Below are 72,089 nucleotides of genomic sequence, written 5' to 3' on the forward strand. Positions count from 1 at the left end.
GTAAATACACATTAAAATGCTTCCCAGGGTGGGCCTGCAACAACATATTTGAGAGTAAAACAACAAAGTCATGTAACAGGAAATTCTTTGCATAAAAATAGAGACTCCGAAAGGAAGCCAAAAAAATGAAACATTAGTACCACAAAACATCAAGGTCTGCTATGAGTCATACTATGAGCCACGATGCTGCGACTCATAAAAGGACATGCATAACCTTTAGCTTAGTTTCCTCAGACTACAAATAGTTTTTGTTCTCATGCTTTGGCACAGATTCACAGACGCAAACATGAATTACATGCCGGGCTATATGATTCACAGAAGGCACTGATTGTTCTTTCAAAGTGCCCATTACAGAGGCCTATCATTGCAACATCAAGCCCTCCTTCCCATTGACAGTGCTGACGTTTTCCCACTTGGCCTGAGCCCCCTACTGACAGCAACACCAGTAATGCTCCCTCACTCCCTTTTTTCTCGTTCCCTCTCTCTTTCCCTCTCCCTGCTGCTTCCACATTGTTAGATTTTGCTGAAGAAGTTAGTCATTAGTCGAAACGGCAGAGTGTTGTAATGAAATCTGCCGGCCACATCAATAGTGTTTACTGTTGCCAGTTTGCTTTGCTCCATGCTTTTTTAATTTATTTGTTTGCTGTGCAGCAGTACAGCATCACTGTAATGATGTTTGCCCCCATGGACATGTGGGGCCGAGCGACTCAACACTCCGCAATATCTGGCTGCACGTGGATCACATATCTGTAATATTTAATAAGGCACTTATCATGTACCCTTTAGGTTAATCATTTATCATCGCTTCATCACGTCTCACTGATGGATTGTTTTCAATAAAAGCACCTTTCTGTGGTTGGTTAGCCACATGGCTGACTGACTAGCTGAAGCACTCTTCTCTGACTGGGTACTCTTTTTTTTTTTTTAAAACCCCTCCCCAATCTAAAGCGCTAATTAAGTAGCCAGGGTGCTAAGTTACAGAGAAACAGCCAGCGGGAACCACAGTAGACAGACTGCACTGGTACGGCAGCGGCAGCAGCAGGCCCACTCACTGCAATCGTTTCCTCAGACGGGTGTCAAAACACCCCCAGTCTGCCTCCCGTCAAGTCCCCTGTGCAGAAATAGGAAGTGAGCTTCTGAAAGGAGAGATTAAAGTTTTCTGGAAGCACTGTTGGCAGCTGCACATGCCCTAAAGATAAACTTTATCCGACCGCATGTGCAAAACTTTGCTGGAGCCATTTGTCATCTTCGAAAGTAATACATTTCCAAGTGGCTTGGATTTTAGACAAGAACATGAGACTGGCCACCGCAAAGTGGTCTGCTAGTGGTCCACTGTTTTGATACAGAGGGGAGAAACCTAAATGATACCAAATGTTTGCAAGAAATGAAATTGCCCTTGTGCACCTTGTTATGTGTTTCTGGTTTTTAGGCATTCTATGCCATCATTTCCGCCCAGCTTAAAAACTTTTTTAAAGTCCTAAACATTTCTTCCTTTTTTTTTTTTTTTTTCTTTCCTGTGAGTCCAAGACAATGAGTGGTCCAAGATGGATTCATGAAACACATGCACATGAGTATATGTGTGTTATAGCAAATTAGCTATTTAATTCTGCTCAGATCCACTCATTTATGGACATGTTAAAAAAAAAAAAAGAGTAAAAAGAATTTAACTGCCAGTTCTGTCAGTGTATTCAGTTGTATAAGTACACCTGAAAAAACTACATCAAAAATATTAAAACAATAAAAATAATGATTTGCTACATTGTTGCATTCAGCTTGTTAGTAATACATGTAGTGAAAAAAAAACAATATAGATGAAAATGAGAAAATTAGAGCAAATAAAATGCAAACTTAATAAAGAAGCTGTCTCAAACTGATGACTTGATTTACTGGATGAAGTCAGCCTGTTGTGCCACTGCGGGACAGAGGGGTATGGACACTCTCTATTTCTGTCTAAGTCTTTCCAGTCAACCTTGTAATATTAAATGAGGACCATTAATAGCATATACAAAAGGAAAATGACAGCTACAACCTGACAATGAAATAATGTCACTAATGTAAAGCAAACTGACCTTTTGAAGTTTGCAAAACGTTTTGCCAACATTATAATACTATGTAAAGTTTTTATTTTATAGTCAAGCAGTTTTTTTCCCCTCCTGGAACAAGGAATACAGTAGCTGTACATAGATGACAGATCTGGTCCTAAATGTGCATAGCAGAGATGTAGACTTTGATGCAATTGGTCTTAAAGAATGACAATGCCTGTGTCCCATTTAGAAGCTTTGTGTTTTGCGCCTCCATTGTTATTTTCATTTTTGCTCACTTTTTATTCTTACTCTCACTTGCCAGGTGGGTTTAGACAACAAAGACTGCTTGGTTGGGTTGAACAAAGATTGTGTTTTGAGAAAAAATGAACCATTTTAAAACATCTAACACTCATGTTAAAAAATTTGTGGATGGCTGCCCCTGTGTTTAATTACACACCAAAGGGTCCTTAAAAAGTGCCCGTATGTGTTGAGTTGAAAGTCTCACTAATATCACAAACTGAAGCACATGGCATTAATGCCAAAGGACACCAAGACGGCAGCTTTGACAAGAAAACAAAATTTTAGGTCAGGAACACTGACGGAGGCACCAAAGTATGTTTGTAGGCACCGCTTAAGAAAAAAATATTCTTGATATGACCCATGAGGGGGTTTTGCGCCGGATTTTACATAAGTAAAGTTTCGAGTTATGTATCAAAATGAGCAATCACAATGAATTGATGTTCCCACCCATTAAACCCTCCCCAGCGCGCGCACGCGCGTGCACACACACACATACAAATGAAGACACACAAATGAACATACATATACACATCCTTCCAGTCTAAGCCCTTGTGCCAGCTAGCCATCTGGTCAGAACATGATCATCATATGCAATCTGCCCACCCAGGCTGGCACTGATTCACCAGACCAACACTCCAATTACCCTCATCATGCCAACAATACAGCAGAAAACCAAACAGCACACACATGCCACAATGGGACCCACCTGTGCAGGGGTGGAGCGGTTGCCAGATAGACTTGTAAAGCGAGATCAGCATCAGAGAAAATCGAAAAGCTAAACTCTACAATTGTATAGTATAATATATTATATTGTACATTGCTCAATTAGCATTTGTACTGTGAAACTAAAAACTCACATTATACTGTATGTTGTAAAAATGGATTCATCTCGCTCTAAATCATTTGTCTACATCATCACGATAAATTAGGGCTGTAAGGTCGTGACCTTTGAATGATCAATAGGCCAAACGTAGTCAATGCCCACCCATGATGCATATGTGGTTGCTGATGCAAACATAAATGAAGAGAAAGAGCATTCATGCAACCACGCATAAGTAGCTGAGGAAGCTTTTAGTGTGAAATTGAGAGCAGAAGTTTCTAAATAATGGATTTTGCCTCATCAGTGAAGCCTGACCATTACTTCTGTGGCCCACATCAGCTGATAAGCCCAGTGGCTCAACAGTGATCCATCTCTCAGAGCATCTCCCTTTTCTTAATTTTAATTTTCCCATTTCTAACCAATGCTAATTCACCCCCTCTGCTGTATGATCCATAGACCAGGGGCCTCAGCGGTGCAGAGTGCCAGGAAGGGTCACTGTCAATTATATCCATTTAATACCCACTTATGTCTGCAACGACGTCTTCTTCCTGAGGTCACGCAGACTTCGCCCTGCACTTTATCCAATAATCTCACAGAATATAGGCTTGGATATTCCAAAAGATCAATGTAATTAACAAGGAGCCACAGAACGCATTTGATTATGGATGTAATTAGTACAGGCTTGAGGGGGGCTTGCTCCTATGCACAAAGAGCCAAAATCCATTTAGTATCAAAATTGCCTTAAAAATGGACACCACTCTGAGATCATTTTTGCAACTGATGACCACTATAATGCAGTTAGTATCACTAATGACAGGGAATTAGGGCTCATATACATAATACTGAAATCTAACTTTGACAGATAGAAAAGAGCATTAAGAGTGGCTGATAGTAAGTCGTGTTCCTAGTTGCAGTGAGAGGGTTCAGTTTACCGTCACTAGTCTCTGCCGGTAATGCTGAATCGGGTGCTTGTTTCTTCAGTGCCGTTTTACGTGTTGGAAAAAAAAGGCAGTCCTGTTAAGCAAGTGTCTCCGAGGACCTGTGAAAGGTGACACTGTGGATGCTGCATTAAGAGGATGAGCTTTTAATAATTCTGTCACAGGGCCGGAGAATATCAGACCTGGATCACTTTACAGCCCAGATGAACAGAACATCTAGCCTTTTCTCCACTGAGAGGCAGGCTTCATTAAAACTCTGTCCCCTGCTGACTTTATCTCTGCGCATCAGATCACTCTTCTCCCCTCCTTTTCTTTCTTTCCTTTTTTTTTTTTTTTTTTTTTTTGGCTCCAGCATGATCTCAGTCAGCTTTTTGACATCACAGACACACTTAATGGTGTTGCTGTCCGTCAGCAATGCACTGGTGTCAAGCATCTTGGTCAGCTACACACCAAAGCAACCATAGCTCATTGGTACTGTATGATTTATAAAGATCCTAATTCTGTTTTTGAATGAGCCGGAATGCACAGGTGTCCCTTTAAAATACCAGTTTCACACATCAAGTTTAATATTTGGGTTACTTTCAGTAACAATAATGGCTGCAGTTTCCTGCTAATGTCGGTAAAGCAGCAACACATACCTCTTTACTGAGAGCAATCTTGGCCTTCAGTGGAGACCTGTTGCGAGGGATGTGAAAGGGAACAGAGAAAATGACAGGACTGAGGAGAGTTACTGTGGCATGTATAGGATTGCATTGCCCTGAAACTGAAGCCCGTGCGGTAACAGGGTCAGCCACTTAAGATGGCAAGATAACCACGATGATGGACAGTTTAATTTTTTATATAATATCATCAACGGGTCATACTTCTCAAAGGGAGAGAGAGGAGAGAGAGTTTATGTTCTTATGTGTCAAACACTCCATAAAATGGAAAATAAATATACACTCTAGATGACGTATCTTTTTTTTTTCTAGTTTAATTTAATGTCAGTCGCTAGGTAACTAATAATCTCTCCAGCTTGCAGGGTATAAATGCCCGATGTAGTAACACACTGTAAAATGCTAATTACAGGCATTAACAGCCGATAACATGTGTAAATGTAGGGCACATGTGTGCTTTGTATGTTAACAAAACCTCCCATACTTCATCAAACATTTCATGATGCTCAATTATAGGTCTGTATATTTTTTCTAGATTAGAGGACCCCTTCAAACGATGGCAAAAGGAGGAGGAAGACAGCTGTATAATGTCTAGCTGAACTTTCTTTATACTAGACTACTGAACCACCGTAAATGCACACATGCTAAAACCCTTCTCTGTTTTCCATCAAGCTGCTGTGTAGTGGTTATGTTAAATGTAGGTGGTAAGCTCATATATCTAATTATACAATAGCCAAACATTTTTTGTTAATGAAATGGAAGGAGTGTAATTGAAAACTTCAGCATAATTATTGCTTGGCAAGTGGCTGGCTTTGGAAAATTGCACGTGTAGGAAGAGGTCTCAGCGGGGGTACTTATGAATCAAGCCATTTCAAAAATTCTTACAGAGGGGCACGTGCACGTTCATGTGCACACGCCCTCACACTTTATTATCATTATTATCGCTCTAAAAATTGTGGCCAAAAACAGCAACGTTGCTCTCAGCGTGCAAGAAAAAAAGAGATTGTGCAAACAGTCGTGCTAGTGACACCTTACTTACTTGAAAAGACAAACAAATTCTCACAATTGTATTTAAATTGTCCTTAAAACTGAAACTATTGTGGGTTAAAAAAAAAAAAAAAAAAGATGTAAGGATGTGAGTAACTTGGGACATCACCTCATAGGTCCAGAGGAGCCAAGACATATATAGCCAGGTCTGGATGGCTTGGCAGTCGTGCTAACAATGTTTGTCACAACTGCCCTCTTTCCAACTCAACCTCAAATGAGAGAAGTCAGAGAAATATGGGATTACCATGAGTTATTTATGATGCTGAAACCCAAGAGCCCTCTTTATGAAATCATCTCCGTTGATTGGGGTGCTCTGTCGTAGGGCAGCATCTGATATGATTTCAAATGGTTTAACATCAAAGTCGCTTGTGTAAAGTATGAGTAGTTTTGCACACGTTCAATCAAAATACAGATCTTTATCGGCATCATGCTGATTGACATGAGCGGACTGTTGTGAAACAGATACCGCGGCTGTCATAGTCATTATGGATTTTTCTGTCTAAAGATACAGCTCGTGGGGAAAAAGCATGCGGCCTTCAAACTAAAACGCTCTTTAGCCAGCCAAAGTGCGCTCCATTCAGAAACCTAGCTCAAGCTGACTTGAAGGGAAAAGGATATCCCACTGGATCTGTTACCTTTACTACTTTTGTGAAGTCATATCCTATATTAAGGTCTATCCATCCATCCATCCATCCATCCATCCATCCATCCATCCATCCATCCATCCATCCATCCATCCATCCATCCATCCATCCACCCATATCCTAATTCAGAATGCGACATAAAAAATGTATATTAGGACTCTTGAGCTAAAGCAGAAGAATGGCAGTCTCATTGCTTAAGTTGTACCTACTCAATGAAAAGGACAGAAAACCAAGAAGAGGAACACACAATGATACAATCAATGGCAGTCCATAGTTAATGAACTTTGTGACCTTTAGGAAAATGTACACTGCTCAACCAGATTCTGAGTATTTAATAATTCAGTTAGAGAGTAAGAGAGCTGAATAGAGGAGCATCTCTCACCCCATATAGCCAAGAATATCACTTTGTCCAGAGACAAAGCTCGACATTTTATTGCTCTGACCAAGAGGGAAAAAAAATCATTATGGAGACATTTGTGGTGGTTTTAATAAAAATGCAGAAGTAATGCTGCACACTGGACTAATGGGATAAAATATGCTAAAAAACTGAACCCCCAAATGAGCGTCCATGACATTTGAAGCCATTAGTGTGGAGATTGTGGTCAGTAGTATGAATTTACATATATGGGTATTAAAGAAAGTATCTGCTAAAAGTCAAGGTGGAGAGTGAAGAGAAGATACAAGAGTAGCTTGATCTGCCATTGAGATCTTCTGAATGGGAGATCACAGGTGCATTATTGATGAGTCTCAGTTTGAGTTTCAGCTCCAGAGGAAATGATAAGATGTAATGCAATGGTCTACTGTGATCATGGACGGCTTTGTCCTACAGACTCTATTGCAGGCTGCTAAGTTTTCAACCTGCTGCCACAGCATATCTCATTTTACTCAACTCAGCTTTATTTATATAGCTTCTATCGTGCACACATGCAGCCCAAAGTGCTTCATAGAAAAAAAAAATAGGCATTCGTAAATATAATTTTGCAAAACATGTCTCTTTCTAATTACTTTTAACATAGATGCTTAGGCTATCATATGTTTTACTGCCTCAATCTTTGCTGGGTGGATATTTCACAAAAAAGAAAGTAGGAGGAGAGTTATCTCTTGACTTAATTTGAGATACAGTAAACTAAAATGGAACTTAAAGGACTACATTTGCTATTTAGTCTATTGATCCGCTGGTCCAAGATCTAATAAAAAGTTCCTAAGTATCTCTAGTAACCAATTTGCATTCAATGGACAGGCAAACTTTTGAGAATTGAATTGTCAGAACTACATGCTTTTGGAGGCAATGAATGGCATCATTATCATATTTTTTCACTGCTTTTGACAAGAAATGCATAAGAACATAGAGTTTACTTGATATTAAAATCCTGTTTAGGTTTCATGGAGTATATCTAGGCCAAATTAATCTGTAAACATGACCTGAGTAACACACACAGTAAGTACTATTATTTAGTATTATTTAAAATAATCTTGGATGGAAGCAAGAAAAAGAATTATTATAGCCTGAACCTTTATTCCTAGATTTTATTGAAAATATGAAGTACATCTTTGTGATATATATGGTTACACGTGGTTAGCACTGTCACCTCACAGCAAGCAAGGCTTGAATCCACTGACCAGCTGGGGTCTTTCTGTGGGGAGTTTGCATGTTTTTCCTGTGCCTTCATGGGTTTTCACCTGGTATCCTCCCACAATCCAAAGACATACATGTTATGTTAGTCATATAGGCCTAGAGACCAATCAGCAACCATCTTGCAACCACATATTCCTAGGGAAAAGTGTATATTCCCTGACCAGTTGGTGAATGTTTTCTAGAGGTTGATGGCACTCGTTGTGAAATCGACTGCTAAAGCCCTTAGTCACATAGGCCTAGAAACTGGTCAGTCTATGTGACTAAGGAAAAATATGTATTCCCTGACTTTTTGGCGAGTGGTTGCTGGCAGTTGCGAGGTGAAATTGGTTGCAAAGAGGTATTTGGTGCTGGTCACTAGCAGATTGCTACAGTTTGCATGGAAGACACTGATTTGTCTGCAAACACTCACCAACTATTCTAGTTTCCACTTAGTTTCACTTGGCATCTTCCATGCAAACTAAGCAATCTGCTAACAACCAAAGCAGTTTTTGGTACAGTATCCAATTTCACCTAGCTGCAGTTAGCAGCCTCCAGGAATTACTCACCCACTGGTCGGGGAATACACTTCTTTTTTTCCCTACATGGCCTGTGGTTGCAAGATGGTCGCCAGCTGGTCCCTGTGTGACTGGGGCCTAAAAGAGTGTGAATGTGAGGGTGAATGTTTTTCTATCTCTGTTTTTTAACTCTGTGCTTGATCTGCAACTGTTCCAGCGTTTACTTTGAATTTTCCCCCTGTGAAAGCTGGCGTGGGCCCCAGCCAACTGGTGGGGTTGAATTGTAGAAGTGGAAGGAAATGGATGGATGGATGGATGGATGGATGGATGGATGGATGGATGGTTATAAAATAAAAAGGGAATCATATTTTTGAGCAGTGCTTAGCTTTTTGCTTTTTAGTGCATTATTTATTTCTTTTGCAATTGTCTTCACAGTTACAATATCAAGATTAGAATTTTTTAATCTTTACACCACTGCTTTAGTTTCACAAGGCTGAAGTTTAAAAGCATGCTACATGCTAAAGTCTCATTGCTTACATGTAGACTTTACTAACTAGGTAGCCTGATTGACTATAGATCCTTTATGCAATTAAAATAAAAAAACAATGCCAAAGACAAAAACAAAGGGAAGAAATCTGACCCCTCGACTACTACTGCAGTGCTTACAGTGTTTTTTGGACCTGCGCATAGAATCAATACCACTAGGCAATTTTAAGCGTGATCAGTTTGGATGGATTATTGCTTGGCAGGAAGGTTTTTACATTGATCTTCTCATCATGTCAATCACTGACAGAGACGACTCCGAAATCTTCAAGTTCCATACATCAGCAAGAACTGTTTACAATCAGGGGTGCATCAAAAACACTATGAGTCATGATGGTTTCACAGGATCTGCTGAGGCTGGGATTCTTATAGCCCATATTGTCATGTATCTCAGGCACTCTTGCAATGTCAGTGGTCTGCATCAATTGGTCTTCTCTATACATCCTCTGTCTATGCAGCATTGTACTAGCAAGAGAAGATACAGTTAAATCGGAAATGGTTGAGTGACCTGTAAAGAGAATATTCTGTAATTCTGTGCAGTCAAAATATGTTTATGGGATTTCTAAACTGTTGGATCTTATGATAGCATTGAAATGAGCTGTTAAACTAACAGCTGTATATGTAAACCTTCAGGGCGGAACTTTGGTCTCCCCCTTCTGACAGTGTGAGTAATTACACAAAGGACGTTGACTGGTACTTAGTGTGGGCTTGCAATTAGAAAAGTGGTGTTTCTGATATACCAGTTTTGTAATTCAGTTTCTTTTTATCTTTCCTCTGAAGACAGGGTTTCTTTTGTATCTTGGAAACTTTTCTTGGACACCTCCTAGTTATTATTATTGTTGCCTTAGTCCTAGCTGATGTAGCTTACTCTTTTTCTGTCACTAGGATTGTTGCTGTCTTTAGCTCTAGCAAACCAGTTGTTCCTTGTTGACCTAGAGCACATTACTACAGGTGTGGCAGTCCAGGAATGTTTGTGTAGACGCCAGATTTATAACAGAGATTTACCTGGCACTGATAGCTGTAATCAGCATTGTATAAACCCATTTAGCAAAGGGCTTGAGTGTAACAGACATTTTCTTTATTCTTTTCTTTTCCTTTAAAAAAAAAAAAAGTAAAAGCCCTTGACTTCAGATTTAAGAAAGAAATTTGTATTTGATTCCAGTAGGAACAGAACAAGTGCCCTCCCTGCCATATTTGTCAAGTGCAACTGCTGGAGCTAGTTTTGCAATCCTTGCCTTCATTCATTCCTGCTGCTACAGGGGCTGAAATCCCATCTAATGAACAGCAGATAGCAGAGACTGGCTCAAATCAGTGTTGGGAAACTGGGGCTGGCTGGTGAAACACAGAGTGAGTTGTAATATCCTAATTTTCTCCCAGCTGGAGCAGGCTAGAAGCATGTAACTGATAGTGTCCGCATGCATATTTTACACTACAGCTCAGGTGTAGCGTTTCAGCACTTGCAAAGAACTGAACAGATTTGACAAAGTTAGACTACAAGATGCGTAAGAAAATAAACATGTATGGACTCGGCTTGTTACTATTTCTGCCTCATAATCTTTGGAAATGGTATATTTGCATTATACCATATGCATGTACTGCATAGCTTACAATGTGTGTACCATGTATGCAAACATAAAATGTCTACTCTGTATCAAAATCTTACCCAACATTTTCTGTTTTAAAAAGCAATATTTCATAAGTCAAAGTTGGTGCCTCATTCAGCTTCACAGGAAAAAAAAATAAATAAATTAGAGATGAAGTCAGAGGAGTGGATCATGATGCACATACTAACAACACTACAATTACTGGCAACTCTATAGGCCCCATACACCAATAACACAGTTAAACCAGCCGATTAAAGCTGAAATAAGTCAATATTTATCATTGCATAACTCAATTGCAAAACTCCATTTTCTCATAATGGCCTCTGATAATGAGGAAGCTCTTCTTGGTCATGTGACTGAAGTGGAGCCGAATCATTGGATTGTTACAGTAAGCCATGACAGTTTATTGGCATGGAATTCCATAATGGCACAAATCAATAGAAACCCTGGAGGCTTTCCCCTCAGCCGGATTTGACACATTTGAATAAGTGCCGCTGAGGGGGGAGCAGGCTTGTGTTGAGAGGATTCAATCGCTCAGCAAATGGTGTCATGTTAACCAGAGTGATCTTCATCTTCCAAGGAATAATCCCCAGATGATGCAAACTGCAGCAGCAGCAGGTAGAGAAAAAACAAAAAAAAAACCCAGAAACCATCAAAACTTTCCTGCTCGAGGACAAGGCTGGTCATCAAAAGCCATGAAAACCATTCGAACAAATAACGCCTATACGTTCTGAGAATAAAAGATACAATCAGGCTCGTGCCCTTCTCACCCCTCCTCCTCCTTTGAGATCTCTGTGTTGGGAATAATATAAGGCTTGAGGGAGCGGGTTGTGAGATAAAAGGCCACATCACAATGATGATCTCTATCGATCGGCAACCTTGGGCACACAGAGGAGGTCCGGCATTTGTCACGTCAAAGCTGAACCCAATAGCTGATCCACACTGCACTCTGATGAATTGGCCCTGTTCACCAAGTTTGTTTAATTGATGACGTGTTCTCTTTCAGGTGCACCACCACTATGTTCCACGCACTCATTGATTTTCCAACCCCCCCCCCCCCCCCCCCCCACACACACACACACACACACACACACACACCTTTCCTCGTACCTCTTTTCCTTGTTTTCTGTAAGCACCTTATTGCACACTATAAACGCACTTTGGCCAGCCCTCACCAGCACTGGTGGAGGGATATCCTTTAGCCTGCATTTCACACAGTCACAGTTTTTAAGAGATGGATATGTAAAAGGGAAGGTGGTTTTCTCACCTCTGGAACAGTTAGCTAAAAGTTTTGGAAAAAGTACACACTGTTACATACACAAAACAATTGTATTTTTTTTTCTCACATTTGACCACACATGTCTAACCTATTAGTGCAATAATTCCCATTAGAAGTCCTTTTTTTACACTGAAATTTACTTCATGGTGTTTCTGACTTTTCTAAAACTTTCTGCTGTACTCTGTGGTAGGTGGTGCTAAATGGAGGATATAATAACCACTGACTACAGGCAGTAGAGTGCATTAAAAATAATTCTGATGTTAATTTGGGACCACAAGCATCTATGTTGGTTAAATAGTTGATCCTTCACTGCTGCAAATGCCCACCAGGCTAAAGTGCACCATGCTTCATCAGCTCTTAACAATCCATACAGGAAAGAATTTGAAGTAACCGCACAGTCCTATTCCAAGCGATCTGGGGTGCGTAACTTTGTCATCTTGAGAGCCTGCATGAAAACTAACACTTGCTAGAGCAGCCAAGCAACCAGTCAAGCGCTAGGTAGGCAGCTTTTGGCCATCAAAGGGAAATTCCAGCCTAATGGGGGTTTCTGAGTTTCCAGTGTGTCCCTCTGCCATCCACAGAAAACACTGATTACCTGAGGAGTGCTATCACACACAGGCACAAACACGCACACACAAAGTGTTCACACTCTCTTAACTTTGGAGTTTTTACTTCGGGTGAATGTACATGCTTTAGACAAGCAAAAACAGGAGATGTGTGAATTTGACAGTGAAATGAGCACAAAGCTAAATTTGCAGCATCATTACGGGACTCTGAATTTAAAGAAATATAAAGGAATAGCTCGCGAAGCCACATGGACTGATTTTTGAGCTGAGACATGGAAGTAAAAAACAAGAGACGCAGCATCAACAAAGGCGGAGAAATTGTGCAAAAAGGCACACTTTTGGATTTAAAGCACCTATCTCAGATCCCAGAGCCTTGAGAATGGGATTGGATTACTGTCGGCTAGATTTACTCCCGTGGCTCTTCGCCACTACATCATCGTAGGGCCCCCTGCCTCTGGATCAATGGGGATATTTACTGCGCCTGTTTCAGGGAGACTTTCACAGTAGGCAGGGCATTAAACAAACAGCCGACAGCCCCGTCCCAATGATGGCCTGTCTGTTCACACTGTGCCATGCCCAAATGTCACACATTTTCACTTCAAACAGGTAGCACACAAACACGAGTCAAGTGTAGATGAAACAAAAGAGGCCAAGCAATTTGTTCTGTGTGCGGAACAAAGAGGAAAAGTGCCACATTTCAAGAAAAGGAAACAAACTAAAGAAATAGAACGGCAAGTTATGTTTACTTAGATAATTAGCCTTGTAACCCACTCTAAAATTATACTTGTTAAAAATCTCTTAAATGGACACACCTCAAGTAATGCCTTGTCTGCATTCCCCTGGTTTCTCATAAATGTTCTCTTTTTAACAGTAAAATAAAATTGCACTTCACATGTTGAGCATTCCGTTGCATTGTATTACTTAATGGAAAAAAGGACAGAACTGCAACAAAATATCTTATTGTCGTAAAAAAAATATCCCACAGTGTGGTAATTTATAACCTCATATAACCCTCAAACTGCCCTCCTTCACAGCGCATCACTGTGAGCAGAAGCCTGTTGAGCTATACACTTAGAGGCTGAAACAACAGTCTTTACATGCATATATTCTGGCCCCCTCACAAAATGATTTGCTAAATGCGAGCGCATGATTGGAGGCATGAGTGGAATGTCATTTGTTTCCATTCAAATATGGGCAAAATGAGCACTTTCACAGGGAGAAACAGTCAGTATGAAATTTCTTCACAATTCCACTGACTAAGCCTGTGTGATCAGCTGACAGTGAAATGTCAAAGAATGTGCTTACAAACGGCAGTGCGCATTACCGAATCAGAAGGAAAGAGCCCCCGAGGGCAGACTCAGCTCACGTCCATCAACATGAAAAGTAATATGCGTGTAAAAGTCAAGGAGAAAAATAACAGAAAAATAAACACTCATGGCTCAGCGGTGAAAGCTCACCAGATGAGTCATCACTTGGATCATGTGATGACTCCCCTACTGGTTTTGAAATGGGACTTACAGAGTTAGCATCTCCTAATATGTATTATTGCATATTAACCATGTTGGTTTTCCAGGTATAATTATCATATCATAGTTTTAGTTTAATCTGTCGCTCACTTGGCAGAAACTTTTCATGTGTGCACACAGGAAATTGTGAACTCACATCTTTAGATTGGTTGATTCTGAATGACTTTATTTGTTTTTCCCTTCAAGAATGATTTATTGTCTTGTTCTCCACACTGATATGAGAGTTTCTTTAAAGCTGTGGCTATCTTACTTTATGTAGGGAGGAATTCAAGATCAAGGTTATAGTCACATCTGCCAGCCCAGTTGCCATAGATAAGCATTAAAAAAAGTATTTACTGAGCGATTAAAGTTAGCCTTAACTTTCATCTTGCACCTGATGCGGCTTCATGTTGTTCACAGCAGGAATATTTTTTTTTCTCTTCATCTCTAAGAATATTTGGAGTAATTCAGAAAGTGAGAACATAGGGTTTTTAGATTTTTATATGGGAGTGTGAAGCTCTGTGTGTGTGTGTGTGTGTTTGCACACATGCGGACCATGTGTCAATTGTCCTGCAGCAAGGAGGGCTGAATGCTGCAAGGAGGCTGCCATCCTGTTACCGCTCACACACACAATAAGATCGCTGATTCCCAGCCGGCATATGCCACCAGTCAGCCCCAGCAGTGTCCTCTGCTTTCTGTCTTCTACAAGACTCCAGCAGCAAGAGAAGGGATTTTTAGCTATAAAGTGAAAGCCTCTGGTACGATGCTTGACATTGTTTTCCACATTAACATGTGATTCTTTTATTTATCACTTTATTACACAACAGTTACGGTGCATTTATGGGTATTATGTTCTGGTTCATCATGGTTCTTGCATGTGCTTAGCTGGATTCAAATTCTTGGCATGTAGTCACTAATTATTTGCAGTATTCTGGTATGACAGCACAGACCAAGAAACAAAGCAGGGATCACAGCATTAAGAACCTCTTCTTTGCATTTCAAACTATGCGCATAAGATGATTTTAACATTGTGTGTATTGTTACAAATTGCTATATGTTTTTGTCTGACTGCTGAATATATAATTATCATTGCGTTGTTTTCAACTGCACGTGCAGACTAGTGGACTAGATCTCCATCAGCTGTGTGTGTGTGTGTGTGTGTGTGTATGTGTGTGCATGTGTGTGTGTTTAATTAGACTGGAGAGCACACATATGCACAGACATAAGTAATCTATTTTTCTTTTAAAATTAAAAGCTCGGTGCTAAGTAATAACATAAAAATATTAATGAATGCATAAAATGAAAATTTTTTCTTGAGGAGTGTCTTTGAAGAAAATGCTTCCCAGACCATTATAAAGCATCTGGAAATGATTCCCCCTTTTTTTATGACCCAAAACAGAAAATATTTCTTTTCTGAAAAGTATTCCGGGCTTCATCCTGAAAGCAACAGTTTATTTTGGCAGCTGAGATAATAAGTAATTTCTTACTAATTTATCGATTATATGTATAGTGTAATTTCAAAAGCAGACTTGTTAGTTTTGCAGACCTTTACAAAGGAATGGATCTAAAAGCTGTTTTCAAAAATCATTTTGCTGCACTCCACACTCATGTGGTGGCTCGCACTACAAGAGACCAAATGTCAATGGCAGTAATAAGGATGATTAAAAAAAAAAAGAAGCAGAAAACTGTATTAAAGGTAAGGAGACCATTGAAACACACCTGTTTTCTTTTTATTTTATTTAAGAAGGTTGATTGAGTGATGAGTTTGCACTCTGACGAGTAGCACAGATGCAATAACAGAGAACTGACTCTGCCAATTGTAGGAGTGGTATGCTGGAAACAATGAAAACAGCACGTGATAGATAGCTCAGTCAAAAGGTTAACGGTAACTCACAGACAAAACGTCTTGTTTTTAAAAAGTGCATTCACAAACATGACAAATACTCTCAACTCATGATGTCTATTTTTTTTAAGTGATACAAAATATGCATACCTGTTTTAGATTTGTCTGTATTTCTATACATAGATATTTATTCAAAAGGATCACTTTTTTTTTCTTTTTACAAAGGTTAAAAGCAGGGTTGTGGTCATAGCAGCTTCGGATATCTCTAGCTTCTTCACCGTGTAATGAGATAATCATAGTCTCGACCGATATCCAAATAAAACCTACTGTTTTTCTCTGCTGTTCAACTCAAATGACATATTGTCTTTACTGAAAGAGATTTTCGTCAGTGAAGCCTGCAGTTTAGAAAAGAAGATCAATAAAATGTTTGGGCCATTAAATATATTTTTGTATACCCGCTTTTTTTGTCAATATCATAAATACTAAAGACACACGACAATAATATAAGACAATGCTGGGAGGCTAAATGTAAAGATTAAAATAGTTCAAACATTATTTTTTTCAAGTTTTCTAGATCATGAAAAAAAAAAATCAGGCGAACACAGAAACGCTATGCTTTAATCTTTTCTTCAGTCTATCCATGGCCCTTTATATTTAAAATAGCAACCATAAACAAGGTTCCTAGACAAAGTTCAGACTGTCTTTGAGCAAGACTCTGTCCTTTTGTGTTTTTATTCCTGTCCAGATAAGATGCTTGCCAATCGTAACTGAGGCAGGATCCTGGTTTCCAAAGGAATTCATAAAAGCAGTCAAACATACTGATAAAAACCAATAAGTACCATGCAAATCTTGCAAGACGACATATTCTCAAACAAGAGACAAAGTATTCTTCGTATAGGCGAAATATCAAGTGAGCAGGGAATGGGTGAAAGGCAAAAACCTCTAATCAATACTAAATACTATGTTTCCAAAACCAAAACAAAAAATATTTAATCTGTACATAATATAGTACGCATGAGTTCAGACTGGATCAGCAGTTTCTTTCCTCATAAACAGCCTTGTAGTCTTTGCCTACCTTGGAACTATACAGAAAAGTCTCTTTAATTGATCCCAATTTCTTTGTTCTCCTCCATAAATCTGGAGAAGGGACGGTTGGCTGTGACCTCCAGACCAGTCTTTTCCATACCCGTCATGGGAGGGCTGCTGCCGGTGTGAACACGGTCCATTCCTCCAGGCATGGCTCCCAACGAAGTGATTCCTGAACCACCGAGGCTGACGGGCAGCTGGGTGATGCCTCCATTCTGGATCACAGAGATTTCATTGTTCTTCATGGCCAGGCCATTGGTGATGGCGGCTGCGTACTGGTTCCAAAAGCCCGGGTCAACGTTCATGGCCCGAGCCGCCAGATCTTTCTGAAACATCTCACTGAACTTCATGGCGTCCCCACCCAGCAGGGCCATGGGATTCTCTACAGACAGTCGCCGACCCCTTCTGGCTGGAGCATTGTTCCACATGTGCGTTCCCATGTGAACCTAAAATTTATCAACAAAAGGAAACATAAATTCAAAACATCAGGAGCCTGTAATTGTACGTGGAAAACACTACCAAGCAAAAAATCATATGGGCTGTACTGGCCCACATGTTTTGATTATTTATTTTTTTTGCTACATAATTTTAACTAAGTAAAGTTAATTTATTTGATGCTTTTTGAGAACAAAAACTTTTTATAAAACCGTTGGCAAAATCTGCAGATATTACAGAATTATAAAGATAGCAGCTACTTTATTTTTCTAAAATTCAAACTGATGCAATGTACGTTAAGCTGGGTCATACCTTCAGATTGCCCTTTGTGGTGAAAGCCCTTCCACAAATAGAGCAGGCGAAAGGCTTTTCCCCGGTGTGTGTACGCTCGTGGATTTGCAGAGCGCTGGCTGAGGAAAAATTCTTCCCACACGATTGGCAGTTGTGCTGCTTAGGAGTGCGTCGTGGAGGCGGGGGAGCCAACATGGGGTTGATGCTAGGGCTCATGGTGGTTGGAGGTGCTGCAGCTGGAACCTGAATGCCCACGGGCAGGTGAGGGTTATCACTCAGAGACATTGACTTCCCATGGCCATTCATTTCCATTTTGATCATGTTTGATGCAGTGCTGGCCAAATTAGGAGTGCTCAGCCCTAAAAAAAAAAAAAAAAAAAAAAAGATTATTAATATTATATTACTAAAACTTTAAATCCAGAAACTTGTAGATGCAAGGTAGACAGAATTGGTCCCACTTGAAAATCTACAAATCACTGCTGAAATCCTGTTGTATTAATTTGTTCAAAGTCCCTATTAATCATAAATAACTCATTTCTATTTGTTCCTTCTGTTACTGTCAACAATTGTTCATCTTTAATATATCATTATATTGAGCTGTAGTTATGAATTCATTGTTATGAACTTCGAAAAGAAATCTGTCTAGATAATGAATTCACTTTACATTTTAGTGATTTTGCACATACACACCTCGATCTCTGTTTAGAAACAGCATGTTGAAGTGGCTCTCCTCTTTGATAAAGTGCCTGCCTGGCTGAGTGGCAGTCAGGTCAAGGGCCCCAGTGCCTTCAGTTGCAGGAAGCGGAGATGGCGTCTCGGATTTTTCCGACTTCACTGTTGCCAAGCCAGCTGTATTGTTTTCTTGGAGCTCCTCTGCTGTCATGGCACTGCTGCTATTATTATTGTTGAGTATAGCAGGGGACTTGGATAGCTGGCTCTCAGAATGGCTGTGAGCCGGGGAAAAATGCTGGATAGAGCCAGAGGACTCGGACAAAGCAGGGCTCCCCAAGCTTTGACCCTCAGCATCTCCCACTGCAGACAGAGAATCCATGGTAAAGCAGTCAGTCTCTCCTCCAAAGCCACTGCCATTCTGCGAAGGCTTCAGACCAAATGAACGAGCCATGTTGGCAGTAGAGTCAATCATCTTCATCTGGTTCTCCATTGCAGCAATGCTGGAGATGACAGAAGTTGGTGGGGAGCTCCCAGGTGAAAAAGGTTTGGATGGGTCAATTTCTCCCTCTTTTAAATCAGGTTCATCGTCTATAGCCTGCTCCATTTCATCCAGAAGATCATCATCATAATTACTCATGGCATCTAAGCTCTTTTCATCAAAGGAAGGGTCAGTTTCCATTTCCTGCAGGCTTTCAGGGACAGGGGTGTTGGGGATTTGCCCTCCCATGTGCATACGGATGTGCTGCTGTAGCACAACTGCATTGGTGAACTTTTTCTGACAGATGGGGCAAGAGTGTTGAACCCGAAGTGGGGGTTTGGACCTGTGGACACCAAAGTGTGTTTTCAGGTTTCCCTTGGTGGTGAATGCCCGCCCACATATCTTACATTTGAAAGGCCTCTCACCAGTGTGGATGCGATAGTGCATCTTCAGAGCACTCTGGCAACTCAGAACACGATGACATATAACACACTGGTTGGGGTCGGTCATCTTCTTGTCAATATTCTCGACAAGCTGCTGCAACTTTGATGTCTCTGATGTTTGCATAGAGTCTAAGAGGCCTCCAAAGGGAAACTTGGCCTTAAAATGATCGGAAAGCATGGGAAGGACTGGATGGGAAACAGAATTAGAGGCCGAGTTAGGGCTGCTGATGGGTTCAGAGACCTGGCCACTGCTGGATGATGTGGAGGTGACAGTAGTGGAAAGAAGTACTTGAGTTATGGTCGTTGTGCTGGTCGTGTTCTCTCCTGGTCTAGTAGAGCAGCTCGGGGGCAAAAGAATGCCTTCAGGTTTCAGTAAAGGAGGTGCCTCACACCCTAGGCTTGGTTTTGGCGAGGGTGAAGTAGTGGTCAAACCAGAGTCAGTGATGATATTTGGGGACAAAGATGCACAGTCACTTGAAGGTGGAGATGGCCTCTGAGGGGACCTGTTAAGTGGAGTGAGGCTTGGAGACTCACCAAAACCTCCCATCATACTCGGTAATGTTGGAGGCAGCTGGAGTCCGACAGAGGTGGGAACAGTGGGAAGAACTGGTTTACTGTCTAGCCATGTGGTTACAGGCTTTTCTGGGGGCAATGACATGCCATACGGGATGCCTGAGCTTGTGGGAACATTGTCCAGGTACTCTGGCACAGGATAAGGGTTCATCTGAATATGTGGGTATTTCTCTTTGTGCCTCTGGAAGTGGACTTTCAGATTCCCCTTGGTGGAGAAACGGTTGCCACATATGTTGCATTTGTAGGGCCTCTCTCCAGTGTGGGAACGCAGGTGGATCTGTAGGGCACTGTCACTGCCAAACACCTTGGCACAGAACCGACACTTATGCTTGAAGAAGGGGTCCTCAGAGCTGGGCTTAGTGTCAAATACAGACACATTTGGGGGCTTCCCCTTGCGGTGCTTCATTAGAGCAGAGAGAGGATCGAGTGCATTGGCTGTGGCTGCTATGCTGGCCAGTGGATTAGGGAAGATAACACTGCTCGAAGAGCTGTGAGGTATCAGTGGTAGACTGGAAGCAGAGCTCAGGAGGGTGCTGTGAGTGAGGGAGGGAGGAGTGGTAGAGCTCCTGGAAAGAGTTGAGCTGCTGCTAATGCCACCACCTCCTGTTACACTACTACTAGTGGTAATGCTGTTGTTTGTGACAGAGGATGAGCTGGGGGGGAGTAGAGATGACAATCCAGTACCACTTGGTGGAGGAAAAGCTGAATTATTTGCAGATGTGATTGGAGCTGAAGAGTTAGGCTGCTGACTGCTGCTTTGCGGTGTTTGAGAGAGAGGCCCTTCTATTGCTGAGGTCAGAGGTGAAGGGCCTTGACCGTTGAGAGTGGCTGGCAGCCTAACAGGAAGCTGATGGACTGGGGGAGTGATAAAGTTATGTAGCTGAAGCTGACTCGCAACGGGAGGGACACAGGAGGAGACAGGTCCCTGGTTTCCAGTAGCATTGCTGTGATGGTGGTTAAGAGCAGGCTGTGGGGCAGACTGTCTGTTCATGAGAGCCACTTGACTACGAATTTGTTCTATTAGCTGCAGCTGATGAATCTGCTGCTGCTGGAGGGCCATCAGCTGGTCCAAGATCATGGGAATAGCCATGGTGGAAACCCCGCTGCCCGCTGCTGCTCTTACACTCTGTGAAAACTGGGCGACTGCAACACGGGTGCCATGAAGGGTCTCCAAGGTAACATTGGTGCTTGGCATGGCGTAACTTGTAACAGCAGAGGGAACGACATCATTGAGCTGAGGTAGGGAGCCATCTGGCTCAGGGGATGTCACATCTCTTTCTTCAGGATCCACGTTTTTTTCAGGAGAAAGCTCCAGCTCCATCTGCTCGTCCTCCTTTTCCAGGACACTGACCCCATTTAAGGTTGCTGTCTCTGGGATGTCATCCCCCTCACCAGCAGGACTGTGGTTGCCCTCCCTGGGGTCTTCACTGTCAGCCTGCTCACTAGGGCAGCTGGGTACAGGGGAGGGCTCTGTCGGGTACTCCTGTGAGGGGTTAGGTGTGTCCTCATTGTCATTCACTATGAGCACCAGGGGGTTCTTAGTACAGCTCTGTAAATGTTCACAGAAGTCTGACCATTTGAAGAACTCAGCGCAACACTTCTCACATACATGGGTCTCCTCACTGCCACTGCGGCTTTCGTTCCCGCTGTCGGCATCATCCAGCACATCACCTCGGGCTACAGAGAGGGGAGGGGGGTCAGAGGAGTGAAAAGGGATAGAAAGAAACCAAGGGAGGAGGGAGGGAAGAAAGAAGAATTAATGAATAAATAATCAATAAAGAATCCACACATATTTTGCAGTGCAGTGCTGCAAAGATTTAACCTTTGATTTTTTTTCCTCTCTTTTAACATAACCAAAATCAATATTCTTTTTATTTTTTTATTTTTTTTTTCATGCTGAACAAATTGCCCTAGTTCACCAATTCTCAAGACCCAGATTTGTGCATTCACACCCTCTCCATAGAGCCAGCTAATAATTTTCTTTGTGCAATCCATCAAATTATGAGGGCCTATCAATTGTGGATACTGCCGCTTAATGAAATTCCATAGAACCTATTGATTTCCAATATTTCATACAATTCACAGCTGCCTCATCTGTTGGGTACAAATCAGGACTTTGATGGCCCCATTAGGATTCCCCTCTGCTATCAAGCTCAGTCATTTCCACATGAATTTCAAATGCCCAGCTTTCCATTTAGCATTGCAAAGGTAGTGTTTTAGCCCTGAATCTAAGAAAAGAACTATAGTGAACTTTTTGCAATGATGTCACAAAAATTTATTGTCAAATGTAAGTGAAGAGATCCGTTGACTCTTGTGCCCCTGCACGCTATCCACAAAGAGGGAAAAAAAAAACAAAACAAATAAATTTGGCCTTTTAAAATGTGTGTAGCTAATAACTGCAATTTAAAAGTGTGCAGAATTTGATTTCTTTTCCAAAAGGTTCAAAATAGAAAACATTCCCTGTTAGTTAGGCAACACTCAGTGTGTTATTTCTCTCTTTCTCTCTCTCTTTCCCGGCCATGCTCTCTGACATAAGACTCAACAAATTACATGCTAGTGCCATGGCAGCAAAGTCGCTGATTAGTTACACATGTTTAATCACAGTTGTAGGAAGCCACTTCCTCTTCGACATGCAACCATCAAGAGTCAAACAAACCAGTGCAAGCTCTGAGCATGGACCTAATTCACACCTGATCAAAACTATGCAAAAAATGGCCTCCTCTTATTAACTATCTTTTTCTAAGTATAGTTATAGTGTGCGTGTCTCTGTGCCAGCAATTTCTGTATCAATAAAAACGTCCCTTTTGTCTCGAGCAGGAAGCATACTCAATCACCACAAGACATCTATCACGCACTTTATTTCAGAGTCATCTCCTGTTCAGTTTAAATTCAACAACCGGCGAATATCTGGTAAACTATTTATCCACAATTGAAACCACTTTGTATACACTTTTAAAGTGTTAAGACAATTTCACGGGTGATCGTTGCAAATAAAACTGATTTATTTCATGTAAAGATAGTAAAGGCTGCTATAAAACAAGGTTATGTTCTTCAGTGATCCTATATTGTTTAAAAATAGTTAATAACTAATAAAAAAAGTAAAATTCAGGTTAATTATTACTTGTATATGTATGACTTAAGATCCCAGAGCACAAAAGACACGTCTTAATCTAGCAGCTTTCACTTATGCACGTTTGTTTGCTCTAAGCAACTCTGCACCTCAGCCAGCATGTGTTCTAAATTTTAAAAAGGTTTCAAGAGTGATCAACAAAAACTATTAGAAAATACTTTACATTATCTAGTGCATGTCTCCTGATCATTAAAAGAAATAACCTGTTTTGCTTTGAGCAATAAAGAGATTCATACAGTGCTTTTGCTAATTTCAAAGGTTAAAGTGGAGTGAGCCATGGCAAAGCAGAAATGAAGCATTTTTGCCAATTACAGTGACTCATTAGGAAAGAAATTCATCACTCCTCCTGTAATTTGTGGCCAAAGGGGCCGTACGCCATCATGGTCTGGTGTCTGTGACTTAATTAATTATCAGCAGAACGGTTTTGGACAGACTTTGTGTTCTCATCCTCACTGGGGCTAGAGCTGACAAAGTAAGATATTATTTTACTAAATCATGTGTGGTGCCAGGTTTTTAAAAAAATCAATTAAGGAATTAAAGGAAAAGAGGATGTAAAATCCTGTGTAGTGTATTATATCTGCTTTATATGTTGAGACCTCAGTATAAAAATTACATTGAAAAACAAATTAGTCATTTAAGCTCAAATACAAACCAGAAATTGACAAGTGAAAAGGAAGCAAGTGGCTGGAAACGTCAGCGACACGTGACAGCAGGCTAAAAGGCTGCTTAGCCCAGCAGCGGACAGCAGAACTCATTTCCATAATTGAGGGTTGAAAGCTCAACACAAATGAGTAGGCATTGTGTTGAGCTGATTAGTTATTAGAATGGTATTACTGTCAATCTCTTTTATTCGTTCATACAATTACAAGTGGGGGTCTTTGTACGCCTCTGACCTCTCTCTCTCTCTGTCACACACACACACACACACACACACACACACACACACACACACACACACACACACTCTGACACGTTTCCTAAGACGGCCAAAGAGCATTCACAGATTGTTTGCATACGTACAGTGATACACACCTGAAAAATATACAACTACATATACACACAACACGTGCACACCACGTGCTGTAACTAGAGAATACTAATCACTTCTCCATGGAAGTGCATCCACACAGGCCTCTCTTCTTAAATTTACTAATTAAAAAAATAATGATAATTTAAATTTTTTTCTCCCCTCCTATAAATTATATTTTGTCCAAAAAAAAAAAAATCCTCCTGTCTGATAATTTTAGTTGCTTTAGAGCACCTATTGTTAATATAATCAAAAGAATCTTATGACTTTTGTTTTTTTAATGAGAAATTCAAATCTATATGTGTAGTTGTGAAAATCTGCATGCTGCTGGTTGAAAACATTTAAGAAAAAAAAAGGAAAACACATAAAATTGCCGTTTTCAGGGTTACGGTTAGTTTGACTAATGCTACAGTCAGTCAGTATTAATCATAGTAGCACAAATTACAGCTGCATGCCACCTGATTATTTTCATACTTCCAGTGGAAAAACACAATCAAACAAACACTGTGAAAGCTCATAATCTTAAAACAACTGTCTCGCCTTAACCTGTACAGTACTGTTGTGCTGTGGAGCTGCAAGGCGACATTTTGTTGTTTTTTTTTGTGTGTGTGTGTGTTTGCAATGCAACACAGAGAAAAGAGGTGCATATCTACGTGTGTGTGTTTCTATATGATTGCATGTGTGTTTGTGTTTGTGTTTCTGGTTGGGGGGATATAATATTGATTTTCCTATAGCATGAAAAAGAAGGGGATGGAATTAAAATCCCATCCATTTTTCATTCCTTTAAGAGTCTTCGTTTACTCGGATACAAATATTAAGCTGAAGGTAGTCAATAGAGGGATTGTACACATTGAATCTGTGTGTCCGCTATCTTGCTCAGCAATCTCTGGCATGCCAACTGAAACTGCTAATCTGACATATTATATCAGATGAGGTATTCATGCTTACCACGGATTCTGTGAAAGTCACAGAGCCGGGCATTGAGCGAAGCACCGAAGCCTCGGCCAATTACAAATTTTCCCATTCTTAACAATTTCCAGATTCACATAATGAAAACAAACAGCAATGACAGCGTCAGCATTTAAATCACAATACCCTGCACTTATTGAGGTATTTCTGTCTCAATAGTTGCAGGGTGTTGTAATTTAACTGCCCAATTAAAAAGTCCTCATCATACGCTGAGAGCTTAAATTTCATTTACACCAACACAGGCTGTAAGGACAGTATATCGTGGCGGGCCTCTGTGATTACACTGGTCCGACAACGGCCCCTCCTTCTGCCCCTTTAAAACGCATTCTTCTCAAGAACGTGAGGATGGCTCAGGACCCTTAAAGAGAGATGCATCACTGTAGGTCCTGCTCAAATTGGAAGTTGAGGGGAAAAAAAGGAGGCCTGCTGGATCCAACAATGTTGGAATTTGTGGCCTGATTAAATTTTTCCATTACACTTTTTGAAAATCACACATCCGCAGCTCTAATTTTGAGTCCAAAAAATATTTAAATAATGGCAATTTTAAGTTATTTTAAGTTGCTTGAAGAGGCCTTTTAACTGAGATCCAGTGTGCACTCTGCTTCATTTTAACTGGGACATTACACAGGACACATACAAATCTGACATGACTGAAATTATGAACATTTACTCATTTTCTTTTTTAAAAAGTTTCTTCTTGTCGTGCTGTTGAAGCTTTGTAGCAAAGATAATCATTACTGTTATTGCATGTTTCATGCATGTTTTTAAAACTGAGATTTTAAAAATAATATCTAAATAACTATACTGTGCTTGGACACTTATAGCTGTATCGGTGAAGCGTATCCATTAATGATCCAATGCATCCTTGCATCCTCAGACCTGCAGAGGCTCAGTCGTCCTCAGCACAGCTCTGTGAGTGTGTGTCATCGGCCTGGTCAGCCCTACTGCAGAGTGGTACAGTCATATCTGCCCTAACAGAGAGGCCTTTGTCGTTGCCTGCAGATGTGGAGCAGCCAAAACATTAACGATTTGTTTGTGTAAGCATTTGCAATACAGTATTCAATGACGGCACTCTGTCCAGATGACACTCGCCAAGATGGCTCTCTGTCTCCGGATTTACAAAAGCGCTCAAGCTGAGGCTACAGGATCTGATGGAGTTTTATTCTCTGAAGGCAAAGGAGATATTTAATTCATCTTTGCTTGGGGTTTATTTAATTTAAATTCCACTAAAAAAACAAAAAGAATGTTTCCTGTTTTACACCCGCAAAGCAAAGCACTGAGATTAGCAGACATAGCTCCGCTCACCCTGTGCTCCTACTTTCTGAACAAATTGACATTAAAATCATCTAATAAATGAGAAATTTACCTCTTCATCTGACTACTTGCTAGCTTTTTCCTAAATCCTCCAAATCTGCTGTCTTGTCTAACGTTAAATAGTCCTTCCCTTTCCTGTCTAGTCCTTCCTCTCAATCAGGATCTCACTTGTTCGTGTGCTGAGTGCTGAGTGGTAATTAAGACACAGCCATATTTGAGTGCCTTCTTGAAGACATCTTTGGCACAACTATGTGGGTGGTCCACAGGCCTGCACCCAATGGTGAGAGTGGATTAAAACAAAAGGCAAACAAACCCTCGCTGCAGGGGAAGTGGTAACAACCATGTTGTCACTACCAGCAGGGATTTTCTCACTTTATTACATTTTTTTTGCCCTCATAACTACGCACGTCCCCGCTTCGAACATTATGATGAAAAGAAAGGAGAAGATTCGGCCTAAACATTGTAACTCTGAGAAGATTTTGACTTCAAATTATTATAAATATGAGTAAATGTTGTTACCTGTTCATTTAAAGAAAGCACTGATAAAGTGTCTTTCTGCGAGTGCCTCAAATTTTTAAAGAGTAATAATGTCGTAAAAAGAAATCTGTCTTTCTTGGTTAAATGATAGTATGTGTGTCCACTGACAACTGAGGAAATTTACCTTTGAAAATTTCCTCTAATTCTTAGTGTGACTGCACAGTTTGGCCGCCATCGCCCTCCCCACATTCACACCTTTAAAGACACTGGATGCCGAGGAAGTGGTGGTGTGGTGAAAAGCCCGCTGCTGCTCACTCTTTCTAGGACACGAGAAAGCTGCGCTGCCAAGGTCAACGACACACATGTTCTAATTGTACAAGGAGCTTGACATCTAGTGGCAGGATCTGGCTGCCCGGGGCTACACAAAGGTTAAGTCAGCAAGCTTTATAAAAGCACTCCTAAGCAGACCACCCCCTCCTCTTCCTTTCCTCATCCTAACACAGACATGCACACACACACACACAGAGAGACACACACAACATCCCATGCCCCCAGGGAGAAAGTGTCCGGAAGGCCTGAGGGGGAGAGGATATGCCAGACAAGGGCTTGTTGGCACTTGATTTTAATTTTTCATGTTTTCATGGATGCGGCACATTAAAATTTATTCACTAAGCTGCAGGGGACAGTGGTCAAAAATGTCACATCTAAATAAAAGAAAATAATATTGTATTCTTAGGGAAAATGAAGATGTAAGACGAAGCTTCCCGGGGTTAGGGGTTAGATTTAGTTGATGCTTTCCTTGTTTTCTTATTTACAAGAGTGAAAATCCCTGAGCACAATTTGAACACCACCTTCTTGACGCTCTCTTCACCACCAACTGAACAAAAATGGATTTTAAGTCTCAATCAAGCTGCGGCTGACAACTGGAACCTTTGAATTTCGCCGACATCATATGCGATGACAACAATCGATAGTGTTGGTCGCAAGCTGCACCACAGCAATGGGGAGCGGAGAATCTGATCATGCTGCAATGATACACTGACAGGGCGACATTCATAGCTCACCGTGTAAGGTAGCTTTGGACGAGGCATGGTATTATTGGGTTTATTTAAGTGTGTATGGGCTCACTGTGCTCTGCCAAAAGCTTGAGATTGTTTCACTGCTACGTCTTTCCTGAAAACAAGCAAGTCAGTATAGTGCTCCAGCAAGGGAAGAACATTCCACGGCCACTTCCATTCTTGAGCACAATGGCACTGACAGCATACAGTATCTTACCAATAATCCTGTCTGTGTTTGTGTGTATTTTAATTATAACAGGAGGTGTGTGTTAATCTATGGACTAAAATTCAGAATAAGTGCGTCGAGATTTATTTTGGAAATGCCACTCTTTTCTCCTCTCTTTGTGGATCCGACTTGTTTTCTGTTTTAAAAATTGTAATCGACATTTTTAAGTTCAATTTTACCTGACTCAAAATCATCCAAATGTGAGATTTTATAGCAGCAAAAACCAATTTGCTTTTCATTCCACAATCTTACAGTTGTGCAACCTGATGGATGTTTATCTCTGAACCAAATCTGAGCAGGTTTATCCCAACACCGAAACAGGGACAGTGTCTGTGTTTGTGAATTAGCCATAAACTGCAAAGAAATCCAAAGAGTGAACTGAACAAAAGAGTCAGGAATCATCAGTGCGACCCCCCCCCCCCACTCACACCAGCATTTCCCATGCAAAGAAAGCTGCTCCCCAGAGATTACATCACACATTTCTATTCTAAAGAAGCCCTGGAAAATGTGTTTGTGTGTGTGTGTGTGTGTGTGTGTGTGTGTGTGTGTGTGTGTGTGTGTGTGTGTGTGTGTGTGTGTGCGCGCGCACGTGTGGGTGTTTGCGTCTGGGTGTGAGTGTTGGCCAACATGGGCCAAGATAGAAAGGTAGAAATAATAGCAGTGATTTGTTGAGAGCTCTGTGCTTCGTGTACACACACAGCTTTCTAAGTTTGCCTAAAAAAAATAAATTGACATCAGCTCAAGCAGAGAGACAAATGATCATTTTTCAAAGTAAATTACAGCATTATTAGTAAGATGTGGTACAGTAACGGACAGATCTTATCCTCATAATTCTAATATATATAAAGATTTTTTTTTCATGTTAGATTTGCATCATTTTAAATAATAATCAGTCATAAAGTTGAGGATTTCTGTGCTGTAAAAATAAATAAATTCAGCTGTCATGTTATTCCTGCAGCACTTCATCTTCCTTCGGATCTGACTTTAGTCCAATATTGATAGCGCTGCTGCGCAAAAAGCTGAGTAGAAAGGATAAATAATCCTTTTTTTCCACATGGCGAAGACGAGCTTTGTCAGGCGATCTTGTCGATATTGTGCGCAAAAAAGAACAAATCAAGTGTGCTAAATTTATGTGAGGGGGGGTAAACAAAAAGCATTTCCATAACAAAACAAGGCTTCGACCTGCAACAGATTCCGCAGGCGCTCAGGGACAAGAGACACGAATGCAAAAACAAAAATATATATCTGCCCAATTAAACGTTTGAAAATTTTCCTGTCATAAAAAAAGAAAAAAAAAATTTAAAAAACAGAACGACGCTTTACTTCCATATCTACTGCCAAATATTTTTCCAACTTGTTTTGTGTGTTTGTACAGTTGTGTTTGTTTTTTTTTTGCACATACAAAACCAACCGCAAAAGAGTTGCAAAACAGGAGAAGAACACAGCCCCGATATTATTTTTTCTTTTTCTTTTTTAAAAAATAGGCCTTTAAAAGGGGCCTCCAGCACCTAAGTGTAAACTCTTCACTATTATTAAAATGAACCTGTCTGTCAAAAGACAATCATATGAATCATGTGAAGCTTAACAGATTTGTTTCTATTCATTTATTTATTTGCTTATTTTTTTTTTTTTTTTTTTGGAAGGGAGGTAACACAAAACTTCTTAATCGAGACACTTCCCTTTCGACTAGCGTTAATTCAATATTTGGATCATTTTCGACTTCTTGCAAATTCTTCCACCTATGCTTTTGAACACCCACCACCACCACCACCCCCCAAAAAAGTAATAATTTTAAACCTCTTTTAATTTAAAGGAATGGGTTAAAACGCTTGTTAAACTGAGTAAAGAAACAGCACTACCGTGAAGAATGGAGCTGCGAGGGGGAGGTTTGGAAAAGAGATCAGGAGAAGGGACTTCAGCTGATCAGATCCACTCACCGTGCTCGGAAATCACCCCGGCTAGTGCGGGATCCTCGTCCGACTTGAGGTGCTGCGGTTTGGCTTGCTTGCGTCGGGACATACTGCTGGCTTTAGTGGTGGCGATGCTGCTGCGTTTGCGCTCCGAGATGTGTCTGCGTTTTGCAGATACATCAGCAAAGAGCGAATGAATCAACACACAAAAAGTTCGCAAATAGTCTGGTGGCGGAGAGAGGGGGAGAAAAATCTGAAATTAGCCAGTGTTGCTGCTGCCGCTGCTGTTGCTGTGCGTTGGATTGCGCATGTCGGTATAATAATTATGATAGTGAATAATGCCTCGCGATTAATGGCAGTGTGTGAAGGTGGGGAGGATTGGCTGGAGGCCAATGGACGCGCATTGGATATGGTAATGAGGGACGGACTAAGCAATTAGCCGCTTCACTCTCAGACTTTATCCGTCTCTTTTGTCTTTACTGTCCAACCTCCCCCAACAACACAACACACCAAATCTCGTGTTATACCCAGTTCACATGGGGTCTCCAACAGGGAATGCCGGGCTCCTTTTCCCCCTCCTTTGATTAAGCGCACTGACTCACAATACTAAGGATTCACCGGCGCGTTTTTTCACGAAGTGTCTCTCTCTGGCCTCAATGATCCCTCTTTTACCTCAGAACTTCAGAAAACGTTTTCTCGTAAAGTCTGTCCCGAGATAATGGCTCAGTTCTCCCAGTTTGTCTCTCTCTAACTTCTTTTTTGTGCTTGTGGCGAAGCGAACACGCAACTCCTTGAATTGGACTCAAAGGAAGCGACGTTTAAAGTCGAGATGTGTCAGACTTCTCTTGATGGACATCTTCCCGGTAAATCAGCTGTTGTTTGAGTTGTTACACGGGTGCCGGCGACAAGAAAGTGGACGGGACGAGTTAAGTTATTTACAATAGCAATAAACTGTTACCATCTTTTCTAAAGGCGCAGCTCCGCTCTCCAAACTTTGACGCGCGTCTTCCGAGAGAGCGGCGCCAAGATTAGCAACAGTGCTCCTTTCAGTAACAACAAGAATGTCTGTGATCAAACACTCATTTGTCCGACAAAGAGAAGTCGCTTCAGTGTGTCTGATCACGACGAAGTTCCTCCCGTATACCTCCTCTCGCCGTGTATGCGCTCTCGCCTCGGTGCGCTCTCCAAAAGTGTCTTTTCTGGATATTTGGTGATCAAAACACCCCAGCAACACTTGTTTTCCAACACTAAAGCTTCACTCGGCGTCTTTCCTTCGCTCGGCTCTCGGGCTCATATCGAAACCAACTTTGAAGTTATCTTCTGGCAGCCCTCTAGCAGCGTCGGTCTCTCGCTGTTTGGCATGGCTCTGTGTGTGGGGGACTGCGCTGTGTGTGAGAGTCAACCCCCAAGCAGGGGTTCAGCCCATTGCTTTCAGCCACCACTAGGATGTACCACCACGTTACTGTTCAATGGATCGTCCTCAGACTTCTGTGTGAACACCCAGATTTGACCTCCAATCATATAATATCTCATCCCGTAAAGGATAGGTCGTCATATTAATCCGGTTGGGTAATTTTTTTTTTTTTTTTACGAGATCGGCGATTTTGTGATTACACGGTAGGCTTTCAATCACAACACCCAGTCTTTATTTTAACTTTAATTCTGGTCTGTGAATATTTTACGCAAGACGGCGGTTTTTGAACATGTAGGCTACTTTGTTTTATGTACCGACACGAATATTCGGAAATAATTGTAAAACAACTAAATAAATAAATTAATTAATAAAGTATGTCAGAGCGTACATCACATAGTATATAACTAGAATCCGTTTCCCTCTACACACGGCTGAAATAAATACATAAATCGATAATCACATCAACTCTTTACTTTACAAATAGTGTTTTGCGCTAAAATGTGCGGACGCACGGCAGGAAATGGAATCACGTGAACGAGCGCCGAGTGTCATGTAAATTGTGCTTTTGATTTTCTTACCGAAGTACCCGTTTCATCTTGCAAGCTTATTTATTGTGGTATTTTCGAACTTCATTGTTAAAAGTGGATGTCGAAAATGTATACATCACAATCACGTTTATTTCCGACTCCAAACGCACAAAAGCTGCCGATTCCTGACTAAATTAGAAACCTTTTTACTGTAATGATAGATCTTCAGCTTGTTTTAGTTCAGGGGTGAGCTCAGTGAGAGCTTCCCCTCTCCCTCCCTCCCACTCCCTCTTGTCTGTTTGACTTGTCTATTCCCCTGCGTCCACCTCATATGAGAGACAAATCTGTTGACAACAAGGTCGTCCTGTGAGCAAACTTTCTGTTTTTTTTTTCTTTCTTCCTCTCCATCTCTTTCCATCATCCCCTTTGAAGTTATGTCCAAAAGGCTGTTATTATCTGGTATTAATAGATGCAGCCCCAGGAAGACAAAATCAGCTATTGATAATTGCAAGGAGTATACGGCAGCTACTGTATCGATCGGCGTGTCCTCCACTCCCCTGGTACTGAGAGATAAGGAGACACACTCTTTAGAGCAATATAATTTCTTTTGACCTATCTGCTTGCTACAGACTTATGATGAATAGCCAGAGTGGCTGAAGTCCTTTATCACCAAAGTTACCCCCTTGATATAATATTGATTCTTTATAACTAGCTCGCCACACAAAAATCAAACTGTCCACTTGGCCATCATCATCATCAATATCATCACAAAGGCGGAGGAATGAAGATCCCTGCGCCTCTAAAGGCGAGCCGTTACAATCTCCTCTGTAGGCCTAATCTTTATTTTGCTGATGATGAAAGGAGAGGGGAAACGAGGCAAGGTGCCATTTAAGACGCGGTGCCATTTAATCCGGTATAGACTACACACAAAACACAGACGCGCGCGCGCGCGCGCGCACACACACACACACATACATACACACACAGAGAGAAGGGGGGGAGAAAGGGGGTGTCCAGACAGGGCTGCCAAACAGCTTTGACTTCTGGGAAAGTAATTCATTCCGTGTGAAAAGTTTGATCGACAGAAAGGTTTTCTGTAAGCTTTACACAACCTTAAGGGACCCTGTCATTTCATATAGCCTGATATGATATAATAATTAAAAAGATTAAGCCCCAGTTAATTGTCCATGAATCTAAAAAAGCTAAATGCAACGTCAAATAAAACTATTCTTAACTGACTGCAGTGGACAAGCAAAAATGCCCTTTTTGTTTGGTGATACTGCGGATACCGGATGCGCCACAGAAGTGTCTTTTAACCTTAAAGCATGGGGCTGCTTTGCTGCATAGCTGGTGCCCCACTGATTACAACGGGGCCACTCTCTCTATTCTCCAAGAGAGGAGAGAGTGCTGCTGGTGGAGGAGGCGGAGGGGGGTGGCGGCGGAGGTGCGAGGGAGGGTGGGAGAGGAGGGAGAGTAGAAACGTGTAATCACCCAAACAACCGTTTTTACCCGTTTCACCCCCATCTGGATCTGTGTCGCAAGGTAAGAAAAGGGCTACTTGGCTTCTATGCTGGCCCTCGCTGCATCATAAAGTGCACAGGCAGACTTCGGTAACAACTCCTCTTCTCTATTCTTACACCCTGCAGTCACCGTGAGGCTGTCTGTCTTTCACTGCGGATACCGTGGAGGGAGGCCGGAGCGTGAAGAAGACACCAAAGAGGTAAAAGACTGCCAGAGTTTGAATTTATTGCTTCATTTTGGCCGCTCTGCATCACTGTATAATAATAGCTTTAAAGTAATCCATTACATATCTTTAAATAGGAGGATCTAAGAAATTGAATTTTTATATGTGTGGTTCAGGTTGTAAAGCATGTGATTAGACCGCTGAAGTGGCGCAGTATGAAAAAAAGAAAATGCGTCCCTTGCGTCAGTGTCCAATCAGACGTCTTTGCGCCGCCGCAACTGGTGCCAAGACGCATTTACACACACCGCAGGCTACTGTAGCAGCCTATGGCAGCCTATGGTATAATCCCAGGGCTTCATCTGCACCAATCAGAGATGAGATGGAACTTTTTCTGCCACTGACTGATCTCAATTACAGCGTCTCTGAAGGCAAACCCAAATAATATTTATATTGTTTCATTGTTTGTCTGCGCTTTTGCAACAATCTATACTTACATACCGTCTATTACTAAATTTGGTGTACTTTATGCTTTGTGATTAGACCATAAATAATTTACAACGTTCTAATGATTTTAATCTTAGAACTAAACAATTGTTAAATTTTGGTGAATTTATCATTAATAGTACAATTTTGCATATTTAACATATCATAATACTACCCATATACAGTATCATTAAAATGATTGTAATCATTACAGTAAGGTCACTAGAGAGGATTTAATAAAGTCTGTGATACACAGAGTTGCGTCCTTCAGTAAATATACCTGTAAGTTTATAAAATAACTCACAACTAACCGCATGTATATCCCTCACCACTCTTTATCCTTACATTACTGTGTATTTGTATACTCACTTTGGGATCTGGATTTAAGAATTAATTCTTTTAAATTAGAAAAATGGGCTGAGTTGTGTTATAAAGTTTATTGTGGCATGGAGAACTGTTTATAAGGGTCTCTTTAGTAGACACGGCACAAAACTATTGCAGCTGCCTGCTGGACATGATACGAGTTTTTTTTAAAGACTTTTTTCTAGTTTTTGTTATGCACTACACATTTGTTAGTTGGATATGTAAAACACACACACACACACACACACACACACACACACACACACACACACACACACACACACACACACGCGAACCCAACGACTCATTTCCAGTTAGCATATCAGGACCTGCTCATCTTGCTTCATTTGAGGCAAGCTGAGATAAAATGTGACAGGCAGCTTGTACCTGAGATGAGTAAAATTTGATCTGAGTGGTCCAATCAGGCCTAATTGAAATGAATTGAATCAACCAATTTCTTCTGCTACTGTAATTAAATTAGGAGCTGGGCCACAATTGGACGTTGAGCTGGCACTCGAGAGGAGATGACAAAATGCTCATTGCTGCCACTAAAGGACTATGTGTCAAATTCAGTGTGAAAGGCAGCGCACAAAATGCCGTGTGACATACTGGCAGAAGCTGTCGCTTTTTGGTTGAAGTGTGTACAAACAAACACACTGGGAATGTCTCGCGGACTGAAACACTTCCTTGTGTGAATGAAAAAGTGTGGAGATATGCATACAAGTCATCAAAGCAAATTAAGTGTGAAAGCACATTTACTGCACATAGAGTGCAGCCACATTTAGAATTGTGTTATTGCTTTATGGCCCCAAAACGCCTAAATTAATTCCAAAACGCTGAAGCTGGAACGCCACTGCAGCTCTTAAAAGGTCTGAAGTGCAGGATCAGCCACTGACTCAAAATCTGAAAACTCTGGATCCCATGAAAATTATAAATAAAGAATTAACTGGAGACAAAGTGGAATAAAATTCTGCAGCAGACAGAAGTGAATAATACTATCAATGTGTAATCAAACGGCAGTGCTCACAGACAAGTATTGGTATAAGCCTTCGAGATAAAGATACATGTAAGAACATTATTGCACTTTGATGTTTGAATTGGAGGCCTTGCATCAAATATCTCTCGTATCAGCTTGGCCCACCACTCAGGAAGAGAAGAGGTTTTACTGCTCCAAGGCCTTGGTCATCTGTGGCTCTAATGCCATTTCCAAGAACAATGAGCAGAAAAGGGCTAAAGCCGCACTGATGACACTTAATCTCATTGGAATTCCTTGTCAGGTTTGACCTTGGAAAGATATTAGCCACTCGACAAGTGACTGTGGGCGAGGGGAGGGCTGCGTATGTGTCTCTGTCTGCAGTTGCCGTGCAGTTGTAAGTTTCTATTTAAGTATGCAAATATGCCAACCCGTGTTTTACTATATGTCATGGTGGTAAAAATCATTTCCACTGAACTTAAGAGCAACTTCAGGCTTACACGTGTAAGTGTGATCTATTCTATCAAGTGTGTCTGCATGCTGCTATAGCAGTCATGATGTGATGCTGAGCGGGAGGGCGTCTGGGGTTGTTTAGAAAGAGATTATGCATGTGCATGAGAGCAGCCAGAAGCCAGACCATTGGGCTGCAGGGATCTGTGGTCCAGTGATATGTGTGCCACATTGTCTGTTCAATACAGGCCTCTGAATTTTTAAACAGCATCAGTTACTTCATACTGCCATTGTTTTGGCACCATTTGCCTTGCTTAATCCTCGTGCATATCTGTACTATCTTACAGTGTAGAAGTACGTGTCTGTGAGTGTGTGCGTCAGGCAGGGGAGGCCGAGAGATTGTGTATATTGCGTCATATTTGAAAGCTATTGTAGATTAGCATGCGGTAAATGCAGAATTATAATTTGTCATTATGAGTAGCTTGCAATTAGAAGTGTGGGTGTTTGTGTGTGTGTGTGTAAATACCTGTACAAATATGTGGGTGTGCTTGCTGCTATCTAAAAAAGAGAAAAAACAGACATTAAAACCTAAACGCACTAAATCTTTACACTGTGCCTCTGATGTTTAACATTCTCAGCGGTGTGTGTTTCTGTATTTTACCCCCAAATTGTCCACAGTCCACAGTACTGTCTCTGGCATCAGTTTGTTTTAGCAGTTCCTGCTACAAAGACGTATACAATAAGAACAAGGTGAGGCTGCTTGGATGAGGCCTGCAAGCATTAAAAGCAGCATTTAGAATTAGTGATATTAATCATCAGAAACCATCAGAAAAAAAGGTCCCATGTTCCTAACCCTAACCCTTATTATAATAGAATGACCTTTCCTGACTTTAATTTTTTTTTAAGTACTGGTATCAAAATAGATGACACATTTGTGCATGAGTGTGTTTCCAAGGCCTCCAGTGCTGTTTTCAACTGAAGAAGTAGAATAAATTGGAAGATGTCCCAAAAACATTAATAAAGAAAATACTGTTAGAAAATTATTGCTGTAAAGGCGCAGAAAAACCTTGCTTGCTGTGGACAAGAGTTTTACATTTACCGTGCTGGGTGCACCGCTATGTCAGCAGACCTTCAGCCTTTCTCTTTCTGTCTCCAGGGAGAAATATTTGCACAGGGAACCCTTCTCTGTATAGTTTCTATAGTATTCACCTCTTTGTCCCCCTCACTGACTTATTTATGGCAACCCACTAATGAGCTATACGGTCTTTTGTAGTGAGAGACAGCATGTGTAAACATTTAGATTTTTTTTTTTTTCTCTTCAAGTACAAGGCGAGATTCACCAAATTAAAAGGCACAAAGTGAAATGAAATCACGGAGCAACCTAACACCTGATCAAATACAAGGTTACCCATGCAGTGTTTTGTGTTTTGCCGTGTTAATGCCCTATGTTGCTATCAGTCTGGCGTGTGTTTTGGAGGACTGCCAGCCAGTGGAGGAAGAGCACCTATTTTGTGGAGAGGTAATTGCTACACAGTAGCCTCTGATTGCCAGGAACTTTCACAGGGAACGGCCCCGGCTCCCTTTTCACTCGCACCGACAGCCTGATTACAAATCATCTTATTGATTTGATGAGTGCAAGATGTTTGCTAATAACTGTTCTCATACCATCTGTTAATCTTTGTTGTGATTAAAGAGGTAATCCCAATACCCATTATTCCCAATGACAAGAGCGGGGATCGTTCTCTTACACAAGCTTTAGTCCCTCACAGGCCGGGCTGGGCTGAAAGGGAAGCTCGGGAGGGGAGTGGGGGTGCAGTACCTAGGATATCAGTGATCTCCTAATGCAACCGAGAAACCTGCTCCACCTTCCACATAACAAAAAAGGGGAGAGAATTACACCCTTGCTAAAAATCCATTACCCTGTATAATCACGCAAAATGATTTTTCTTAAATATGATAATAAATCACGGGCCGAATCAATAGCCTGGAGACCAACTGCTATGCCCTGATAACGTATCAATCAATATTTAGTATTTAGATTTTAATTAATACCTTGGCGGGGCTTGGAGCCCGTTAGCACATGGGAGAAATATAATCTGTGATAAAAATAGACCAACATAAATAAACTGATAAAAACAAATGTGGTCCTGTTAGCATTCGCGCAGTTGTTCTTCATATCTGTCATTGATCAGTCAATTTCCTAGTTGTGATTAAGGGCCGTTCAGAATCAAGCTTTGTGTGTGAATGTGTGTGTGTGTGTGTGTGTGTGTGTGTGTGGGTTCACATGGAAATATTTTCATCGATCATTCTTGGCAGGGTTAAGCTTCAGAAGCACCTGCTCCAAACTGTTCATACACAGAGGGTCGCAGATGAATGGCATGTGTTGTATTACAAGTAAAAGCTATTAAAGCAAAGGAAATCTTCATAAGCACATATCCGCATATGAATATGCTACCAGAAGCTTTCTGGTTTATTAGTAGTCTGAATTAGATTGTATATTGACCAATCGTGTTTGAGCCTGCTTTGTTTGCATGGAATTGCATTTGCTAAAATGCACATCTCAAAACCAGCTATTGCTGGATGATCTTTCTTTCTTTCTTTCTTTCTTTCTTTCTTTCTTTCTTTCTTTCTTTCTTTCTTTCTTTCTTTCTTTCTTTCTTTCTTTCTTTCTTTCTTTCTTTCTCAAACAAAGACCTGCAGACAGAGCACAGAGTCTACAGTAAATTGTTTAAAGCCAAATACTGAATTTTATTGGTCAGTATGCATTTCTTATGCAGGCATAATGATCATGTAAAAGTACACCATTCTTAATTTTTAAAAAATTTGGAAGGGCTCATAAAGTTATTCTTTTTCATTGTTGAAAAGGCTCCTAATATAAATGCAATATCAGTGGGTGCCTGAGCTGTTAAAATGTGTCTGTGTGGGAATGATGGCTGCAAGAAAAAGTTCCTTAAAAACTTCTGCTAGGAAAACAGTAGTTACTCTGAGTAAGTCAGGATCTATTTGTATGTGTGACGTTCCTGTCTGGGCTCACGGGTGTTTGTGTGGGGTGCAGGGATGGACAAACTTTAGTTTGTGGTGGCTTTGACCCACCCCTAGCCATACCCTGGCTCTGTCCCTTCTCAAACTGTGATCTTTTATTAATATCTGCAAAGGAATTTAGGTGCATAAATCTAACAAAACAGCCAGTGATTGGGAAAGTGGCTGACAATAAAACAACAGGGATTTAAAAGAGGGAAAAAAAAAGCACATTTCTCACATGAGACACAAACTGTGGTCTCCTGGTTGACAGTTTGATAATTTATTCTACTTCCACTCATCTTGCCTCCTTGTGTGGCCTTTGGCACTCATTCAGGAGATCTTTGTTTCTCTTTTAGGAGAGTTTGCTCTGGATGTTCAGCATTGCCATGGCTTGTGAATCACAGCAAGGACACTTTGGTGTGTATATCACAGAGACACCGGTGGGGTTGACAGAATGGCAGTACGTGAGGTGGAATGAGAACAGGTGGATATATCTCACGCAGACTATTTTTCCCAGCCCTAAATCTAGTAATCCTAATCTTGATACTCCTGCATGGTTGCACATTTTCTACATGCAGTAGCTTTAAACAGTTTAATTGATGCTTCCTTGAATTACTCTGGAGCATACAGTAAAGAAGTGCAGTTAATCAAATGATTTCCACTTCTTACAGAAACACTTAAGCAAATAGTTTGAGAGTGATGCATTTAAGTCATTGCTTCTCGAATGAGCACGCAGCGGCCCTTCTGTAATCTTTTCTTAAGGTTTTAAGTGTTGAACACAGGACTGCCAACTGATTTTCAATTGGATTGACTCTTGTGGCATTTGTAATCGGAATCCTTTTGCTTTATAAAGAGATTAAAATAGTTAAATATAGAAGCAGAAGGGCAGAGTTTGACCATCAGGATGTGCATGGCTAATACAAGATTAATAAGACACATTGATAAATAGGATTCAGTGTTAATCCTCCTTTGAACTAGTGCATTTGACTTGTAATCTGTTGACTTGCGTCTTTCTTTGCTACCTATTTACTTAGTTAAAAATGCATAAATTATAATTAATGTATCAGGTTAATACTTACAGTGTAGCTAACTATATAATGCCAAGTAAAGCTTATCAACATGAACTTTGCAAGCTAAGAAACCTTATCCCATGTTGCCTCATGTTGTTTGAAGTTCAGCATTTTGTTGTAACACACAGACCATTTGAAGAGGAGACTGAAGGGCTCTACAGATTTTTGGCTGGAGGTTACGGTGGTTCCCTGGTCTCTGGAAAGTCAAGCTGGGATGTGAGCTAACAGGACATGTGCGTGTTGCTCTTAGCCACGGCTGGATTTAAGTGTCTCAAGGCTGTCTGCTGTCTAACCCAGGTTAACAGGATATTAGGCCACAGCAAGTGATGGCCCAAGTGCCTTTGTTTTTAAGCTGATCCCTGACACACATCCAGTGTCACTTTAGCACATACAGGAAGACACACACATAAGTCAAGGTCACACCTTTGCTCGAATCTTTTTGATCTATTTAATACCCAATAAATGATCATTTATTATCAAAAATGGTGATCTTCCAGTGACATGATAAGTCAGATGGACTATTTTCCCACACTCTGCAGCCATCAAACTGCAGTTATCACTGTTGAGCTGGAATATCAGATTAGCTCCGTGCTAAAGCTCACACACCATGAGACTGGACTGTATGGGCCAATCCCTATTAATCCCTTCTTACTGTTAGGTGGACAAGGTGCCAAAGAGGCCCTGTGTGGGTTGGCATGGGGTGTATGTTAGCAGAGTGAGTCAGCTGCTGCCGGAATTACTGTAATTGAATTATTGTGTGTGTGTGTGTGTGTGTGTGTGTGTGTGTGTGTGTGTGTGTGTGTGTGTGTGTGTGTGTGTGTGTGTGTGTGTGTGTGTGTGTGTGTGTGTGTGTGTACACACTGCTAACTGGGTAAGTGATGTCATGTGTGCGCTATCAGGATATAAAAATGTAAATATAAAAATGCTTTACAATTTGCAACTTACTCACTGGGTATCATTAAACTATGACCTCTATGTTTGAGATTTGCAACATGCAGATGGGGATTTACATGGACCAAGCATCAGCAATACTTTGGGTGTAGGAGCATGTTAATTCATTATAATGGGTGTAATGTTAAAATCCCCCTCCTTTACTTACAGCCTAATTAAAACAGTGCTTATTAATGTATACTAATATATACATTAATAGGTGTTAATATAAATATGCATACATATTTATACTAATCTTAAGGTTACCCTAAGAGCTGCATTTTAGTATTTATTTATTTGTTGGCATTTTTAAGCTGACCATAACTACAGTTTAACTGAAGCTTCACTGCTGTCATCAGCCCCATTTTCAACCATTTAAACAAACACACACAGTATGCCAAATATATTTTATTAAAAAAGCTCTTATAAGTAAGAGAACAAACAAAGTAAGTTAGATACCAGATTAAAAAGTGGAGGATTTAACTGTTAAAGAGTTTCATATCCTTGTTTGGACTTCCCCACAAAATATGCTGAATTTAGATTAAGTGGAATATAAATTGTGTAGCAACTTTTTGTGAATCTGTTTGGCTCAATAACTTTATATTATTGCAATGTATTTGTGTGATGCTAATATACACAGATTCACAGCTAGGATCTGTCCTGATCAGGAGCCCTTGGCATCACATATGGAGCACTGGGTACGAAAAATATATATTTCAGCCCAAGACTGTGGACACAGCCAAAGCAAATGAAAAGTGACTCCCAGAGTTGCTTTGTGTAAGTGTTGTGTATGCTAATCTTGGCTAACATTAGCGCCTGGTAACGCCTGCATTCAGCTGGTGGGAAAAAACCTGTTTAAGGAGATGTTTGCACACACTGGAGCAGGGACGAGCAATGAGAAATAACAAGCAGCCTTCATGTTTTTGCAAAGATATCACGGTGATATAAAATATTTACGGAAAATTGTGTGGATAATATTTTGCCTCTACACTGAAATGTTTGTTGAGTTGGTGTGTTGTTTGAGAACAGTTCACCAACTTAGGCAGAAAGGTCGTAGGTTATTTCAAACTAATTTCTCCACCCCCCCCCACTTGCTTTAAATGTTTTTGGTAGGAAACAAGACTAAAAAGATTGCATCGTTGCATTAATTTATGTGTTAGATTTTTTTTTTTACATAAAAGTCAATAGCAGAAAAATGATTAAAGAGAAAGGAAAATCGGAGTAAACCGGAGAAATTACAAGACTGAGATAATGCTGAAGCAGAGAATGAAGATGGTGGAGGGGGATGACGGACAGTTGTGGAGACAGGGTTGTTAGTTTATGTAGGCTGCGGGCTGAGTCGACTGGAAAATTTTGATCACTTTAATTTACTATATCCAGGGTTGCCTCTCTCCCTGTCCAGCACTTTTATCAAGCCCTGTGAGCCCGTATTGATTTTTTTATTTTCTGCCCAGGATAAGAAGACAGAGAGTTAGGGAGCTCTGGTGAATGGAGAACTTTCCTCAGATTGCTGCTATTCTCCAGCTTATTGCATCCTGTCGTTTGTAGTTTCAGATGATGTCCAGTACGCCACGGCTGCTCCAGCCAATAAACAAGGTGACTAACAATGGAAGAGGGCCAGGAATGAAGACAGGGAGACAAGCTAACCACCACACCACACACACACAGCTAGAATACAAGGGCGGAAGCGGACATTTTACAGCCAGAGGTTGCCTTTTTATTTTTTACAGCCATGTTGAGAGGCTGTTTTTAAAATGTACCATTATGAATGTACTGCGGCATAGAAAACTCAACATAAACATGAATGAGCAATCATATTGATTTCAAATTTTTTGCAGGGATTTATTATTTTTTGGTGTAAAGTTTATCATCATATCACACTAAGCAGTGAGAGACAGGGGCATGATTTGTAACACTTCTCTGACATTTATTTGATAGGAACATAGTTATAAAATATTTCACTTAAATTTAGTTTGATTACTTTTTGGGGGGGAATTGTAAGTCATGGTCATTTAAGACCTAAAATAGTAAACATTTTTCCCTTGAACAGCTGAGCAAAGTATTATATTTCTTTTCCTCCCCCCCCCCCCGAAGACAAGATTACTATTTAACATTTTTTCAATATATATATATATATTCTTGTTGCGGTTCATGTGTTTCTCCCTGAGCAAAATTAATTATCACCTTTGCCCCAAAGAAAGGCAATTAAAAGGGAGAGGTAATGGTTTTTCCTCCAAAAATGAAATGGACAATGGTTTTGTCTTCTATCATTTTTTTTTAATAATGTGTGTATCAGACAAATTGTTGCATAAAATCTTCTGATTTTCTTTCATTGTTTTTTTTTCTTCTTTCTTTCTTGTGGCTGTGTATTTGCATTTTCAAATGTTAGGATGGTGTGTGTGTGTGTGTGTGTGTGTGTGTGTGTGTGTGTGTGTGTGTGTGTGTGTGTGTGTGTGTATTTGAGAGAAGAGAAAGTGGGTGGGAGAGAGAGAGAGAGAGCGAGAGATTAGTGACAGTCTGATAAAAGATGTCTCCAAAACCCTAATTAAAATTGAATACTCCTGCAAATGCAAAGCAACACGCAATCTGCAGGTATTTCATTTAGAGCAACTATCTCAGTGCAAGGCTGCTTTTTTATGTCTTTCTTCATTGCACACAAATAGCTATACCCAGTTCATTTTATTTTTCACACTTCCACATCTGTCGCCGCCTTTGTCAAACCACACGAGTTTGCCCTCCTGTCCCTCCCTTGATGTCAAATGCAGCGATAAAACAAAATCAAACTGAGGAACCTGCAGTTTGGCCCCTATTTTTTTTCTCCCCCCCACCAAAAAAAAAAAAGCTTTCAAGGTTCAGCTCATTAAGCTACTTAAAAAAAATAGAAAGCCCTCTAATGAAACTGTGAGCGGTGTTATTTTGATAACACAGGCAGGCTTACAAACAGGATCTTCATTACCTTTATTTCTCAACAAATACCTGCACTGAATATACTTTGATGTCGTTGGTTTGTGTGTCTGTCATCAGGAGTTTGTGAAAACCGACCGGAAGGAAAGACAAAGCAATAACGCATTAAACTTTGGTCCAGATCCAACTGTTTTGGAAACAATAGGTTTGGTTGGTTGGTCGAACAGTTGTTCTCGGTGGAGATGTCTCTTCTCTGAGTGCCGTTCTAGTAATTATGTGACATAATCAGCATGATTGTAAATTCATTATTACAGTAGAAAAAAATGTATAAAAATCAAGTTTTAATTTATGGATCATATCGAGTGAATCCTGCAGTTTTGTCTTCAATGGAAAAAAAAAAGTGTACTCGCAGTTTCTAAATCCTCAAATTGCCTCCGTGTTGCATCATTTAAACTGAGGCTCTTCCTCTGTCCCTCTTTTTTTTTTTGTGTGTGTGTGTGAGTAAAACGAGAAGACCGATTGCACTGTACAGCTGAAAACCGTCTTTGAGATATGACCTGTGTTGTGGCTGCAGTAGCACTTTCACTTCCTACTGTCTGGACTCAGACTGCTACCCATGTGATCTCAGTTTAGAGGAATCTACACACTTGCCAGTGTCATCAGCAAGTGGTGGCGATTGGTTTAACCAGCAGTTTCTGATTCAGACTCTTCAACTAGTTATCAGCTAGTTATTACTATTATTATCATTCGCTAGTTATTTCAGCTTCTTTACATTTTTTTGTTTGTTTTTTTTGCATGTTTTATTAAGAGTAAATTCTTTATTTTGGGTTTATTTGTATGTTTTCCCAAGGTTCTTGGCAAAAGACCTTCACATATGAGAAAATGATGGTGTTACATTGGCATCACAAACTGCAGCAGCCAATCCAAAAGAGAGCTGAATCTCAATGAACCGGTCAATTAATGCTTTCAGAAACGGTGCAAATGTGGTTAAAAAAAAAAAAAAAGATAAAGTAAAGGTTAACTGAGAAATGGAAAATTTGCATCTTTTATCATAGTGCAAAGTTTAAAAAGGAGAGGAGAAGCTGACTGAATAATAACCAGGGCAGGTTTTGTATGTTTACTCATGAAAAAGAATGAGCTACAAAAACAAACTGGGCTGTTGGCAGCCTTAGTGCAAAAACATTCCAGTGTCCAGGATCTCTGGTTTCAAAGACCAGTACTGCTTAAACATTACTCAAAGCTCACACCTATAATCATTTTTACTTGGCTGCCTGCCCATAATGCACAGGAAATTGCTCTGGCCTAAGCTGCCGTTTAGTCATAAGGATATGGTCAATTTGGTACGCTGCCAACGCCATGGCCCTGAGTCATTTTACTGTATGTATTTTTTTGTTATCCATTCCCAGAACAGCAGTTGAATCATACAGCACATAAATAATCCCCAGCGGAGAGTTGAAAGTAGTGAACAATAAATGTGTCTTCTGCGTGTGTTTACTTTCCCCTAACCCCACAGAGCAGTCTTCTTTAACCTCCTCATTTTCCATGTAGACAGTTATTAACTTCTCAGATATCTTGTCATTGTTAAATATTGATTCCTGTCATCATTAGAGTGTCTAATAACGAGGATCTTGCCTTGACAATTTTGTTATATCTGCCAGGAGTGACAGTCCCATGTGTTAAAGACATGTTTACTTCACTCTGGGATCAATAAATGCTGTGAGCCAGCATGAGACAGTATAGGCCCTTACCAGTGTTATCGATGCACAATGCATCACATTATGAAATATATGTAGGTGGAAGCTGCCCACAAGATTAAGCAGTCCTCATAGATCAATGAAGAGTATGAGCATTAATATGTGCTGCTACTTCCATCCCCTGGACACCATAGGTTATTTTTGCTCTCTCTCTGAACACCGATGCACGTGCTTTTGCGTGAACTGGGAGAATTAGATTGGCCTGCTGGCGTTACAATCCAGTATCTGTCACTGAAAAGACTCTTTTCACACATGGCCAAAGGTCTCTCATTTTAGGCTCGGGCAGTGGTGGTAGAACTGAGTCCTTGTGTAAGATTTTAAACTTATTAAGATGGTAGAAATCTACTTTTTGCAATGTGTTTGCATGCCTGTCTGTGTGTGTGAGAGACAACAATCTCGAACCTGAGAATGAAGGTGGGAACGCTTCGTGATGTCAGGAAATGTTCTTTCTCCAAATAATTTCACAGTTTAATCGCATGCTGAAATTTCGTTACGTTATATTACCCCTTTCATGATCTCGTTTCATTTTTTTGGCTTTTTTTCTTGGAACTGCGCAAAGAAACCTCTCTGTTATCTGCACGTACCCTGAAAATTACTGTTCTACCCAGCACCATAAATATGCCATTTTTTCCTGGTAATCATCTTAACCACATCCAGTTGTCCTCATATAGAAAATGAACTCACAAACCTCACTTCCTATGATGCACGTCAGGCCTAAGAGCTTCTCATCTGAATATATCCCCACTGTGGAGGACAACAGAGGCGTGTTGTTGTCAGCTGACCCTTGAAGTGGCTAGATGAAGGGCATTGAGGAGGAGGGGTGAAGGGTGGAAGGGAAACTTGGGCCAAGGTCAAGAAAGCTAATTTGTTTCCTGTGTCCCCCTGCCGTCCCTGAGAGGCAGACCACACACTGCCCATACAAGAAGTGGGGGGGCTTTAATGTGGTTAAGGGTGCATAACATGGGGTTGAGATCATCAGCTACTGGCTCCTGTATCATGCAAAAAGAAATAATTTGTATTTTTTGTTCATATTAAGAAAACTAGTGTATAAAGATATTATATTAGTGATGCTGAAGACACTGTGGACACTTGCCCAGTCAAACTTTATAAATAAATATCATTCATTTATTTTTATCAGCTTCTCAGGTAAAGTCTTGTATTATTACTTTCTAGATAAAATCATGGCAAATGTAATATTTACAAGTATGGAACTTGAGTAGCTGGTGACCCATCTGCCATCATATATCATCATAATATGTTATTAATGGTATGAGTCCTGCAGTTGATTAAATAACTGCTATTTACAGTTATTACAGCCCTGTAAATTGCTGTGGAAGAACAGGTTAACAACATTGTTGTTCATGGGAATTTGTAAACAAACAATTTCTTTAACCGATAAAGCTGACGTGGAATTTGGTGAGTGTAGTCGTGTGTGAAGCTTTTCATCTGCAAACTCTGAATGTTAGCCGTGGTACGTGCATACTTATAAATTCAGTGGTTTACTTTAAAATTTCCAGCTCGAGCTGTTTCCAACAAAGTTGTAAATATCACTTTTATGTTGATGATGAGCAGTTTTTTCACGCTCGTGTCATTTCAGCTGTATTAAAGTTGGCGTCCTCCGGCCGTCTGTCGAACACGAACTGCATTATGAGACCGTGGGGTTGTTTTAGTGGAGCCGCTGAGTGTTGTCTTATTTTAACAGACAAAGTCAAAGAGGAAATGAATGCATTTGCCACCTCAGGGGCACACATGGTGCCTCTGTCGATCCTGTAAAGCAGTATTTAATCAGTGTCTGCATACGGATGTAGCCTTCAGTGGGGAAAAGTCATCAGCCATATAGAGAAAAGGCTTCAATTACTCAGCTACCACATTTGACAAAGGCCAGACCCTGTAATTCATGGTGCATAGGTGTGTATATGTTTGAGGAATAAACACTGATTCATTTACAGTACAAATACTCAGATATAATACCGGGGCAATTATCTGGCTTTAAAAACGAACATCTAATCAGCGATAAGTTGGCTAAGTTTTTAATGGATGAATATATAGATTGATGGACTCAAAGTTACCAAAGAGATCAGTTTTTTTTTTTCTTTTTAATTAGCACCTGTGAGCTGTTTCCCATTAACACTGTGCACATTAAAAATCCCTCTGCTTTTTCTAATTAAGTAAAGTGGAAACAGATTAGATGGCTTCTTTGAACAAAGGTCAGTGATTGCACTTTGTCTCGCCCCACTGTTTGTTTGTTTGGCCGGCACCAAGAGAGAGTCTGCCACTTCTCCGCAGAATGTCACTTCACAATCACTGTTTGTTTTAGGGAACAGCCTTTTCTTACCCTTTGTGTTCATCTCCTCTCAGCGCTTTTTTTTTTTTCTGTGTTCTTCAAAATGTGATCAATAGATAAAGACGTGCCTCACACTACTGTCAGCTTTTTCCACTCTTTGCTTTTTTCTTGGTTCTATAGATTCAAACATACATTCTGCTCCACAGGTGGGAAAGAAAGGCTGAGGCGGTGTAGATTTTTTTTTTTTTTTTTTTTTGCTGATATGATTATGAAGCACATGATGTCAGATTAAAGCCAAACTGATGAAAGATAGGCATCAATCAGCGACATCTCTGGAGAGGCTGCAAGGCATGACATGGTTGTCAAGAAGGAGGAATATAGTGACTCATCCCTCCCTAATCTCCCTTTCCTGGACAATTGATCTGACTTTCATATCCATTAGCGTGGCTTTCATAGCCGCTGTAATGAATGGCCAGACAACAGACATACTTCAAGATCAAACTCGTCTCTTAGACGGAAAGAAAAAAAACACAGAAACAACAAACAAAAGATGGCAGAGCAGCTGTGATTCACACAGGTATCCTGAACATCTCCAAGCAGGACCTTTATTAGTTTTAGTGTTACTAAGAGTAATACTGTAGTGTTATTCAGTAGTTATATAGGTGTTTGCCATTCATAATGTATGGAAAGGGGAAATAAAGTAGCAGTCTTGCACTAGTACAAAATGATTTCAGCTGCTATTTTTGTAGTTTTCTAATGACAGTTAATGTCACATGCAGTTTTAGGCTTCTAGCATAAGTAAATAAGTAATTCTTGAAATTCACTCAGATTATGACAACATATTCAAAATGATTTCGTTTGCCTGTCTGTTAGATTAGGTCAGCAGTCTCTTCTAAACTATGAGCAGTTACTCGTAAAACAACTGAGCAGACCTGCAGCGTCAGGCCACTGAAAACCCAATTTACTGGACATTTTTTCTGCAGTAAACGGTCAGCACGCGTTCCGGATTTCTGATTCATCTCAGTGTGATTTTTTTTTTAGGTGGTGCCATGATTATCACCAATGCATTCTTTCAGCCTGACTGTCCTCGACATTACTTCTGTTAATAACCAAACAAACAAACAAAACAGAAAAGGAAAAAAAAAAAATCAGAGTTTCACATGAGAAGAAGCTGACAAGAAAGGGAGTCAGACGGGAAGGAGAGAATGACAGAATTGAATAAAGTTCAACAAGGCAGAAAGGATTGCACAAGCAGTGAATAGCGATTCTGCCACCACCCCCCCTTACAACTTCTGGCTACTTAAACACTTTTACGCCCTGTCCTTTTATCTGCGTCTGCATTCACTGACAGAGGAATAGCCGGACACAGAGGGAGACACTCATTTCATTTTTATTTGAATGTTGACCAAAGACGGCCACCATCTGTGCAAACTGTCGGACTTTAGGACTCTCCTGCATCTCCAGCCATAAATATCAGACAGGGCTTCACTTTTCAGATACTCCACTCATGGCAATTTATTGGCCTCTCTCTGTTTTGCCACTATTTAAGCTTTTATCACTATTGTCTTAAGTGACTCAAGCAGAAGCACCATATCATTTTCAGCAAACAGTGATTTCTGTCTAACATCATCTCACACCCTCCTGTCCCATTTACTGTGGCATCTGGTGCCTTTGTTTTTCTTATTCCTCATCATAAAGAAAACCTCTTCAGTCTTCCCAGAAACCCAGCCTACACTTATGTCTTGCTGTGTGCACCCCCCCCCCCCCCCCCACACACACACACACACACACTCCACCCCACCCAGTCACTGAGAAGCTTTCCACTAAGCTCAAACACACAAGGGGGAGTGGTGAAAATGGGGTAGATGACATTGTTTTCAGTGATATGGATGTACGGCTTAAAGACAAAAGTGTTGGTTGAATGTTGTCATGTCAATAAGCCATCAGTCGCGCCGCTAACAATAAGTTAATGATTCCCCAGCAGTAATACATTTATGAATAGAGAAGTGTCTTCTTCAGCCCAGCGGGTGTGCCCATTAAAACAGAGCATGAACAAAATAATTGTGATTTGCAGATAAAATCCACTTTAGAATGGGATTCCGACTGAGGAATTGTTGAAAGAGCTGTAATTTTCCACTAAAACGTGACACACACTCACAGGAGCCCTGCTAATCAACTGTGTGTGGATGTGTGTGTGTGTGTGTGTGTGTGTGTGTGTGTTTTGAAGTTTGCAACTTTGCACTATATTTGAATTAAATAACAGATGCATTTAGTGAGGAAAAATTTTCTTATTTTTCCCCAAACTAAGTGTCTTTTTTGCAGCCCTTAGTTATAACTCAATTTTGATTCAGCTTATAGTTTTTACAAATAGTTTTTCTGTTGCAAGTACTGATAAAAATATTTGAATACATTTAAATGGAAGCACTTCAGCCTAGCAGTACTCCTACTTAACAAAGGAATTGAAATTATGAAGTAATTTTGAATAATCCAATAAAATCAACTGTATTTACAGTTTTCTTAAAAACTATTTGGGAAAAAGTATTTTATTGTAGATGGACTTTTAGAGTTGATCGTAGTGTGCAAAATAAATCTAAGATCAAAATTTCATTTCTGGAAAAAATAAGAAAATGTAAAAGCTTATGTTTTAAAAATATGTTGACTTTATGATTTTGGTTGCAAACCTTGCATATTTTATGTGTGTCTCTTTACCTTTTGTGGGTCCAACATTGTCAGTCTTTGACTGAACTGGTCACTTATTAGTCATTTCAAAAGTGTGGCATGATTATGGTTATTTTACATTACAGAAAATGTCTGAGAAGAAAAAAAAATGTTGGATGTTGCCATGGAGGATTTTTTTTTTTAATAATCCACGCTGAAAAACTTCATCCTGTCTATAAGCATTAATTTTGCATGTAAGTAACCTGAAAATGCTGTAAAAAGTGTTGTGACTGTGGTGGAAAAAGTGAAGCATAAAATGTGACAAAGTTTAATCAAATCAAACTTACAGAGTATGCCATGCATACTCAAGACTACAATACATTTAAAAGATTAAAACTTAGAGCTGATGAAAATATGAGAGCTGTTGGGGGGGGGGGGGGGGGGGGGGGGGGGTGCAGGGACTGTATGCTTCTGTAAAATATATTTTTATCCTCTTCCTCAGCAGGGGTTTAATGACACCTGACTAGAGAATTAATTCCACTCGCCACTTATATCATGTTTTAATACTTGCATCAAAGTGTCAAGAACATCACTGATGGATGGCAGTTTGTTAGTTACTTAACAACAAATTCACAAATCATGAACAGTTTTCATAAAACTTTAAAAATGGTAACAAATACCGTGTAGTGTATCTATAAACATTATTTGGCTGGCGATTAAAAAGTTGTAAGTGATCTTTATCATACTTGTTTTAAAGAGAGCACACTACCCAGCAGGCTGGGCAGTTGTAGCGTTTGAGTAAATAACAAGCGTGCCAACTCAGAGAACACAGCTTGGCTTCTGTTTCAGTCAATGTTCAGTTTTGTTTTCACTTTTTGTTGAGTTTCACTTTTTTTTTTTTTTTTAATTTACCTATTCGGTTAAGATTAGGCAGCAAAGCCACATATTTGGGTTTAGGGGAAAAAGGTTTAGATCTAAGTGCAGTGAGTTAGGAGTTGACTGGTCTCATTACTGTAGCGCATCCATGTGTGTCGCATGGCCACTGCCAAAGGGCACCTTGTGGGGCACCTCTGAGACCCCAGCAGCTTTGATTAAGCAGCGGTGTTCGAAGCCTTCAGTTTCAGGACTGATTAATAATCATCACCAAGAATCTACAGCATATAAAATGTGCTGATTATAAATTTTATATGCAAAGGTTATTATAGTATCACACTGCAGTATTTTCCAGAATTTTGGCTAAACCCTGAACCTGCGTTCCTCTTATGTATGTAAGAAGATTGTTTCGTCGTGGGCATGCTGACCATTGTAATATTTGCGGAATGTTTTGTTGGATATTTTGTTGGTGTCCCAGTTTTTCCCCCCAGCATTCTTCTTTGCTGTTTTGAAGCCGTGCACGCTTAAAAACACAGAAAGTTTGATCGAGAAATGCAACATGCATATTGTTGTTGGCCTTGACTGAAAGAACTGCCTGCAGCTTTAGCTCGAACACGTTCACTGTGTAAAGTCTCAGCGACTCACTGACTGATTGGAAGGTACCTTACAGTAAGTTCACAGGCTCGCTTGTTAGCTAGATACTAATACTTAATGTACAGTAACATTTTCTAAGCATGCTGTTAATGAATACCTGTGATTACCAATAAGCTGAACTGACTTAATCAAACAGAAAACAGGTGTCACTGAAAAATATCAGATTAGGTGACCTTTCTGCTTGTAAGTGTACTTAGTTGACTCTTGAAAATGAGAAGATTTCTTTTCTATGGTGTTGTGGTCGAGTAATAAAATGTATAGACACCAACTAACATGAATTTCCCTTAAGAATTAGTGTCATCAGTGTGAGAGCCCTGCCCTGTACTCTGGTGTGCAGTTTGAAATACTGTCTTTTAAATCAATGCTCACCTCTCCACTCTCCCTTTAATTGAACTTTGTTGCCTCTTGTTAAGACCTTTAGTCAAAGAAAACAGTCCTTAACTGTAATGAAGGCAAATCAAACTTCTCCACCAAATTCACTAAGATTTAGCAGTTAAGCAGGTAAAGCCAAAAAATAAATAAACCCCATTTACTCCACTGGTGACTAGTGGAGAAAAATAAAGGTGGGGTGGGGGGGGTGGGGGGTGGGGGGGGAGAAGCAGAGGCTACAAAGAGCAAAGGCATGTGCGAGGTGATTTAGATAATGGCACTTTTCCCTTTTTTTATACTGTCAACAATTGGCACTTTGGAGGGAAGTCCACACATACCGTCTCCATGTATCATGCTGGTCGTGTTTCCAGAGCAGTGTTATTGACACTGTAAATTAGAGGAGGCACACATCAGGTATCTGACAGATCCGAGGCATCCACAGCAAACTTATAATCGCAGCTCTGTCACAGTGGGTGAGTTTCTCTCCCTTTCTCTTCCTTTTTTAATGTTCGCTCTTTGCATTTACTTGTGCCTCTGTAAGTCTATTCAGCATTTTATTTTATGGACACCTAAAAAAGAATGCTCTGCTTTATTGCAAGCATATAAAAGCTCTTCTTACTGTTTTTTTTTTTTTTTTTTTTTTTTGCTCATATATATTTAGTTGTGTTTGGTGTACACAAGAAAACAATGTAACTCTTCTTAATCTTTTTAAAAGTGAGCTAATCAGAGATTAAATGCATCTCTTTATATTTTTAATCATGTAAAAATTATGGTATGTTACACTGCTATACTACTATATTTACCTCTTTTTTTTTCTTCCAAGTTGTTCCTTTACATTTCCCAGAAAAAAATGACTTACGATCACGTTTGGGAATTCCTCCTGGGAATTCTTTTGTAGCATAAGTTTATGTGCCGAGTCCTGTGGTTGAAAAGAAACTGCCCTTCTTCATGACTATTTAACCTTCTCATGTCTCACAATAGCATTTTCCTGCAGTGAAAAGCCGCTTTAGTCTTTCTGTAAATTCCCCTTAAAACCTCAGTTCAGGAATGCAATGTGAAGACATCTGTTTCAGTCGTGTCCGTTTCCGTGTGTGATTATTAAGAGGAATTGCTGCTGTTTAATCCAATAGCCATGTCCTTCTCTTATGATTTGTGTCGTGATTGTAGTATGACACAAGGCCTTTCAGTTCAAATATTCTACTTAACACTTTCAAAAGTGTCTTAAGGAAAGAGAGACAAGTAAAGTGGAATCACCGTAAACATGTTTGCTCTTTATTGTATTATCATGTTATGTAACAGCAGTTACCAGAAGCAGAATACGCTTTGTTTTCCTGCTTCAAACATCTAGTATTTGAAACTGTTTGGAGATGAGGAGATACTAGTGAGAGACTTGGAGAAACACAACTTTTACTCGCTAAATGGCATGGCATACTGCCCTGGTTACCATGGCTATGAGAGGGGTTTGAGAACACATTAATCATGAGGATGTAGGTTTGGTTCTCGTATTCATAATAGAAACACAGAAACTCCAGCCGTCCTTTATGAAGCTGATTTATGATGTTCAATACATGTGTGTGCCGAGCATGTGGAATAACCCTGAGGAGCATGTATGAGCAAGGAGAGATTGCAGCAGTTGGTCTGTAGCGGCACACTTTTCAACACAAATTTGTTGATGTAAAGATTCATTTAAATGTATTATTACCAAATAAAATTTGGACTGCATTTTTCCATATTAAAAAGTTGCACTGAGTTGTGAATGGATGCCAGCGTGTTACTAGGCTGCAGGTTTTATAGCTTAATGAAGATTAAATGTCTTGAAAACGTTTGGCATCGGAAGATGTGTTCATTTGCCGCAATTGCCACATTTGGCACTCAACCAGCCTGTTCTTAATTGTTCAATCTGGAAATAGTAGATTATGTCTCATGTCATTGCACCTATACATGTCTTGAGTAAATGGAGCTCTTTGTGTCCACACGTCTCACCCAGGCCAGAGAGGCAGCTGATAAAAATTAGATCGTGCATAAAGAAGTATCGCTCACACCGTTGTGCTACTTTTGAGTGGCTATTTTTTTCCTCTTTGTCTTTGGTCAGAGACAGCAGATTGATGACAGTGTGACAGAGTGACATTGCATTCTGGGAACTCAGGACTATGGCCATAAATCCATGGCGATTCAGCTTTACAATGGCCCACTGTCTAGCCATCAGAGGGGTAGGAGGTTGTTACTGCAACACCCTAGTGAGCTGCTAGGGCACGACTATTATGCTTTCTTGGGGAGAAAAAGGGGTAAAATGAAGACACCAGGGGGAAATAGGCAGGATGGTAATGAATTATGAAAAACTAATAGAATTAAAAAGAGGAAGGGGAGAGAGAAAAACCTCTTTGGTGAGTGGAAATTTCCCACACTCTTTAGGCATTGTGATTCTTTTCAAGTAGATCTTCAAATCTGAACCTCTGCTGTATTAGAAAGCAAATAAAACACATGGACAAATAAACACTCCAAGTTCTTTATTGACCTTGGACAGCCAGCTGTGTTGTGAGTGCAGCTCAACTTGGCTCTCTACACCCTCCCTCAATCAGTGTGTGTGTGTGTGTGTGTGGTGTGTGTGTGTGTGTGTGTGTGTATACAAACCAGAATCTCTGTATTTGGCTTTTGTATGTGGTCATGTTTGTGTTTTTGTTTTTTGTTTTTGTTTGTGTGCGTGTGCATGTGCATGCGTGTGTGTGTGTGTGTGTGTTTGTGTGTGTGTGTGTGTGTGTGTGTGTGTGTGTGTGTGTGTGTGTGTGTGTGTGTGTGTGTGTACTCCCGAGTATGAGTTCATGTTTTTGTTCAAACTACACAAATTTGTGTCTGTGTTAACTGAAGAGCTAACATTTTGTAGTTTGTTTGGTTTAAAACAACTTGGAATGCTACTAATTATGTTTTTATTTTAAATGCAAGTTATAATTTCAGAAACAGATTCTATTAATTTGCCCTGTAATATTGAGAACTACAAGGACTTTACGCCTACCTTACACCTTTTAATTGTATTTACACACAGTGGAGAGGTGCTAACCAAAAATATCTGCAGTGGTTAAAAAGCTCAAACTACTGTATCTATACACAGATGTGAGCACAGGGCTGTGGTGCAAGGCTGTGGAAATATTGTTGGAATAAGATAGAAAAAATGACTGTACACTACTTGTTGGATTGATATATGTAATTATGAGCGTAATGCAGATAATATGTGTATATTGAAAGGATATGCATATTACACAGTCTGCTAAAGTTTTGATGTTATAATGAGGATTCTGTGTACATGTGATAACAATATTTTAAGGCTGCAACCCATCAGCACTAACAGCATTACACCAAGAGTAACAAAGGACTGAAGTAGATCCAGTAAAAGCTGGAGGGAGTGTGTTGCATTCCCCAAAGTAGGTGGGACACATGTTCTGGAGGTGATGTAGCCAGAGAGCTGGGCGAAACAGTACCTGTGACTACAGCAACAGAATGTTTGAATCTGAGCTGCGTCTGTGTCTGCCTGCTGCTGTAATCCGGGTTAACCAACTCTTTCAAATAACACAACTGAAACTAACATACTGTAAAGCAGTAAATTCCAACCAAGCTGATAGCTAACCAACATTTTTTTCTCTCTTCCTGAATAAATGGGCACAATCGTTGAGTGGAAAATATTTCACTCCTCCATTTGATCACCACAAAGACTCTTGGTGATTTTGGCTCAGTAATGGGAGCCATACCTCAGCTACTAGCATTCCTGGAGCGTTTTCCTTCTTCGGTCCCCAAGCCAAATGGAGCACTAAGCAGCTTTACAGTATGCCCTCCACCTCCTGTGTGATCGGGCCTGCACCACTTGTCATCTCCCTGGTGGCAGCTTAGATTCTCCAATTTTTAGGTTAATTAATCAAAAATGATTTCTTTTCTCATTAGCCATGCAGTTGGTTTGCAATCTGCAAAATCAATGTTTACAGATGTTTCCCTGGGTTTTGTTTTCGAGACGGTGCTGATTTTTATTGGGTATAGATTTAAGAGGGTGCTGAGGGATTGTGAGTTAACTGAGCTGCACACACACACACACACACACACACACACACACACACACACACACACACACACACACACACGCAGCCACGAATGCACTAAATGCATATTATAAATAGTCGCATGCCCAAATAAACACCTGCATAAATACAGGACAAACAAAACGCACTCAAACTCACAGCTTGGCTCATGGTTACTTACTTTCAGTTCCCACAAATCTTAAGGAAAATACAGTGTTGAATGTAATCTGCTCATCTAACTGATAGAGACAGCAGTTCTCTCTTTCTCCATTTTGGTTCGACTGTGTTGAGTCGATTGTTGCCAAACCCAGGGGGTTGAGCCACACACACTCTGTCGCTGGGAAGCACTCTTTAATCACGTAACAGCTTCTGGTTCTAGTTCCTGTTGGTTGTAAACAAATGTAATGTTGCATTTCCTGCAGTCTAGACATAACAGCAAACCTGGCAGAACCAGAGAGAAGACCGATGGCGGTTGCTAAGGAGTGGCTGGCACGAGTCGCCAAGCCAGGGTCTGTGGTCTAACGGAAGGAACATGGAGGTGAAGACAGCTGAGGTGCTGGGCATCGGCTTTGGTGTTTGGTGTTTTGAGCTGTGCATCAATTAGGAAGGTCAGAAATCTTAGGTGGAAGTTTGTTCAGATTGTTGTTTGGTTTAAAATAATTTGTTCTTGGTTTATATATATATATATATATATATATATATATATATATATATATATATATATATATATATGCCTGAACTTTGTAAGCATTTACTTTTTTAGTATGTTTCCAATCATATGTCTCTGTCTGTTTTGGTCATAGAAACTTTCTGAGCCCTAGAATGTGCCCATTGTGCCATCTGCTATGCAGTTGTTCTGCCGTGCGTGTCTCTGTGCCTACATTTGTACTTGTGTACACCAGTCCCCACCCACCGTTCCACTCAACTACACAGGAAAAAGAAGATGAAGCAGAGGAGCAAAGGAGCCCAAAGAGAAATTATTATTGATTTAATCACATAATCAGCCGCAAACACTTCAGGCCAAGATAGCAAATCCATAATAGCCTCCCCACATAACCACCCTTACAATTTACCATCAAAGCCCTCCGCGCGCGCACACACCGCAAACACAGGAACCAGGGGTCACCTTCAGTCGCTGGCAAAATATTGACTTTCCTAATGCTTCTATACGTTTTTGAGTTAAGCGTTATCAATCACCGATAAGGGCCTGATGTCTCTGAAACATAACTCCTGGTTGAGGGATTACAGCATCGCTTTTCTTGTCATAATCTAAGCATATCTTTTTAGACAAAAGGAGAGGATGGTAAAATCAATTTTGTCAAAAGCAGACATTTCCCACTGTGCCTGGTCCAGCCCGTCTTTAGATAAATACAAGAACTCTGTTGTAACCTTTGAGATATCACAAATTGTCTTGGCGAAAGTTTTGCTGTTACCACTTCAAGGAAAAGAGTTTTAATTAATACTGAAAAAATTGTTTATTCTCCTGAAACTTCACATGTATTTACTTTAAATCTGCAGTATTTAAAGTATTGTAATAAACTGAGACTTGTTGAATGAATGAATTTAATTACTAAAGTCAAAAACAAAAGCACAAACACAAAAGCCTTTGTGTCTTTTTTGTTCTATTAATTGTGCATAAGTTGAAGAAACTTGTTTTTTTTTTAAAGTGTGGTTTGAATCTTTAAAGACATTGAATGATAATTTGACATCAATAGGCTGAGCTCTGCTTTCATGAAATAAACATAAAAACACTTCCAAATTCTCTCTCTTTTTCATTTTGTTGCCAAAAAGTAATTGAAAGCACCCGATGAGTGCTAGTTTTGTTACCTTGAGAGCAGCTGCAGGGCTGCTGTAAGGGGGCAGGAAAGCTCTCGCCGAATTGGTCCAGCAGTCTGAGATGATCCTGATGTTTGTTTTCCAGAGTGTGTTTGTCAAAGCATGTGCAGTGGATAGACAGCCTTCCATTGATATGGTCCAGGTCCATGGCTGTTTATGAAACACAATATAAAGTTTTGGTACTTAATATTTCAGTAAAATCTCACGCTCAACTGAAATCATACTGCATCAAGTCATACTGTCTCATTTAGGTAAAGAAGTAAAAACTAGATGCAAATATTGCAGCCAAGTGGTAGCTGCTCGGATTATGGGCAGTTCTACATTTACAATAATAAATGGTCTAGCTTATTATTAAGAGCTGGCTTTGTATCATAAAAGCTTAAATGCTAGACAGCAAATTATTGTATTAAAAAAAATTTTCTAGCACATTACTTCTACATGACAGAGACGCTATTACAGTCTATACAATAGTTTTTTTCTGCTGCTGCTGTTTGAAATACATTGCTAATCACATCCTTAGCAGCTGCTCGCTGCTCATCGATCCACCTGTTTAGTAATAAGACTCAAACACTAAATTTTTGCACACGTGCACTGTTAAAAGGGAGGGGAAAAATTAAGATGCAATTGTAATTTGTGTATTGGTTGTTGTGTAGCATTAGTTCAGAAACATCAAACATGTTGATTGCATATATTTAATAAAAGCCCAATTTTAACCATAAATATTTGTCTAACGCTATCTATTCAGTGCAACAAGAAACGGAATCTGTCGGATTTTGCATGGAAACAATGACTCCGATTCAGATTTTAACACTCCATCAACATCCATCTCTCCAGTGATCTATCCATTCAGTTGCCTATCCCTGTCCATCTAGCCCAGGGCTATGGAAGCCTAATTGTTTACCAAAGGGTTGCGGCTCATTTGCTCCTGGAGATTGGGCCTAATTAACACTAACTTATCTGAACACCGAGGAGCGCTGTCCACTCCACTTAATCTAATCTGTACTCTTTCAAAAAATAATGAGATCATTTACACCTCATTAACGAGCATGTAATGTCTGGGCATTAATCATAATGATTGCTTATCATTTCACTTTGCAATATTATCTCCTCTAATGAAACTGTTCACACAACTGCCAAGAGGGCCTTAATTGGTCGTGTGAAATCACAGAGCACCCAGCAGCTTGCCGCACCGTGTGTGAAGTTCTAATTTGCATGGGTGGGTGGGGTGCGGGGATTTGAGGGGTGGGCACGAGGGGATGGCATCACTTAAGAGCACACACAGAAACTGTGCGCACATACATAGAAACGATAAGGTGAATAGAAACATGGTTGGATCATTTGATAAAGTGTTATTATTGCTTTGTACTGTGTGCAAATGACCATGCAAAACAAATCTGCAAACAGTCCACTGAGGTTAAATGACAACCCTAAACATACCCCCCCCCCCATCAAAAAAAAGTATTTTTTAATGTTAAGTCTTAAAACTAAATATATGCTTCTGATGTTTGCTGCTTCTCTCTCAGGCATAAGATCCATGCCAGTGGTGGGTGTGATTATCCAGGCGACATGGCATCCAGACTGATCCCAGCTTTGTGCCACCACCATGAAGTCAAAACAAGAAAAACACCCATCCAATATCCCCGTTTTTTTGCATTGTAACTTCTAACTGTATATCCACCCAGCTGGCCATCCCCAGCAGCCTGGCCTCCTGGAGGATATTTTAATACCAGTTAGAATATATCATCCCTCCAGAGTGTGTGCAGACCACCTAAAGAGGCCATGCTTGACTGGAAGGAGGAGAGCACTGTGGCTGCTCCTGCCCTGGCTCCCCAGGCTTAGGAGGGCTTAGGTGCGGATGTCATTAACTCTTTCTCCCTGGTCAGAATGGCTAGCTGCTAATTGTGGCCCCTGGTCTGTGAGCTGAGCTTGTGTAGCTGAGGAGAAAAGGCTTGCCGTAAATTGAATCTGAGCAGCGTGTCTGAGAGTCGGGGCAGCTTCCATCCCGTGCAGTTTTAAGACACAGTCATAATTCCTCCTGGGCTAATTTTATCATCCATAGAAACATTATTTTTTCTGTTCACTGCACCAAAATCTGTCAGCCTTTTCATATTTTATTACACTGGATCACACTTCAAAGTAGCCAATGACCACAGTTATTGAGTTCAAGCCTAACAGTCTGACTAAAAGCCAAGACTGAAGTCAAATTGAACATTTCTTGTTCTGTTTATTTTGGTGGCTGAAATTTTAGTCTTACTTCATAAAGCAGTTTTCCTTTCTAAAACCTGTAGGTATCTTCAGGCTACAGCCGCTGCCATCTTTATTTTGTTGCCTCATTAATGCAAAGAAGAACTGTTTCTCGTTCACACACACACACACACTTACACATCATCCGTGCTTTGCGGTATCATAACAGGCTCACTCTCCTCAGTAAATCCAGCTATGATTTCTGATTGTTTGAATAGAACTGTACACTCTGTGTGACGGATGTTCAGCATTGCAGCAACTAGCTGGGCAGAGTAGGTAATCACTCAGGAGATGCATTCACTGTATTCCCTTATTCACTCAAATCTGGACTATCACCTGGGTGTAGCTCGAGAGCAAAAGTTAAACAAATCGTATGATGTTTAGATTTTTTTTTTTTTTATTTAAAGCAAACTCTGCAAAATCAGTTCATTAAGAGGAGACAATCTGGACAGCTGAGGTACTCTTTTATTCATCATATGCTAGTGTGCTAATAGATAGGCATAGAATTACATTTTGAAATAGCGGTTCATTTAGTCATCCCCCTTTATCCCTTGACAAAAACTGTAACACTGATTGTTATATTCTTCATACCTTTTGTTTCATTTGTTATATTTTTGTTGTGATAAAACAGATTCCTCTGTGTGAGTCCTGCATGTAGGTGGTAATCGAATCATAGAACTTTAAGGGTCATTATAGATTAATTGTAAAGCTGAGGACATAATGGGCACAGTGAGCATGCAGTTGGCATTCAGATTCAAAAGTGTCCAGTACGAAGTCAGGTCCAAATACTCAGGAGACCAAGACAAGTCTAAGGTGTCAGAAAGTGGTCCAGAGATTAGTCTCAAATACCACAGTTCTGCCTCTCAGTGTACTTCCCTCCTACTATCAATCCTCCCTATCATTGCCCTTCGTCTCCTCTCCTGTTCATCAGTCTAAAGCTAACTGTCAGCTCCTCTCCAGCTTATTAAAGGCTCCGGTTAACATCCGCTGTATGGTGGAGTCAAACGCGCGGGCTGCTATAACCACGTGCTGATATGATTTATTCTCTCCCCGAGGACCCTTCTAATGAACAGAGATGTATGCTCAGCAGCCCTGTACATGTAACCTCTGTGCGCTCAGAGGACAGCCGTGCTGTAATATGATAAGTACCATGTCGATAGCCTGTATGATATGCTAATCATACTAAAACACGGTGCCACAGGCTCTCCCGTGTTTATTTATGAAGGCTTGACCTGAGGGAGCGCAATAATCGGCTTTCTCTGAACTCTCTAACCCTGGGAGCCGGGGGAAACCGCCAATCACACACATCTGAGTCCTATAATTCCCTCCTCCTCTCTCTCTCCTCCTCTCTCTCTCTCTCTCTTGTCCTTCTGTTCCCCCTCAGCTCGAGCTGAAATGGTAGATTTATGCAAACGGCACTGAGTGTGCATTTTCCTGCCCACATTTGTCGGGGGCACATGTCAAGAGCTCAAATCATTAAACTAATTATTAATTGGGACTGACGTAAATATGTTGTCAGCAGCCTCACCGACTCGACTGTGTTCTCAGCTCAAATATAACACATTGATCTGATGTGGCACACATTCAGTCAAGATACAGCCACTTCCTCTGATGCAAATCCATTGCAGGAATTGCACAAATGTACAATAATTTTTGGAAAAATATTTGTTGAAAGCAGAATAAATATAGCCAAATTGATCTTTTATGATGATGTATGGTAATAAGGTACACAGTTAAAAGTGTTTGCAATGCCTGATTAAATTTCCTGTGCTCTTTATAAACTGTTTACTTTAGTAAAACCTAAACATGAATATTCACATCGAGTCAGTGTCTAACTTTTCAGCAGTTCAATGCCCCTTAGCTTCAGCTTTTCGTGCCTTTGACTTTGACTGTTTATGTCTCACTATGGATTGGTTTCTCATGAGTACAACTCTCCCGTCACTGCAAACATAAGGCTGTGCAAATATTTTGAGGAAGAAGACAGGCTGATTTGAATGGCTAGTGGGTACATAGTGTGGAATGGATATTGCTTAATGTGGTGATGTTTAATTTCCTTTTACATTACTTGTTTTTTTTTTTGTTTGTTTTGTTTTTTTTTTTTAGATATAACCGCAAATGACATTCAATGTTCAATAAGCCCGATTTTCATAAAGTCTTAGTCTCGATGTATTAAAAATAAGTACAAATGTGTCTTGGGGTGGGGTGTAAATCAGAGCTCGGGCCTTGCATCTGTGAGCTAGGAAACAAAGGTTTGTTTGTGTGCCTCAATCACTCTTGCTCATGAAAGCAGACACTTGCTTGAAAAAAAAAATCCTTCTCTCTCTCTCTCTCTTTTTTTTTTTTTTCAGGGAAACACTCTAAACCAATCCTGGGTATAAATTTGCAAAACGCAATACAGGCCTGATTGTGTGTTGAGTGGATGCAGGGTGCATACGAATAGACCCTGTACCCCTTCCTCTCTCCTCCTCCAAATAGTTCCCCCCACATTCCCCCTCACCTGTTTCTGTTCTCCTGCAGCCAAGTAATGTACAACAAAAAAAGGCGCAGAAGTTTTTTTTTTTTTTTTCTTGTTTTCTTGTTACAGTATTGAATTCAGAGTTCTTGCCTTCATTTCAACCTGTTGGTGTAAACCAGAAGCGGCAGGTGCAGCCAAAAAAAAAAAAGATTTTTGCAGGTTTTTCTTAGCAAAAATGTAGTTAACAGATGGTTGTAGGACAGATCACAGCACTGCAGAAAATCCATGTGAATACTTCAGAAACAAAAAGAATGCTCAGCTGCTACATGGCAACATCAGATAATACCACTTTACAAGTTTCAAACTTGTTGAGCTCATACTGCTTCTTCATGCCATGTCTTTGGCAGTTATAAGACAGGAGCATGAAGTTGAATGCACACTACAGTCTACAGTATCATAGCGAAGACTGAAGCTGGGAGAATCTGAATGGGAAGTCTGGGAACAAGTGAAGCTTTGGCACTGTCACCAGGTCAGCTCGAAACCCCCTCCAAGCCCAGCCCTCAGCGCCAGGTGTTCCCTTGCATTCAAATGATACTCTTATTCATAGACTGTCCCAACTGAAGTATTAAAAACTCAAAATTTGCAACTGAATGCTGATATAATCCTGGAAATATATGTCTCCATTAAAAAGTAGCCCATTTGAAGGAACAAGGCGGTCTTTGTGTGGGGCTTTATGTATATTTATCAAGGCGCTAAAAGGGAACCAGAGGTGGGGGTTAAGGAGAAGGGGATAGGGAGTAGCAGGGCAGACTTTCCAACTGTTTACATGTTAATTTCAAACTTAACAGCCCTTGTCCTGGAACTATTTATACACTGAATGCAAATTAATTTTGTCTCCCTTTGTTATCGTCTTTTTTTTTTTGCAAACACTTGACTGTTGATGGAAAAATGCTAATGAATGTGTGCTTGGAAAGTTTTTTTTCCCTGACAGAACTATGCCCCTGGATTTGAATGACAGGTTGCATTTTGTTGATATGATTGCAGGACTGCGACTCAGTTCCATTTTTGGGTTCAGCTACAACAGGTGTCAGTAATGACCGTCCTCCTGTGGGTTTTTTGCATACGTTCCTCACTTTTTCTTTTTTTTTCAGTAGTTAGAAGATTGAATCCATTAAAAGTGTTATGCTCATATCAGTGGCTTATTCAAAATGCTGACTCACCAGAATATGCAACTGCTGAGAAAGTAAGCTGCCTGTCTGGATGTTGCGCATAGCTTGTCGCTCATTTCACCTATTTAGTTCCTTAACTTGCCCATTGGGTTTTTTTTTTTTTTCCTTCTTCAAGCAGCAGTGGCAGTGTCAGTGTTACAGCAAAATTACATAGAAAAATGCTACCTGCTTCTCTCTTTTTTATTTTTCATTGCAGCACGGCATGAAAATGTCTTGTCATTATTATTGTCTTTTTGCCCATTTTATTATGTTCCAAAGTAAGGTTTAAAAATAGTTTTACGCTACTATGCATGTATGCACAGTATGAGTTATCCTATGAGAGCTCTCTAATCACATTATGGATACAGTAAGGTGGTACTTGCTCTTACCTTCACTGTGCTATCGAGCAGATGATACTACCACCGTATAAGTGAAACCTCTGCTGTGTGCATGCATTAGTGTAACACCATTATTGTGGGTGTTTCACAGGTTAGCTGTTCATTTTTGGTTGATTTTTGAAGGTAGGAGCAGAACAATCAACATATTGGCATAGGAATTCTTCCATTCATTTCTATTCAGTATTCTTTGAGTGTCACGTCTCTGTCAGTGTTCAGTTACAAAATATAGGTTTGCCGTGGTTGCCCGTAATTTGCATGGGAAGATGACAACCGCAGCAACCTGCTAGCAACCAAAGCAATCCCAACAAGCTGCAGCACCGTATACCTCTTTGCAACCAAGTTTCACCTTAGCAACTGACAGCCACCTCCAGCAACCACTCACCAACTGGTTGCGGAATGCGCTCTTTTCCCTAGAGACCAATGACCCCCTCATAACCACAAGTTGCCTGAATGGTGCTGTAGCAATTGATTTCACAGCGACTGCCAGCAACCTCCAGCAGCCACCAGCAACCAGCTGGGGAATACACAGTTATCCCTCATGCAGCTGGGAAAGGCTCCAGGCTTTCCCTGAGAGCCACACACACACACAAACCCCACCCCTACTGCCACATGGTCGCCGACTGGTCTCTATGCCTGTGTTTTAGGGCCTTAACGACTAAAGATGTTGCTACCTGTTCGTCTAGATGCATGTTTAAATACTATTTGCCTCAAAAATAAAGTTTTAAAAAGCTTTATTTGTTCCCCTGCAGGTTATATTTCTATCACTATCTTTGCTGTAACAAGCGAGTCTTAAGTGCTGCATCTACCTCTTATAACTTCTCAAATATACTGTTGTATCAAACAGAGTAGTGCCATCGAAATCATTTAGTTTAAAACTGAAATAAAACAAAGAATAGAGGGAGAAAGACTTAGAGACTGAGAGAGAGAGAAGTTGATATGAAATGTGGTCAGCTGAAATGCCATGGCAACTGGTCAGAGTCCACAGAGAAGGAATGTGTCTAATGAAATGTAACAATACCATCCCCCCAGCTCCCCCCACCTCTCTGCCCTCCCTCTCTCACTCTGAGTGAATGACTGAGTATGTTTTATGGTTGGAGGGCATGGGCTCGACTGCAGCTTTGTTTAGACGTGTTTCAGATGTTTGGCTCATTGTGTTTAGGTTGTGCTGATTGTTTTTTAGGCAGATTTGATTGAATAAGCAAATGTCATCACTTCAGCTCTATCCTCCAAAAGCTTTTTGTGTCAGTGTCAATAAATGATAAAACATCTTTTCACGAGTGCATATTTTTGTCCTTCGTCCTCACTTGATATATATTTATTTTTTTTTGTTTGTTTGTTTGATATGCAGGAAATGACAAGGTCTCCTGGTGTGAATACGACATCAAGTAATTATACAGTCATTGTCAGAATCACAAACCTTGTGATGTGAGCAAAGTGCAGCACTTTAAGGCTAAAAAAATTTAGATGAAGGGTAAAAACTTATAGGAGCAGTTTGAGTGCTTCTTGTCACTCTGATATAAATAGTTAAAAAAAAAAACAACAAAAAAAAAGCAGTTTGAAAGTAAACCGATGCAATGAAAAGAGCTCAATTACTAAACACTATACATTGAAATGAGTTAGTTAGCACTTGAAGGTCTATCTAAAGCTAAACATTCATGTGTTGGAAAATTCATAGCAGATTCTGACTGGTTTAGCTGGTCTCTCCACATAAACCATGCATAAATCAACCATCACTGCCGCCTCTTTCTTTCTGTCTGATTATGATGCTAATATCACCACTCTAAACAAAGAAACAAGCCCAGTGACAGAAATGAGAGACATAACGCTTTTGTTTACAAAAGAGGGAAAGTATAGAGGTATTATGCGGACTACAAGACTGTGGGGCAGAGGGTGATGTCTACAGAGAGGTTGGATCTGCCTGCTAACGTGATCACCTGAATTATGCACAATCCATTGTGTCCAAATATCATAAACTGATGCACGAACATCCCACCCCTCCCGCAAACACGGGTCGAAATTATTATTTATGTGGCTTCAGAGCTGCAGAGAGACAATTAGTCATATTCGTATGCTGAAATTAATTGAGAGAGATGCGGGAGATAAAGACAGAGAACAAAGACAGCTTTTTGTCACTTCTTTTTATCTGACAGGGATAATTAGATATATGAAATTGAAATTCCTCACTGGGGGGTCCTATTGACAACACTGTTTTCTGTTTCGTTCCTATCCCCTTTTTCTTTTGTGTTCCTGTTTATGCTAATTTGGACCCTGTGTTTTTCCCTGACCGCTAAAAGCTGCATCCTCCCCAGCCTTCAGATTCAATTCAATGCAGAGCAGAGAGTAGCCTGTCAGCTATTCACAACCCCTTAGCTGTACCATGAGAACTGAGGGAATCACTTTCTAATTATGATCAGCAGAATTTAGATATTTTATATACATGTGTATGCTAGACTGTGTGGAGCTCCAATAGTATTAATGAAATAAATGTTAAAAAGCACTTGGAAAATGTAAAATTTGGAGTGTAACTGACCCAATAATTGAAGTCATTTTTAATGACTTTTTTAAAAATGATTACTATTATTTCTTTTCTCTTTATAACAGTTATTGGACATATGGGATATAAATGGATGGAGCTTGTTCTCTTGTAATTAGGGGTGGATGATATAATCTCAAAATCACGATATTTGAAGACAACTTTCCATAAATATATTTGTGATGATGTAGAAAAGCAAACATTTTATTGATAATTGGAGGCAGTAGCATTTATAAGTGCAAGTAAATGAAGAGCGTTTTCCATTCTTCTTTTCCAGTGACCTACTGTCATAGATGACACATTACCTGATTCAAAGTTTGAGCCTATTGAAACAAAGTGCCAGCAGCAGCAGCAGCAGCAGCAGCATTATAGTGCAATAGCAGTGACCAAGCATTATCTCCTGTGGCACAGCATGAGTCAAATGTAAAACCCAAAGTAGCTTAGGTAGTGGTTTCCTTGGAAATTTTAAGTAAAAGCATAAAATTACTGCTTAACATTTTAACTTTTGGTAGCCAGTTTGTCATTTTCCATTTTGAACATGAAATGAGAAGAAAAGAATTGCTATTAGTAGCCCCATGCTTATGTTTGCTTACAGTCATCACAGCCAGCTGCTTCATTTAAGCATATGTAAGGTACTGCTTAATATAACTATGCTTCTAACATCTGTGGTAGTTGTCTTTTGGAAATGGACACTATTGAGGGAGGCTGTCCTGTTGTAAATCCTTAACCCAACAATCAGCATATGTGAGCAGATTGCTAGCATTTTGTAGACTAAATCAGTTATCCTATAAAATGAACTGTTTTGTTTTTTTTCTTTTCAATTCTCATACATACTCAGATGCACTCTATTTGTGAAAATTAGTATAATATTAACTTTTTTTGTTTAGAGGCAGGTGTAAGTAATTATTCTACTGTTAGCTCTGTTCACTCCAAATTATTGAGGAGTATCTTGCCAGTGCCCTCTAAATAAACTGCAGCCAAATTGAGTGCCACATCCTTTGGATGAGCTCTGATCAACGGCTAGCTGTTTAAATAGCTAGGCATAACAGTGTTTATACTTATAAATCTAATGTAACAACCTAACTGCTGCCTTTTACACTGAGTAGGCTAATAACCAACACTCACAAACTAAATTAGCTAAACCGGTTAGATGATTAAACCTTGCTAAATAAAAAGAAGAGGTTGTGCAACTTGTTAAAATTTCCATACTTCATCTATATACTTTACCTTAAAGTCAATGATTTTTCTAATGCCCTACTTAATGATTTGAGCGCTTCCTCTGTGCATTTTGCACTTCACTGATTTGTCATTTGTGGCTGGTCAGTATCATGTGAACCACCGTCATAGTATCAGAGAGGAACATCTGATAAAAGAACACTGTGGTTTGAGTGGAATTATGGGTTATGTCACCTTTCACCGCAAAACTAGAAGGGGCCTCTCAATAGTTTTCCTCTCACATGAGAAACAACTGCTGTCATGTTTCTCACAAGTGAGGAAACAGTTAAGTGCCACAAAACAAAGCCACATAGAAATGGATTGATAGCATGAGTAAAAAGCGTTCCTGAGTCTGTGGTGATTAAAGGAAAAGCTTAAGACATTAAATTTATGATAGATTTCCCATGTAATTAAAACATTTGTGGTATTTAAGCAATTCATACTCAGAGGTTAAGTGATATTAGACTGTTGCTTTGAATTTTGCCAGTGTCCTGAATGTCCCTTTGTTTTCAAAATGATTGTCTTAGATATGTGTTTAAAAACAAATATTTGTATTTACCCAATTCCCCCAAACTTGTTGCCCTCTAATCTATTTTCTCCTCTAGATTAAGATACTGGCCTGACATTATGGATTGTTTAAGACCGGAAAAAGAAAGAAAAAAAAAAGGATGGCACGTGGTTGTTAGAAGGGGAAGGAGGGCAGGATGGAGATACGAATTGAACCGGAAAGAGCCTTGTGTCTAATGCTTGCCACATTCGCTCTCGAATGAAGGTCTAATTACCCATCGGTATTTGGTGCCAGCGTTCCCAGGTCCCAGCAGCCCCTGGCCCTGTGCAGGCACTGAGCGTCCAAAGCCAGCTGCCTTCCAAACACTTGCAGGTAAACAGGCTGGGCTAATAGTCCTACCACAAGGGAGCCAGATGAAAGAGCAGGAAACTGCTGCCAGAAGCCCTGAAAGGATTTATGTAAAGACGTAAAGAAAAGGGATGTAGGGATGTAGTAGCAGCTAACCCTATCTAAACTTACCTACATGTTTGCTGGGATAATTCTTTATGACCTGACTCTCAGGCCTAGTGTAAAGGTAATATTATAAAGATAACATAAAGCTCATGAAGGTGTGTTAAGACAAACATATGTAAATGCTTTGTGTATACAGTGTATCTATCATGTTGGCAGTTTTTCCTCTGTGCAGGTCGCAGTCTAGACTGCAGTAGTGCGAAAGAGAGTGCAATTTTGATCAGCTTTTGCAAAAGAGAAATTTTGAATTGCTGACTAAAATAGGGTGGAGCTAAAGAATTACACAAGGCTGGGAATCATAAATCCATAAAAGAATGTTTAAGCTGAAATCAGCAGAGACATTTGCTGACTGGTAGTCTTGGTGGTCAACGTGCAGGAATAGTTGTTACAGTCTGGTCAGTCACATAAATTTGCTCAGGATACCTGCATGCGTAGATGTGAATGTGTTTATTTAGGGGTCATTTCCGTGCTCTTTTCATGTGTAAACACACTAGCAATATCTCCTGCTGCCAGCTCACCAGGGCAATATCTATAAGGAGCGGAAAAGTGGGCAGTCATCTGTGTGGGATGTGATTTTCATGAAAGAGCCAGCCACGGTGGGATGGGAACATGGCCAGTCATGACAACTCCAGATCCATTCTGTGGAACAGGAATTCCCACAAGCTGGATAAACATGCGTTTGGTCGAGGGAGTTGGGTACTTGATAGTCGCTCTCTCATCTTTGAACACTGACGTTCTCTAGATATTGATGTAGTTTCAGAGCCAAAATAAAATACTTTTAGGATTAGTGGAGTCCAAAACTGTACAGCCTTTAGCATTTCTTGTGGGTTTTTTTCTCCTTAGATGGCATGTGCCACTATCTGATGGCTTGGGAAGGACAGGAATAATATGGCTGCAACATGTGAGAGGACAACATGGAACTGTGGTTGTCCAGAGAATGTAAACTGTGTTTATCCAAATGGATTCCGACAGAAGCAATAATGGACACCTCGGCTAACTTGACTGACCACACATTTGAATTTTGTTTCCCTTTGGGGAATTTGTGTGTTTTTCTTTCACTTGAGGGTGTAAGTCTTTGTGTCTGGCACAAATGGCGCTGACTATATTTCTTTCAGCGTTTGAATATATAGTATGTGTACTTTTTTGGTTGTCACATACATACACACATGGGCATTTGTGTTTTCATAAGTGATTACTGTGAATCAACTCTTTGTGCACGGTTCGAGTCATAAAACAAGAGAGAAAGGACATCGTTATGGTAGTGGGGCACCTCACTAAAACGCTCCAGTGACAGAAAATGAAAAGCTGTAATTCCTCCTGTGAAGTGAAGTCTGACTTGTCAGAGTAAAGCACTTCCTATCCTTTTGTTCGGATCTCAAAGGGAATTATAGAGGAGAGAGTTAGATATGGCTGTTAATAAGACCAGCGAGCCCTGACCAGATGAATGTCTGAGTGATTTAGACCATGACAGTTGTATTAAACTAATGAAACTAGATTAGTTTAACCTGGAGATTTACGTGTTTTTGGCTCACAGAGAACATAGAAAATTAAAAAAAGTCAATAAATCATTTTACAGTCACAAAAAACACAAATCTACATATTTTTCAGAAACCATCAGTTGATGAAGGAAGCACTTTTTCTTTTCAGAATTGATGCCATCAGCTCTCATATTGATAGTAAAGAAGAAGCAGAGGGTTGGAGCTGGGTTAGGTGGGGAGGTGGTGCTTGGAGATCAATGGGCTAATAAAACAAATCGATGGAATGAAACCACAGAAAAAAGTGAAGTCATTAATTTGCAGAGACAGGATGATCCCACCAACCACATGCATTGATTAGAAATGAGGTCTGTGGAGAACCTTCAGGGGGTATCATATTAGGGAAGGGAAACAATGGCCCAGGTGGAGTGGTGGTGGTGGTGTGATGGTGGTGATAGGTGGGGAGGGGGGCACGCTTTCCTCCCAGGGTTTGCTGCTGAACCGATGCAGGAGAATAGGTTAACTGGGGGATCAATGGCCTCTTCAGGCTAACTCCAAGAAAACATTGGTTCTGTATTTGCTCTCCGATCTACTGTCAACACAATATCTGCAGGTGTGAAGTGTTGTCTTTGCTCATAAGTGTGGCCCCACTGACCACCCCTCCCTCGCCTTTTTTTCTTTCTTTTTAAAAGCAGAGTGTACTCAAGCATGATTATGATGTTCAATACATCATAGAGTACAAAGAGGTCCGCAGATAAGGTCAGAGGTGAGAGCTAATGTTCCATTTTTATCAATATTATTATTGTTAATTGTGATATGTAATCAATAATATTGGACTGAGTTATATACACTACAGCCTGTTCCATAGTACTGTGACTGGAGCTTGCATGAGTTGCAGTTTAGAAGAGGACTGCTTCAGTATGTGGAGTGGTACTTCTCACCTCTCCCTTTGTGACAGGATAGGTCACAACATACAGTATGTGCAGCACAAACTTGCCAACTATTAAGTTTGTCCAAATTTTGGCCTCTCCGCCAGTCCTTTTTTTAAATTTTTGTTTCTGAAATTCAGAGAAACTGAAAAACCCTTGACGCTTCCCGTTGGTCAGGGTTGATCCGATCTGCAGACACAGCATAGCTTTTCTGAAGCCGTTTGGCTGAAAGAGAGAAAAGAAAAGCAGGTGATGTGAGATTGACGACTTAAATACTTCATCAATCAATGCTGCAGCCAATGTGTTGTTTGGTGATTG

General features: G+C 40.3%; 1 protein-coding gene and 1 long non-coding RNA gene across 4 annotated transcripts; one reads left to right on the forward strand and one right to left on the reverse strand.

The window, feature by feature from the left end:
* Positions 1-15,805: 15,805 nt before the first annotated feature.
* On the reverse strand, positions 15,806-31,458 carry LOC115794044 (sal-like protein 3). Of its 2 annotated transcripts, XM_030749276.1 has the most exons (5): positions 30,016-31,458; positions 18,402-21,554; positions 17,733-18,070; positions 17,330-17,431; positions 15,806-17,224 (listed from the first exon to the last, which is right to left on the reverse strand). In XM_030749276.1, exons 1-5 carry the CDS (start codon positions 30,095-30,097, stop codon positions 17,000-17,002), a joined length of 3,900 nt encoding a protein of 1,299 aa, XP_030605136.1. In that variant the 5' UTR covers positions 30,098-31,458; the 3' UTR covers positions 15,806-16,999. The 2 variants fall into 2 exon arrangements, with proteins under 2 accessions (XP_030605136.1, XP_030605135.1); XM_030749275.1 differs by having other exon boundaries at positions 15,806-17,431; positions 30,016-31,455.
* A 2,130-nt stretch (positions 31,459-33,588) lies between these two features.
* On the forward strand, positions 33,589-57,470 carry LOC115794051 (uncharacterized). Of its 2 annotated transcripts, none has more exons than XR_004021155.1 (3): positions 33,589-33,649; positions 56,883-57,068; positions 57,264-57,470. It is a non-coding gene; the product is annotated as an uncharacterized LOC115794051 (long non-coding RNA). The 2 variants fall into 2 exon arrangements; XR_004021156.1 differs by lacking the exon at positions 33,589-33,649 and adding an exon at positions 52,748-52,872.
* Positions 57,471-72,089: the final 14,619 nt, after the last annotated feature.

This window comes from Archocentrus centrarchus, chromosome 16 (genome assembly GCF_007364275.1).
Source record: "Archocentrus centrarchus isolate MPI-CPG fArcCen1 chromosome 16, fArcCen1, whole genome shotgun sequence".
Lineage (NCBI taxonomy): Eukaryota > Metazoa > Chordata > Actinopteri > Cichliformes > Cichlidae > Archocentrus > Archocentrus centrarchus.

Bases quoted from the DNA above. Each gene is read 5' to 3' on its own strand.
- LOC115794044 (XM_030749275.1), bottom strand. From the start codon at position 30,097: ATGTCCCGACGCAAGCAAGCCAAACCGCAGCACCTCAAGTCGGACGAG. The intron at 21,555-30,015 runs GTGAGTGGATCT...CCCTCTCTGTAG, and splicing joins CGGGGTGATTTCCGAGCACG to CCCGAGGTGATGTGCTGGAT. The intron at 18,071-18,401 runs GTGTGTATGTGC...TTTTTTTTTTAG, and splicing joins GTTTCTAAACAGAGATCGAG to GGCTGAGCACTCCTAATTTG.